The 72,089-nt window shown below is 37.4% G+C and overlaps 1 protein-coding gene across 1 annotated transcript; it reads right to left on the reverse strand.

Moving 5' to 3' along the window:
* Positions 1–8,569: 8,569 nt before the first annotated feature.
* Neil3 (nei like DNA glycosylase 3) lies at positions 8,570–56,867 on the reverse strand. The gene is made up of 10 exons (XM_051182425.1): positions 56,691–56,867; positions 40,644–40,768; positions 27,483–27,617; positions 26,246–26,459; positions 23,671–23,745; positions 22,015–22,181; positions 16,496–16,665; positions 14,623–15,043; positions 10,020–10,194; positions 8,570–8,909 (listed from the first exon to the last, which is right to left on the reverse strand). Exons 1-10 carry the CDS (start codon positions 56,844–56,846, stop codon positions 8,727–8,729), a joined length of 1,821 nt encoding a protein of 606 aa, XP_051038382.1. The 5' UTR covers positions 56,847–56,867; the 3' UTR covers positions 8,570–8,726.
* Between the last annotated feature and the right edge of the window lie 15,222 nt (positions 56,868–72,089).

The raw sequence follows: 72,089 nt of genomic DNA on the forward strand, positions 1-72,089 counted from the left end.
AAACTTAGTGAAATCACACTGTTCTTGCTTCAGTTGATAGCTCTGTACTCCAGGGTAGGCTAAGTGACTTGGTATTTTCTGTTTTTGCCTCACATCTTATTGTAGTAGTGTTGTTGGGGTAATAGACTGTGTCTCCATAAACTTTTACAGGGGTTCTAGTACTCTGACTTATGTTGGTAAGCTTGTGGGGCTAGCACTCTTACTAGCTGAGCCATCTGCCTGAATATTATTTCTACTAAGAATAGTGAATATGTTAAATATTAGAGTATCAACTTTTCATGAATTGCCACTTTTATTCATTTTCATTAAATTTTGATGTCTCATTGACATCATAAAGCTCACTGCCAGCATCTGTCTAATATCTCTTTAACAAAAAGTTCTGACATTAAAATGTTCTGTTCCTCAAATATCATGTTTTTCCTTGTCTTCTAATGTTTCTTTTCCTGATCCTTTTAATCATTCATTTCTTCTCTGTCCAATTAAATTCAAGTCCTTTATGGTTCTTATCATTGCTGTTTCTTCTCCGAAACATTAGGTAAAAATAGTTTGGGCAGAGAGTAGTGGTGGTTCTATTAATAATGACTGTGAAATTGAATCCAGACACCTAACTGTTAGTCTGTGCTGAACCCCTTCCATTGATACTTACATTTTATGCTCTCAGCAATCCTGTAAGAATTCCACCATTTTGAGTTGTGAGCAGAAACATAACTTGAAACTCTAATTCTTCTAAAAACTCCATACATAGTAGAATATCTGTGTGTTTGTATGAACAGCTACATGATTTTATGGAATCTTGCAATATTTAAGATGTATTAGACTTTTTTGTATCACGTCTTTTAAGTTGGATTATTGAAAAAGTCATCAACTTTCTAATAAATTGGATCAGTAGATTATATTTGTAGTTTATTTTACATTTTACAGTATGAAGAGATTAAATTAGTAATTTAGAAATGCAGATGAGCAGCATCTATTAATTTGCTTTCTTATAATTTGTCTTTTGAATGACCTTTAATACTATGCTTAGAAGAAAAAAAGTTAAGTTTTGACAGGTTTGTGATAACTGGGAGAAGGCACTACATGCAGTGCTGGTCTGGGAGAATGGGAAGCATGTCACAGGCAGAATCCATTGAGGAGCCTAGGGCAGTGTTGTCCCCTGTCCATATTTAATACCATTACAACATGCCTGGTCCTCTGCTCTGTACCAGTATTGTCAATACAACAAGCATTAAACTGATAGTCTGACCCTAAATAAAGTCTATATGCATCTTTAAAAAATAAAAGCAAAACAAAACAACAACAACAACAAAAAGTAATCCTTCCATTATGACCATCTAGCTGATGAGGCAACTAAGATTCAGAACAGCAGCAAAATCTTTGTAAAGTATTGAATTCTAGGTCCTATGGTCAAGGTCAAATGTGTAACCTGCTTATAGCATACTTTCCAACATAATTCTGCTGTATGTAGTCTGTGCCCATAGAACTTTATTTGCTCCCCTGGAAGGAATGCTTTTGACTGAGTGCAAGACATCATGCAGTCCTGCCTCAGCAATGCTGTCCAGCTAGCTCAAGGGTATTATGCAAACAGACCCTCTCAGGCCACAAAACTGTTTGTATCCTGAGCAGATCTAGTGATAGTGATGGACAATTCTCCATGTTTTTCTTTGTTTCTGTGTCCCTGTTTGAATTCTGAGCTTTCCAGAATAAATACTTCACAGAATACCTGGAAAGGACCCTTGATCAGCATAGACTCAGTCCTCTAGTTCTGTTGAATCTTGAATTTGACTTTAGTTCCTTGGGAACAGTCACTAGCACATAAAGGGCTGGTGCAGGCATTTGACCTAACAGTCTTACTCCAGAACTCACTTTTGTCTCAGAATCCAAGTGACTATCAAGGGGCATCTCATCTCCCTCAACAGTAGCTGAATAGATAGATCCCTTCTTATATGTCCAAGTAGATCACTGTTTGCACCAGTATACCCTGGCTTGCTTATCTGCCAATTGGCCCTTTACATGGAGTGACATATTATAGCCTCTGATCACAAAACTGGCGTAGCTTAGGAATTCCACTTACAGCCATGAAAAGGTAATTGATGTTTTTGTTTTGCTTTGTTTTTTACATATTTATCCCTGTATTTTCCTTCAGGTATGTCTTGATGATCCAGCTAAGCAGAATGGCTGGCTGCCTGGTTTGCTGTTTCATGTATCCCTTCTGTGCCTGTTCCCATAGGTCTTCCCTCTTTTATGTTATGCCTACTACATGAGATGCCATTCCTCAGAGACTAATCTTCACCATGGTGAAATTCCAATTTCTCTTACCCGAAGCTCTTCTGATTGACAAATGAGATGTGATTTTTGCCTCCTACACCCTTTAGTTCTACATTCATTGAGCTATTATCTCTTATAATATCAACTTCATGTATGTATTTATTCCATCTTTATCTAGAAGTTCCCTATCACTGGATTTTTCACATAGTAAATTGTTCAATAGCGATTACATAAATTTGAAACCAAATTATTTAAACTGCTTGGCTTTGTTTTTAGACAAAATGAAGAAGTTCAAAGTCATGGTGATGTAAGAAACAGTGGCATATGCTCACCTCTATGTGTCCCTAAAACTGTAAGGTAATACTGTTTTCATCTTTTTTCTCTACATAGTACAGACCTCTTAATCCAATTAATTCTGATTTGTAAGTAGATTTTTGAAAAATATCAAGAGTTTCTTTTCACTTATTTATTACAAAAGTTTAATAGTTTTTAGGTGTTGAGCAATTTCTGTTATAACAAACCAGAAAAGTCTCCTTACAAATGATATTTAAGTATGTTCATGTTTGAACAGTGGCAAAAAAAGGTTTAAAATGCTTAAGAGACTGAAGGTATATTTAACCTTACTTATCTACTACTAAATTCAACAGATATCTATCATGTTTCTTCTGTGTGTAAGGGAAAATATAAAGTATAATTTTATAAGGAGTAAGAGTTTATGTATGGCCAGATGTTTCCTAAAAAATGCAGTATCTACCTAGAATATTCCACAAACTAATTAAAACTTCATGATTGTGGGAAGAAGGAATGTTTCATCTTGGACTGTCTTAGTTATCTTAAGAGCCACTTATCACATTCTTTCACATCTAACCTAACAGCCCTTTCATTCACAAGATTCTGAGATACATTAATATGTCAGCTGACTACTAGCTTCCACAAGCTTGAAAGCTAAGAATGTTATCAGAAGACATCTGAGACCTGTAGTAGAAATTTTCCCACTTTGCTATAACCACCTACCAAAGCCTCTACCAAAATGTCTGGTAATTACATTGATTTATGTCCATCACTTGGTACTTAATTCTAAGAGTTTATAATCACTTCTACAACAGATCATGTTATATGATTTAACTGAAAATTTTTGGGTCTATGGTCACTTGCATGTAGCTTTGAAGCAGGGCCTGTGTTTTATATCACTGTGTACAATTTCTTATGGAAATTAATGTTAAGAAATGAGAAGGGTTTAACTCTTACTATAGCCATAGAACACTACAGACAGAAGTATAAAGAGTCAGTTATGGTATTAACCCCACCTCAAATATGAGGTGCTGCAAAGATAAACAAAGAAAACAGATTTCTTTTTGTAAAATCTATTACCATTCTATACTAATTTTGCAAGTATTTGTAAGAGTTGACAAAGACAATTTACTGGGCCAAACATCAGCCGGGAATCTGAATCTTCTGTGCCCTTCTATGAATTCCTTATAAATTCTTTAGCAAAGATTCTGTTAGGTTAGTTAGAACTGCCTCACGTTCCATATCTGGATAGGTTCCCCATTATTTACTAAGTCCCAGATGGTGTTTGATCACCTTGGCCTATCTTCAGTAAGAATCCGGTTAGATTGATTTAGCTGGAATCTTTATTATGGATGTTTCTTCTTAGTAATTCTCCATCCATTGCTTCCCACACTTCTCTGAAGCTACAAGTTCCCTTTTGCCATGACGAGACCAGAGCTCAGTCTATTAAAGTGCCTCCACTGTTTGTATTAACATTTATTTACCTTTTGGGGGATGGGGTGGATAGTGTCTCATTATGTAGCATCAACTAGCCTGGAAGTTGCCCTATCTATCGATCAATCTATCTATCTATCTATCTATCTACCTACCTACCTACCTACCTACATACCTACCTACCTACCTATCTATCTATCTATCTATCTATCTATCTATCTATCTTATCTATCTATAGGCTATCTATAGGCTGGTCCATCTGCCTCTGCCTCCTAAGTGCTGAAATTAGAGGCATGCACCACCACACCCTGCTTTTATGGTTATTTTGAGGGTCCTGAAAAGATTTCCCTCCATCATGACTTAATAAGTGCTAATAACTTTAAAATATGTTCACTCTTATAACTTAATAAAAAGCTTTAGAAAAGTATATGGAACTAATATTTTCTGAAGGAAATAGAAATTTAAGTAACAGAAAAAATGTTTTAATTGTGAAAAAATAACGCATTTTATTAATTTTATAGAAGAAAAACCACCTTATCTCATCCTACTACTTACGATTATGGGCTTTAACACTTTGTAAAGTTCACTTAAGCCATGACTTAATGAAACCTACTTTCTGACTTAATTTACATAAGGCTTCGTTTCATAGAAAATTACTAGCAATGTCGAAAGCAACAAAAGCAAAGTCTATTTCACAGGGTGGGCAAGAGGATTAAATGAAATAACCCATAGAAAGTGCTTGAGAAGGCAACTGTGCTCAGTAAAAATTCAATAAGTAATGGCTCTTAAAGTTATTCTCTTTGTTATATTTTATGCTTTTCTTTTATTTCTTCATCTGCCATTGAAATATTTCTTGAAATACCTTGTGTTTGTGATTATACTGTCTTGTAATACTAGGAAACAGTCAAACCCAAGGAGGTGAGTATCAGACTACCCATCTTCTTCCAAAAGTTAAACTGGAACAGGCTCTGGGATCCAGCAGCCAAGCCCTGAGTCTGCTTTGTAAGATTCATTGAATGCCTAAATTATTTCAAGATTTGAGTTTCTATCTTGTATAGTTTTCTCCCTAAAATTCACCACCATAGTTACAATGACAGGCTTAATATCCTTTTTAGAAACATCTAATATCTGGATAATATTGGAGTTTACCCTGATTGGTTTTTCTCTACAATGGATACTGATCCTGGTTCTTCATCTGATAGCATACTGTGCATTACACCATGAATATTGTGAATGCTCTTGATTCTCTGTCTCTAAACAGTGTTGATGTTTTCATCTCAGCAGGGAGGTTCATTTGATGAAATTTAACTGTAAACTGTCTTGGCTAGTGGATCAGATTTTTAAATATATATATATATATATATATATATATATATGTGTGTGTGTGTGTGTGTGTGTGTGTGTGTGTGTATGTGTGTGTGTGTGTGTGTGGGTGTGTCTGTGTGTATGTATATGTGTGTGTATGTTTTAATTTAGTCTTTGAGAATTTCATGTTAAGTATATATTAATTCATTTTAATCATATCTACCCCAATCTCCCCGTCCAACTATCCTCAGACTTCATCAACATGTCAATCTCCTGACTTAATGTTTGTTTGGTTCTTTTAATACCCTACCTAGTCCAATTATTGACACCCATATGTGTATGAGTGTGGGGCTATCTGCTGCATCACAGCCAGTCTACCAGTGGTCATATCACTTGTCAACTCTCCCCAGCAGCCATCCACATCCATTGTCTCTTCAGCTAGGAGTGGGACCTCATGAAATTCTGTCCCTCATCTATAATGGAACTTTGACCCACTTGATTTTTCACAGGTCTTGTATAGACAACCACAGATACTGTGAGATCATGGGTATACAGAAGGCAGATATACTCTTAAATTCTTTCTGCCCTTTCTTCAATATGTTCCTTGAGCATTGAGGGCACGGGGAGTTGATACAGAAGTCCTATTACTCATGAATTCTCAGTATTTTGACCAGTTATGAACTTCTGAATTAACTGCTGCCTACTGCAAAAATAATCTTCTCTTACCAAGGCAAAGAGGAACACTTATAAATATTTAGAAGATAATTTGACAACATTGATGGGAGATGTCATTCTGTAAATATGTTTCTTATACTGGTTAATGAATAAAGCACTGTTGGGCAATAGGAAAGCAAGATAGGCGGAACTAGGAGACGAGGAGGATTCGAGGAAGTAGTAAGGAGGAGTCAAGATGGAGAGTCTGGAGAGAGCAAGATGCCAGCTGGCTCCCCAGTAAGATGAGACCTAGGCCCTTTGACTTCTGCAGCAATGAGCTTTTGACTAAGTTTATAGCACCAGCCATGAGCTATCTCCTGTGGAATACATCTTAGATCAGAAAGTGATTGGTTATACCCATAACCTTCATGCCATATTGCATGAGTAGGCACATCTTATCTTACCCAGAACTAGTTAAGACCATGGATGACCCTTCTTCCAGACTCCACAAGCCTGCATAGAACCTCCCATCACTATGGCAACTAGCCAGGGGGGACAGAGTATCCTGGTCAGTTCCAGTTGATTCTTGAACTCCTTCAACCAAAGTGTCTAAAGTGATAGTTACGGTGGTTAACCAAGAGCAATGGCAATATATTCTGTATTGTTTTGGGAGCCTCTGGGACCTTCTTGAGCAATAACTCAAAAGGGGGTGTACCATACCTCATACTAAAATTTACACTAAAAAACTCATGTCTTTTGAGAGCACCATTGTTCACCCATGAAGAATATTGCTATACATACTACTTAAAATTTTAAATTAGCATATGAAGTAGTGGGTTCCCATAAGGCTTACAATCTCAGTTTGGGCTCACCCATCCCCTTTCTCTCCTCCATCCCTACTTAAACCTTTAACCTTCAGCATCAATTAGATTTTGCTTAATTTTTCAATCATTAAGAGCTGTATGGTCTAACTGTCCCACAGAAGGATGGTATAGGTTTATGTGTTAATTTAACGACGGAGTTTTCTCCCTCTTAATATCTTTTTTTCAGAAACAGCTTTTACTTTCTGGTGGCTCTGGTACCCACAATTGAATGAACAGTTATCCTATGATTCTGTTCTGCTCTCAGGAGAAAAAAAAAAAAAAAGGAAATGGGAACTCATCTCCAGTGGTTTCCTCTTACAAATTCTCTTAAAAATCTATCTTCTCCATTATACCATTGAGCATTATGGATTTATCCAGGGTCCAGTTATCTATAAGAGGGTTAGATAGTCAGAGTCAAATGGATGGTAAAGCTCTCTCCCGACTGGAGAATTTTGTTAAAATTCAAAATTTAGATAGGAATAATAATGGTATATTTTAAATATTTAGCCTTGCTAAGTAAGAGTGAGTTTTGTATACCCACTGAGTCATCCATGTTCCTCAGTAAAATTTTCCTCATATAGACCCTACACACTTCCCACTACATAAGAATCTAAGTTTATTGTAATAAACCAATTGTGGTTGCACTTTCATTGTACATCCTCATTTTCAACTGCACGTTTTAGCACTGGGACATTTGGTAGTGGCCTTTTTCTCTCTGCTGCACACCATTTGCTCTTTCTTTCATTGCTGGCACATACTCTCTACTTAATGTTAAGTCAGCTGAGAGTACCAGTTGTCCAGTTGAGTTCCTGGTTTGTCACACAGATTTGTTGCCTCATTGAGTTCTTGGGGTAATGATCATTGATCTTCAGTTGTTTCCAACTTTGCCTTTTCAGTACAGAGTTAACACATAAAGGACTGTGAATCTGATGTGTTGTTGGCAATCATTTCATGTGTTATTAACTTCCATAGTTCTGCATGGATAATTTAATGGTAGAATAGAAAGGGTTTGCTGCTCATTTAAAAAATACATTGACCCTTCTCTGAAAGGATTTTTCTACAAACATGCAGAAATACCTTAAGATTGATAGGGTTTTTTTTTTTTTTTTCCTCCTTGGGAAACACAGTTAGTTGGTCTAACTTTAAAGGAAAAAACAAAAAGGAGTGCTGAAACAAAACTAGAAATAAAATGGTAACATAGGAATGAAGGTCTATGCTAGAATCCATGAGCAAGGATCTGGGTTTTATCACCAGCATGACACATCACATATTGCACACACCCCAAATAAATAAAGTTAATGCTTTTGATAACACTTCAGATCAACATTAGAGTAATACTTTAGGATTTGCAAATGTATTTACTTTTTAAGCTAGCAAAGTACATTAGAATCAAGATCAGGAAAACATCAATCCGTATCTCCTTATTCATGTAACTTCTGACTTCTGTCCTAAGTGTCACATTGGTTTGGATCCCCACAATTCTATGAAAACACACCAAGTCATCAAAGGCCTTAGTGTGTCTCTAGCATCTAACAAGAACTTAATATTCATAACAATGAGTATCTTATAATGTTATGTATTCCATAATCTCCTAAAAACAGATAAATTACTGCTCATCAAAGAAGTTATGAGAAGCCAAGACCAAACTAAGAATACTTTATTGTTATTATATAAAGTGTATTAAATATACACTTTAAAGAGAATGTGTTGTTCACCTGGTGAAATATAGTGCATTCATTAAGATGAAAGAAATGAGTAGGTGACATATTTAAACAAAGAATACTTCTCAAATATGACAGGATCTTAATTATATGTACCACAGGTATTCTATAAGCTTTCTACTAAAGAAAGGGGTCTGAACATTGTGAGTTTGACAAGTTTATATGCCAGCCATTCCTTAACAAAGCAAAAATATTAGCATCCTGGAATAATTTCCATTCCTGGTCCACTTTCTGCCCACTGGAAAAAGTTACACTGCTTTGCTTTCTCCAAAGGACATACAAAAAAATTCTTCCCATTATTAGGTCCAATCTTCAGCACAGTTCTCATAATGGAGCGTTTGCCATGTCTGCACAATGGGAAGGATAAGTCTGCCCACTAGGAGAGGAAGAAGACAGGATATAAGGAATACATGAAGTTACAAAGTAAACAGACAAGACTAGCCTCATTTGATGCGATACTCATTTCTCTGCTGTGACTATTAGTGTGACAATGTGAAACAAACATAAAATATTAGTTGCTGCATTTTTAAAGTCATATTCTATAAGAAGCATTATATATATAAACTTGCTTAAAGCACACATTAAATTGTCCTAATTCCAAACTTCACATTACCTAAAGGCATATAAAAAATTCTCTCCTTTATTCAGAGTAACTGAGAACTATCAGAATTGTGACATTAAGATATCACCAGTGACCTGGCTATATGTCCGTTTCAGTTAAAATAGTATCAAGCATTTCTTATAACTGTAACACTATATTTGATTAGTCTCCTAGAAAAAGGATGACGCCAGCAGATACTAGACTATACTAAATTAAGCAAAAGCCACTCTGGTCTTAGTATTTGGTCTCGAGAGATGAATGAAGGAGGCTGTGATAGTATTAGCTTATAAAATTACTAATACCATTTTCCCATTACATTCAAAATGGTACTTAATAGAATCTATGAGTCTAATATGATAGAAGCATATTTTAGGTGTAGGAACCAAAATCATCAAATTTAACTTGGGTATGTCCTTAAAGTTTGCATACCAGAGAGAGACATTTTATTTCTCATTTTTTGCCCAGTACTTGGAATACAGATGTGAATCACCACATCTGGCCTCAGTACTGTTCTACCTATCATTATGAACCAAGAGCAGCATCGATACACTTGTGATTGCAAATATGAAACTCATTATTTATGCAATAGTTATTTTTATCACTAATGCTATTTGCTAAGCCTTGTCATATTGTAAGCTATTTAACACCCATGCTTTACACTGAATACTAATATGGCCATTTAAAATGGAAAAGTAAAGCCAGGTTTGGTGGTGTGTAACTGTAATCCTAGAACTTGGGAAGTTCCTGTCTCAAATAAGTAAATAGACAGATAAATAATAAATAAATAAATAAATAAATAAACGTATATGTAAAGCTGCAAGCACTGACATTACAATAACCAAAATTCATTTGATGTACAATGAGCATGGAAAATTTTACACATACTTTAAAAAATCCGCATTGAGCTTCTCTGGGTAGAGGACAGGTGTAAAACTGCCTCCCCTTATTTTCCCCATCCTTCTTCACAACGTGGAGGACACAAAGGCAGTTGTGCTTCTTGCACCGAGGATTGCCAGCATTTACAGAATGAGAACCATCTGCTGTAGTGGTTTGGAGTTCACTGTAATGACAGGTCACACGATAATGGTCACCTAGCAGCACTAAAAGGGTCTCTCATACCACCATGCCCCATCCATGTAGTTTTACACCTATAGAGGCAACTTAAGGTTATTATACCTTTCATGTTTTGGTTCTTTAGGCAATTCTAATTTATTTCTAAACTCACTATGTGTCAAAGGCACAAACCTTAACTTTCTAGGGGGAAAAAAAGGTAAATTTCTGTGTGGTATATTGGACATTCTTAAGTTTTAACTTCTGATATTTGGTTTTCCTTTACCAAATATTATACTGTATTTACTCACTTCTGTTTTCTCTATGATAGTCTCATTTGCGTGTCCATGTGAACCCCATTTCACAAAACAAGTATGGTTACAATCATTTCTAATTATTTTCTCATCTGCAGAAACAATGCACTCAGGAGGCCATCTTGTGAACATCTACTGTCTACTTGAAAACCATTTCCTATGCCTTTTTTTTGATGAAGGTTACTATTGTAGTCACAATAGCATTTTAGTAGGAAACAGGAAGGTTGGAAGAGCAGAAATGTGCATTTTACACACTTAGCAGAGGGGACTTTTATCTCTCTACAATTAAAACCCAGAATGTTTGGAGGTCAATCCCTGTACACAGCGAACAAAGACCAGTGGGTGAGTTTGTCCTTCAGCTGCATATGCAATTCCTTCTTGGAAAAAAAAAAAATGTTTCATTATAGTTTCTAATTTTCTATGTCTTGCATATTGTAACACATATATAGTGACCAATTTAGAATAAAAGTGTTCACGACAATGACAGAAGATGATAGGAATTTACCTAAGATGTAGATGATGTACTTAGTATTTACAAAGTGGGTTTGATCTCCAGCACCAAGGAAAACAAGATCGGAACCTCTTCATAACAGCCCTATTTCTTAACATTCTTTTATAGTAAAATAGTCTGCTTTTCACATTGTGGGAAATTTCTAACAACAATAATAATTGTCTTAAACACCTACAAATCAGAACTATTTTCCTTTTCTCATTGCTTCTAAGACTAAATTTTGCAGTATTTGTTTCTATAATGATGCTTCAAGCAGAATAACTAATTGAAATGTTCAGAGGATATGGTCGTTCACTTTATAAAAGATGTAACTAAACATATTACTTTAAAAATACCTGTTGTCATAGACCTTAAGCAATGTAGTTGCAGTTTTGAAACTGTTCATATTGCAGTTATGTGTACATGAAAGTAGCTAGACACATCACTACAGAGGTCATTATCATTAAATATTTAATCAGTATTAAGTATCATTAACTAGTATCATCATTAAGTATTTCACTTTTTTGTTGTTTCTCTCTACAGAGTGGCTGGTAGGTGATAGTAATATCTTAAAATGATGACTCACACCAAATTGAGAATAAGAAAGATGGAAGGCAAAGATAAGGCATTGTTTTCCAGACCCTGCCTCGCACCAACAGCCCCTAGAGGCAATTTAAAACTGTAACCTCCAGAGAAGCTCAGTATCTGTATGGCTGTAGAGAAGTCAACAGATGTCAAAACAGAATTGGTATCATAAATAGTATTAAATTTAAGGGAGAATGAAAATGAGGGTAAGGGTATTAGTAGACATAAATGGAAAGGTATTTATTAAAATATGCACACATAAATACACAGTTTTATGTATTTGATGGCCCTGGTGTTTCAGGCTTGTAATTCCATCTTCCCAGGAGAATGAGATAAGAGATTTGTTTGTTCAAGGCAAACCAGATAGTTCAGTTTAGCAAGAGCCAGTCTTAAGGAAGTAAGAAAGGGTTAAGCATGGGGCTTGGTGTTGCACACACCAACTGTGAGAGGGGGCCTTAGATACAGCACCAAAACAGAAGAAGAAAATAAAACAGTTTTATGCATGATTTTTAAAGTGCTGTCTTGGGTAGCATTTAGTTCAACATTTTCTAATTCACTTGCCTTACATTTCAACCTAAAATTTAACAGACCTAAGGAGATTTCAGTTTTTTCCTATGGAAGCTTTTCTGAGGTTCAACAGTAGGGGATATGACTCAAGAGGCTCCCAGCCTTGCCTCCTCATTTTATCTTCCGCTCTGTGTCTTCTTTGGCATAAAGTTGGCTGTGTGTTTTTCTATCCTTGGTACCCAGAATGTGTTCCTCTAACTAGCAACATTAGGACCATCCAGGGGGTGCTCAGACACACTTAACTACTGGCCCCTCCTCCCAATCCCTTTGGATTCAGCATCTGCTTGCTAACAAGACTCCCAGGTGATTCATCTGCACATTAAGTTGTAAAGTGTGGAGTTAATGTAACCAAGCCACTTGCACCACCTGCGATCACATCAGCTCTAAATATGCACAAGCCAACCTCTAGTTTATGATAGAAAACATTATCCAGACTAATTACGTGTTGTGGTTAATCGAGGATATCTTGGTTCCTCTTTGTTTCAATCATTATTTAAAATCTTCCTAGAATGGAGCCGAGCATTTTCCTAGGTAAATTTAGCACAAAGAGCAGTTGAACTTAGTGTGGTGATGAGGCTCATCATTTGAATACTGATTATTAAAAAGCATGGTAATATAGTAGACAAGGATTTGGCAAACCCTTTTCAGACATGTATTTTAAGCTTGGGTCTCTGTGGCAACTGCTCAATTCTGTTGTTTCTTTAATACAAAAAAAAAAAAAAAAAAAAAACCCTAAACAAATTGAAATGAGTCATTACTACACACACAAGTGTTGAATCTGGCCTTGCTGGCCGTAGTTTGCTGGAGTAGGCATCACTAGGATCATGGACAATAAGTTAATAAGTTTTCACAAAATAATAAGATAAAGTTGCTGGCAGGCAAGTGCAAAATGCATGTCTTCCATCCTTAGTGCCCTAAAAATAAAGAGACTAACAATAAAGGAATCAGAGATTCCTATCCGTGTGATGGAAAACCTGTATTATCAATCATTAATTTAAAAGTTATTGATTTTATAGATGGAATGATTTATTATAATAAAAATACTACTTGGAAGTAATTTTTGAATCACTCTGTCCAACTGAATGTAGATTTGACAACCCAATATTACTTCAAAGATTAAAGTAAACAGAGCTTACATGCGTGAGGCAACTGAAAACTCCAAGAGGTAAAGTAGAAACAAGTGCAAAGAATTAGAGATAGGCCTTTCAAACACTGATGGAAGCAGACACGGGAAGTGGGGATGACTCCAAAGGGATCCTCCTATGCTGCCTTGAGACACTTTGCATGATATTCCAGCTAGAACACATGCTTTCTTTGACAATGTATCACCATGTTTACAGTAATTGGATCAAAGATTTAAAACTGGTGTTAGAAGCTAGTGTCAACTGCTTAAAAATTGGTTCAATTATATGATTTATCATCTAGTAACTGGAGAACATTCAAGTATAGACACCAATCCAAAAATAAGCCTTATCAACATACGTGCAATGATGTGACAAGAGATGGCTAATTAAGGGAATAAAAGTCAAATTAATTACCCTATGATTATTAAAGAAAATAAACTGGCTATCAATTCTGAGTGGACCACCTGTTTTAACATTGTTTTGTGGTGAGCTTCTGCTAAGCATCTTGTCCACGAGATGAGCACTCTAGCTGTCAGACAAGGAGGAAAATGAAATAAGTGACAGTAATTTGCAATTTATTCCATGTAAAGTAGCTGGTTGCAGAGGGGTTGCTGGGTGAATTCATTTTATCACTTGATATTTATTCTGCTATTTGATCTTAGATTTATTGTTGAGTTCCATCCTGATGTTCTTCTTGGGCCCCAGCAGATGACAAGGTTACCCACAATGCTTTGACTTTCCCATTGTGAAGCAACAGCAGGTAGACTATAGAGCTCCAATTTCAGTCTTTACTCTGCAGCCTAATAATTTCTCTCAATGATTGACAAGTTCCAACTCCCAATCAGGCACATGACATGAGGAAAAGAACTGGGACCCTACAGTGTCATGTATTGTTAGACTGATGTAAAGGGTGGTGAAGGTAATGCATTTTCACATATGACTTTGGAAACCAAGGAATATCTATATATAAATATTAGCAGATAACTTATGGCTATGTTTTAAGTAGTTTACTATATATTTCAATATTTTCCAAATATGTCCTATTGAATATATAGTTATATCCTGGAAAAAAATACTTGTTGGAGTTGCAGAAAAATCTGTTCCATTTCTTTCCTTTTCTAACATCAATTAGGGAAAAAAGAGAGCAAATTAATATAACAGTTTTTCAGTGCTTATTTTACTAAAAGCAATTTACAATGGGTGCATTTTCTGCCTTCTTAGAACTTGATGCAATCCAAATGCCTTACTGATCTTATAAAAAAAACAAAAAACAAAAACCAAAACCAAAAAAAAAAAAAACTTAAAAGGATAGTAACAAGAACTTAGTGCTGTAAAGACAAAAGTTAGAAACAACATACCTGTTAGAGAGTGCAGGTTTGTAATGTTTAAGGCCTGCTTCTGAAGAGTGAGCTGTTTTCAATTTTTTATGTGCTGAACTAAATAATTTAGACTGGGCACAAACTGTAGGTGATGTGTTTACCCTGTTGGATGGCTGAGTTATGTAGTTTGTTCCTTCTTTGGAGGGGTGCTGTAGATCACTAAAATATATTTCTGTAGGAAGAAAGTTTTGAAATCCCCCACTGATTATCTGGTTTGGGCTTTTCTTTCTGGCCAAAGTACTGGATTTATTACTGAAATCAGTCAAGACGAGGGTTGTACTTCCAAATACAGTTTTCCTGTTGATCTTCACTTCCGTATGTGTGTTCCCAAAGTTATTATAAGGGTACTTCACTAAGTTGCTCGTGTCAATGTTGTTCTCTCCATCTTTGATCACTGAATCTGGAAAAAGAGATAAGCAATTCTACAGTATTCCTAGAAATATAATCAACTGACTGAGTTGATTTAAAATCTTAGTTTACTACACTAAGCAAATATGCCTAACCATGTTACCAAGCTCACTTGGACAAGGTACAGAGAGTTATCTTCTGCTTTGGAAATAGAATATTAACAACCTATAGGAACCAAAAGATGGTGTTACCAAAGATTTGTATTTACTTTTTTATGTTTAAATAGGCAAAGATTATTCAGTTATCAGTACTGTTAATATTAGGCAAAGCAATTAGGACTCGTAGTTAAGAATGATATCACATAAGGCCTCAGACCTGCAGCTAGAGACTAACTTATGGGCAGAAATATTCATTTGATTGACTAGCCCAAATGAAAAGTTTACTTAAGATTAGTAAAGAAGAATTCTGGGCAGGACACTTGATGCTGATGAGAAGGTTTCGACAAATATCCTGGAATTTTGGAATCAACAACATGATATGATCTGATATATTATATTGATTATATATATACAGACATCTTCACAGTAACAAGAAATAATTGGTGATACATATAAAGGCATTTCAGAGTGTTGAAATAAATGCAGAAAACTAAGACTGATTTTCCAAGCTTCTCTCTTGGGTGACCCATATTGATGGAGGTACAGTCCCTCCTGCTACTTAGCAAAGTCATTGTAGGAGTGATGCCTGCCTCACAGGCCCAGGGAACAAAACACAATACAGCCGCTAACACAATGCAGAGGTCCTTAAGTCAAGAAGGAACTTTCTTATGTCTAATTGGGGAAAGAAATAACACTTGGCAAACACAATGGGAGCTGCATCAGTGAGATGGCTCTTAATCACAGGTTTCCTCTGAGGTTTTGCATTCTCTGAAGGCATACGATTGGGAGCTCTAAAGAGTTATTTTCAAGGATTTCAATGAAATCAGTACAATTGTCTGGGTAAAGATTTTAATAACAAGGGCTAGGAAAGAGAAAGAAGAGAAAAAATTCAGCAGTTTTCAATTCCACCTGCAAAGATATTCTTACAGAATTCCTCCCTTTCAATTTATGAAACACTTGGACTGAATAACAAACTGGAAAGTTGCTGAAATCTGCATAAAACAAAGCTTTATTGAATAATTCATTAGAAACAGTAGAGAACAGATGTGATCATCTCAGTGTTTGAGATACAAAGGCGCACTGTTTTAGAAAAAGCATGTTTCCCCTCTGTCATATATATATATATATATATATATATATATATATATATATATATATATATATATATTTTCAACAGACTATCAGCCTAGTTTACATAAAAAAGCTGGAAATTCCCCTAAACATCTGAGAAAGAAAGCCTTTTAGTTGGTTATGGAATATCAAGGTGGAGCAAAATATATACCTGCCTATAAAATAGATCCTCTTATAAATTTTATGAATTCAAAATAAAAAGTCAGTCTTCTTACCAACAGGCCTTGCAGTCAAGCAAGCATCACAGGCCTCAGCGGAGGGTTTGTTTATGAGGGTACAGACCACACAGGACCACTTCTCTTCAAATTTCTGAGCTACTGAGTCCATAAGGCAATCTTCTTTCCTAGAAGTCCAGCTGATTACAGTTTTTCTCATTGGCAATTTGCTGTAAAATAAAAATTTAAAACATGTATTTTCTTAATGCTTTATTTTTATACATTCTGGATAGTTTAGAAACTATTGTAGAAACATTAATACCCCAATTCCATTTATTATTATTTAAAAGTCATTATTGGCAGATTTGGAAATTATATTCTAAGCCCTACTAAATGCTACTAAATTCAGAAATTAAACTTTTTATAGAGAACAAATGTACTATGTTAAAACAAAACAAAAGCATTTGCTGTAACCAGCAGGAACTATCTTGCAAATATTTTAAATAGCAGTTTCCAAAGCAAAGCAGAAATATTATTTATTCAATTAAATTAGAAAAAGGTTATGCTAGAAACAGAATACTGAAAAAATGAAACAGAAGACATGCACTTGAAAGAGAGTAAGGAGCAGTGTACAGGAGGTTTTGGAGGTACAAGAGCAAAGGAAGAAATGGTGTAATTATACTATAATACCAAAAACAAAACTGAAAAATGTAATTATACTAAAATATCAAAAACAAGTCATGAAGAAGATATAAAATGAGGAAAGCTTTACATGACCTCATGTTTCTACACACGCAAAAAAAAAAAAAATCCAGAAATTCTAGATTTTTCAATAGTGTTTGCTCAGCAATACTGAAAAAATGATATTTATGTGTTAGTTCTCCCAAAGCCTTTGGATGTTCACTAAGTCATCACTCTCAGATAGGTACTCATTAGGTTATGAAACAAACAGCAAAGATAACTGGGTTTTCAGTGATGAATGTAAATAAAGATTCTCTACCTCAAATCTAGTGGCCATTACTAAGTGACAAGAAAATGCCCTTCTAAAGCTTTAGTACAGTTCCTGTCCCAGGTCCTGTGTCATGGGACTGCCGCTGATTCCCAAGTGTTAACACCAAGAAAAGCTCTTGCAGAAAAGCCAACAGACATAGCTTAGTTAATTTCAGAGCATAGGTCCTCTAACTGTCAAAGGAAGCCTTGACTTTTGTAACTTCTTGCTCCGTATACACAAACACACCAGCCCTTCATCCAGGCTTGTTTGCTAAAATAATGAATAGCACAAGGAAATGTGAAAGTAAGAGACATCTCATTACGATTCCTTTATCTTACCTTGACTTCTAACACTTGGTATCTCAAGCATGTACGGAACTCTAAACCTACAGAATTTGTTTCCTGACCTAACTCCTGGCCATGACTTACTCTGAAAGGCAGCCGGCTGCATGCATTCATAGTTGAACATAATTTAAATGACCTTCAGAGTCTCAGTGTGCCCAAGTCTTCATTATTGTCATCTTCCCCTATTGTAATTATAAGAGGGTGTACATAATTTCATCTGGAGGCTTTGGATCTCTTATTGCTGTAGTTGCTCTCTTTCTTAATCACACAGTAATATATTCTCCCCATCTCTTCATGGATTCGTAACAAGAACTCACACTTAACATGCAGTGGTAGGCTCAAGAAGGCCCCCCAAACACACCAGCTTGTAATATCAGAGAACTGACAATGTTGAATTATAAACAGTCTTTTCAACTGAAATTAAGGATACTGACCTAGGAAGAACTGTCCTTATGAGGGGAAAGGCACACTTGGCATACACAGAAAAGGAGAAGGTGCTGTTAAAGCAGAAGCAGAGACTTCAATGACACAATCACCTGTCAAGGAATACTGGCAGCCACTAGAGGCTCAAAGCAGCAAGGGGTGGATCATCCCATCAGACCATCAGAAGGAACACATACGTATCATCACTTTAATTTGGTCTGATGAGATTACTCAAACTTTTGGCATCCCAACCTGAGTGAACAAATTTCCTCCAGTTTACTTTGGAAGTATGATAAGTTGTCATAATACCTGCATGACACTAGTGTAAACAAAAATCCACAATGCTCTAGTCTGTAACTCCCCTACTTCATTTCAGTAAAGGGTATCAGCATTTTCACAATGGAATAGGACACAAGTCTAGACTTCATCCTCACATGTCCTTACATCTTACACCTAGTCCATCAGTGAATCCCTAGCTTAATCTTCCACAGCCTGGTACAGAGAGGGATAGAAGCATTAAGACCAGTTGCCTGCTGGAGACAGCACGGAGACAGCACTCGTTATCTGGGTCACCTGCATAGCTTCCAGCCCTGGGGCTCTAGTTCTTATAGCTTTTCAGCTAAGCCCATGAACTACCCCAATATCCATTTGGCTATATGACCCCTTCAACCTGTATCTTGTTTGTGGCAACTGCTATCAGTATCTCTACCCGAAAGAAGCTTAATGTATACGACTGAGTTACCATAGGGTTTCTTCATGTCTTCCAAGTGCCCTCAAGTTGATCCACCCTCCTGGCAGGTGAGGACCACAGTAAGAACTTGCTTGTAAATCGCACTAAGTTCTCAGTAATCTGCAACCAATTTCAAGAACTTTCTATTCCAGATGGTTAGAGCTATGGATATGTCCTTATACAGCAGCAAAACAGCCCAACACTCACCTGTGTGATCTCCCCCATATTCTAGTTGCCTTCTTGGAAATACCAGGCCTATTGTTTGTGATGAACATCTATTTCTGGCCACACTAAGTTTAGAAAGATGAGCCGGTCCTTTCTGGATAGATCTGCTTCCAATTCTATTGTTTGCCACTAAAATAAATATAGCCCTTCACAGCACCTTCACCTCTGTGCGTGTTATGTACCCATATCCCACCCCGCTAAAGAGAACTTTGAGGGGTCAAGGGATATTCTGCTTTGCATTCCCAGAGCTTGCATATAATGAAAAAGTAAATAATACATCACAGAAATTACAAAACAAAACTCTGTGAGACTCAATACAGTCAATATTCACATACATAGGTTATGCTGATTATATATTAAGAGCCAATAATAAATTACATCAGTATTTAAAATGGGATGTGACCAACAAAAATCAGAAAATTTGGGAAGCATTCAGGAGTTAATGGAGCTGGGAGATTTGTGTGCAGAACCATTTGGATCATTGCTCTTGGTCTGAACAGGCTTCTTTAAGCTATTCTGAAATGGTTCTCCACATTCCCCCCATTCCCCAGCAGGGTTCTCTAGAACCTGGGGAGTGTGTTACCACCAAGCTCTAACTCCAAATCTTGAAATAAATTTAAATTATAACAAAAAATTTAGTTAATATAAAAAGTTCTCAGATATTTCATAGAAATAAAGATCATATTGAGTCACAAAATTCTTAAAAGTGGAGCAAGTAGTATTGGTTTTCAAACTTTAGAATTACACATACATTTACCTTGTGTGAATGACTCTCCAAGGTCTTGAACTAAAAGCTTGCATTTAAAACAGGATTGGGTTGGATGGAGAAGATGGATCTAACTACCTCAAGACACAGCTATACCATTCCTGGGCATATACCCAAAGAGTGCTCCACCATACCACAAGGATACTTGCTCAACTATGTTCCTTGAAGCTTTATTCATACTAGCCAGGGGGCATTTGGGGACAAGCTAGAAACCTAGTGCAATGGAAACTCCCAGGAACCTATGAGAGTGACCCTGGCAAAGACTCCAAGCAATAGGCAATATGGAGCCTGAACTGGCTGTCTCCTATAACCAGGCAAGACTTCCTGGAGGATTGTTACACAAACCTAGTCATGTAACCTACAACCTACAATGTGTCCTGCCTGTATGATGTGCTGGGGTAAAGGTGGTAAAGAAATTGTGGAGATGGCCAACCAATGACTAACCATCCTGAAACCCATGCCACAAGGACAAGTCCATCCTGACACTGGCTGAAGTACCAGGACCCAGAGGCTGGAGGGCACACAGACCAAGGATAGAACCAAACACAATTGGAGAAAAAAATGCCAGTGTAATGATGCCTAATGATACTTGGCTATATTCCATTTGTCATCAGAGAGGCTTCATCTAGCAACTGGTGCAAACAGATGCAGAGACATAGCCAAAAATTAGGCAGAACTTGGGGAATCTTGTGGAAAAGAGAAAGGAAGGATTGAAACGAGCCAGAGGGGTCATGGACACCACAAGAAAACTTACAGTATCAACTGACCTGGGCTCATAGGGGCTCACAGAGACTGAACTGAAAACCAGGGAGTTTGCATGGGACTGACCTAGGAACTTTGATTATATGTTACAGTTGTGTAACTTGGCCTTATGGGACTTCTAATAGTGGGAACAGGGGCAATCTCTGACTTTTGCTGGTTTGGGGGACCCTATTTGTCATACTGGGTCACCTTGTCTCATCTTTACATGTGAGGAGTCTTACTGTGGCTTGATATGCCATGGGATGGAAGAGATGGATTACACAGCCCATGACACTTGTAATATAGCAAGGCTCATGCGTAAATCTAAACCACTTTCAGGAACTCTATGAGTCTTTAAAAAACTCATCTCTGAACCCTTTGGAATTGGTAAATATCTTGTTTAAGTGATTAAATATCATTTACTGATATTTGGGAGAAAAAAGAAAAACTTTCAACATCAAAACCTAGAAGCTATAGATTTCAGACAAACATAGAACATTTATCATTTATCTAATAGATAAATAAACTGAAGGCCTTCTATGAGCTGGATACTGTGTTAAATGCATGGAGTAAAAAAAAAAAAAAAAAAAAAACAAGTGTTTATTTATGTCATGAAAAATAAAATCAGAAACCCATACAACAAATACAACAAGCTGTCTGCTCATATCTCCTATCTGTGACAACAAAACAGACTGACAGGAGGGGCATATAAAATACTTGGGAGGCAGAGTAGGACTTATACAGAAATAGAACACAGATGGAAAAAAAAAGACAAGTGGATGTGCGTATATTTATGAAAACGTAAGTCATCCCACAGAATAGCAGCTCACCCTCCTCCTTGGGTTTTGCACAGCTCTGTAATGCCCACTTTCCTCTGATTCCCAATCACATCATTTTCTTTGCTGCCCCTCGACAACATAGGTCACCAAAGCTCGGTCTCAGTTCATTTCTGCATCCATCCTCAGTGAGTTCATCATTTAATGCTTCACCTAAAAACCCCATGCTGGTAACCTTGAGCCATTACCCATCTTGTCATGTGGCCTGTGAAATGTCCTTCTTACTCAGTCTACTGTCACTTTCCCCCAAAAATCTTCCTCATTCTATCCCAACATCAAAATTTCTGATATTTAGTTTTGAGTGTTTTGCACCATTCTTCAAATTAGACCTGTTACAATTCTTATTAACTTTTAAGACAAATAATTTCTGGTTCTGGTGTGTTTTATTCTGTGCCTGACAACTATTTTGACCCATTTCTCTGCCGTGGCTTGCCATGTGTGTTTTCAATCTCCAGCAGTCCTTCAGTTACACATTCTGATTATAAGCCATTCAGAGAGAGATAATCTAAAGTAGATATCTTACCATAGTTGAACATGCTGAGGGTTTTCTTTCTGACAGTGAGGACAGAAATATGTCATCCTGCTGTTCTCCCCTAAGCGACACACTGTAATTTTGCAGTGGCACTGACCACAGTTTGGACGCTTATAAACCTTATAGTGTTTAGAAATGGCAGATTTTTCTTTACAGCACTAAAAAGAAAATAAATAAAATTATTATGTTATGCTCGAAATTGTTGTTATGGGGGACAAAAATACATTCTGGAAATTAAGTCATCTCTACAAATGTCAAAAATTAGTACTTAGTTCCATATAATAATTTTTCATCAGAGTAAAAGGTATTGACAAAAGCTAGTAATAAGATATGTAAGTAATAATTGAGTCATTATGTTTTAACTTTTTAGTATTCCAAACTATTCTCTGCTTTATCCTCTTATCTAAATGATATATAAAAGTTCTATATTTTAAAATGTCTGATGCTTTTAAGGCTTTCTTAATTAAACATAATTACATGGTTGTAAGAAAAGGGCTAGATTAGCTTCAAATCTGATTGCTTTTAGAACAAGCTACTCACTCAGTTTCAACGGCCAAAAAAGTTATTTTTAGGGAATAAAATTTAACGAGAGCATTTTCTTTGTTGGCCTGATAAAGGAAATTTTTTTTTTTTGAACTCTAAAGATTTTCTAGAAAAGAAAATAAAAACTCAAATACTATTCTAACAAAGAATATGCTCTATTTTGGTAAAGTTTCATTTTGTAAGACATTTTGATTTTTCTGCCATAGTTTTATTCTATACATATGTGTTTAAAGTACCTACAAAGAGAATATTTTTTGGTTTCCACTGGCAGTATGAAAGTGTAAAAACTCTGAAATATGATTATATATGGGCTGAAACTATACAACATATATTCATTTAAGCAAGGTAATGAAATGCCCAATTTGTTGTGGGCAAAATGGACTGTTTCCTATAGTCATTTTTCTCTGGAAGAATAAATGGGCACAGGTCACTATAAAATTGCCATTATTATCGAAGGTAATCATATACTATAAGATGTTCATTAACATTTTAGGTCAATTAATGAAGACTATTATAATACCTTCCTCTATGATCATAGTAAAAACACCCATTTGTAACTATGATGGTAAAACAGGCTTAGTTATCATCCATTGTTTAAAAGATAATGTACTTTTGCTGAGGTCTATATGAACACTATAAAACTTGATAATTAACAATGCTAATGGGTACTTTCCTCATCCTTAGAAGATCTTTTGTTGTACAAACAGAAATATAATCTCATATTAGATCTAAAAAACTTAAATTTTCTAAATACCCTAAACTACACATAATCTTGGCAAAACCTGAATAAACCCAAGCTTAAGTATTAAGTCTGTCTAAATGCTTTGTGTTTTATATGTCCAATATAACAAGAATTCAATTAAAATACTAACACAATTGTTATCCAACTTAGTGTAAATATAACTAAATACATTCACAGTGAGGCAAGTTGAGATTGACTAATGTCCTAAAATTTTAAAACACTAATGTGCCCTTCAGATGTTACTCTTGCTCCCCAAATCTCTTCACTCTTACCACTAGAGGGCTACCTGCAGCTTTAACACTCTGGTAAAGTCAAAAGAAAATCCACTGGCATAACATGTGGTTAGAAATATTCTTTCATACCCTATAGAAGAGAATGCTGAAATCACGGATCATTTTCACAAGGTGATGGGTCTGCTCCTCTGATAGCTGATACACCTTAAAGGGAAAACATTATTTCATAATTTATTCATGTTTATAACAAAACCTACTTAACTTTCTCTTACACAGAATTAACAATAGATATAAAATCCATGCACATTCTCTTTATCCCTCTTTCTTATCACTTTCTCTAACTAACTCCAATGTTGGGGACCAAAATTAGGGTCTCATGCATACTAGATAAGTCATCTTCCATGCCCTTGGTTCTTTTCTAGAAAACATTTTCCATGGAAGCCTAAGTGATTTTTCAAAAGCTCAGTTTTGTCAAGATCCTATTTCAATATTGGTGCATTGAACTAAGGTATTCTAAGTGTTAAAAAAAGGAGACCCTCACAATATTATCATTACCTGGTTTCTTTTACATTTTAATCACTAATGATTTGGATTTTATAAAAACATGGAGAAACTATATGTAGAAAAAAAAGGTATATGTGGAAGATATATATATATATATATATATATATATGAAGCTATTCTTAGTAGAAATAGTTGATACAGTTGGAATTTAGTTCATAGTAACAAATCTGGTTAAGGGCCTTAGGTATCAGCTTCCTTCCTAGAAACAAATGTATGAGTGCATGCTGCCACTCCAGTCTCTCCCTTCTAGGAATCATACTCAATCCCTGTTTTCAATGCTCCTTTCTACTCATTCTGTCTAACAATTTGAGCAACAGTGGAAAGGCTATCATAAATGCCCTCCCCTGATAATGAGATCAACTTATCCACTATCATGGAGTATCGCGGTTAAATAAGGATCAGGATAAACAAATAGGCCGAATAGATGTTTATTCAGAGAGAAATAACTTACAACCTAGACAGATGAACACCAGGAAATTCAACCCGATCCTCTCCTGAACGAGTCACCCCAGCAAGAGAGCTTCCCCCCCCCTCACTCCGACTTCCTTCCACAGGTCACTTCTGCCCATGGCTCCACCCCAATGGGCGTGGCCAGTGCCACAGAAGGACTATCTCACTACAATGGTGCCCTCATCTAGTAGCTGATGGAAACAGAAGCAAACACCTACAACTAAACATGGAGCTGAACTGGAATCCAGATGCAGAGAGGGAGGACAAGACCAGGCCACAGAAACACATAGAGACAGCTTACCTAAACAAGGAGGAGCTAACAGGTCCCCAGATTGATAGCAGGGAATCCAGCATGGGACTGACTCAGACCCTCTGAATATGGGTCTCAGCTAGAAGGCCTGAGCAGTCTAAGGGAGCTCATACAGTGGAACCAGGATATATTCCTGGTACACAAAAGGACCTTGTGGGCACATCCCCCATGGAGGAATACTCCCTTAACCTAGAGACAGGAGCAAAGTCCTAGTCCCTACTCCGAATGACTTGACAGATTTAGATGATCCCTCCTGGAGGGCATCACCCTACATACGGAGTGGGGGGGGATGGGAGGGGAGGGTGGACAAGGTGCATGTGAGGGTGAGAGAGAGGGAGAAAGGGAGGGAGGATGGGAGGCAGAGAGGGGGAACTGGGATCGATATGTAAAATAAAAATAATAAAATAAATGAATATAAAAAAAAAAAACAAAAGAAAAATAACACTTTAGGTCTCTCCAGTTGGAGAACAAACAACAAAACCAAAGCCATTCCTTGTCTTGGTATCCCACTCTAGAAGTTTAACACTTTTCTCTTCATGCCAATCTAAGCTAATATAACAAGGACTGGGAATTTTGTTTCTTTTGCTCTCTGCTCATTCATTCTTTAGTCCCTGCTACCTGAATTTCATCCTTATCATTCATGGAATCTTTTTTCTATTATTCATTGCTATATATGGGAATTCATGCATGTGGTATAGAGTATATATTTACGGTGTCAGAAAAAAAATGCTTAATTACTGTCTATAGCACCTAGAGAGTCAACACCCAACTGAGTGTTTCTTTGGAGATCTGATTCCACTTAGTTTTCAGGTGTGTCAAAGTGTGTCATCCTTCTGTTTCCTTGCCAATGACTTTCAAAACCCAACCCAAGGATTGTCCATTCCCTTTTTGTGCTAGAATTCAACTTTTCGGTTGAGTTACGAACATAAAGAAAAAACAAATGCTAAGCCTGATTCATTTATTAATACATTCTATACAAATTTATCTCCAAAGCTAGACACTGTGCTATTTCACTATTTCTGTGAAACATCACTACAGAACACAGTAGCCCTCCTTATGGCTGACATCAGCTGGAGGACACACAGTTTTGTTTTGTTTTTTAACAGTAAGTGTAATGGGTAAAATATATTTGAAAGTAAAACTAATATAAGATATGAGGAAAATAAAATCAAAGCAAGCTAAGGCAGGAATTGAAACACTGCTGTTCTAACAGGGAATCAGAGATGGCACACCAAGAAGTTGACACTTAAAGCCAAGACTTAAAAGGTTCCTGGAGTATGTAGAGAATATGTTGCTACAGTATAGATTTCTCTTTCTCATTGGATCCTTACCATATTTAAAAACAAGTTATAAACAAATTCGACAATACTTATATTTTACTTTAACAGCCGGATGGAGGCCGCTGTCAAAGAGAGCTTCATTCTTGATGATATTTCCCACACCAGGCAACACTCTCTGATCCAGTATCACATCACATAGCATCCGATCTTTCTGCCTTTTAACTTCACTTTCTGCTCTTGGCAAACTGAACTTTGGTGAACACACATCCAATTCTTCCATCATTCTTACTCTCTGTTGGCTTTCCATTGAATTTCTATAGAAAGAAACATATAACCCATTAATCATAAGTCTGCTTTGTAAGTTTAGGGTCATTGAATGGGCTTCGATATAAATGCAAATGTAAATTATGGCATATGAGTTCTTTGGATGAACAGTTGTTGCATACACCACTGGCTAGTTTGAGGTCTCAGTCTGCTCTAAGTCTTGCAATATTTTTTTCCATGTAAGCTTGGCAATATGGAACTCCATCCCTCTCAGCAAGGTTTCCTGCTCTATACCTGCTTTTATCTGCAGAATGTCCTTGGCCTGGAGGGTTGACTTTATCTGAAAGCTGTCTCTAAACTAGATGCACACTTCATCTTTAGCTTGACTCTTGACACAGATCTCTGCTAAAAAGACTTATGCTTGGAGCTCTGTTATAGGACCCTACTGTCACATACTAAGCCTGTGATAGGTACATGCCACTTAATGCAAATTATGTGTTGTTCCCAGGTTCCCCAATCCTATATATTACTCATACTCTATGATAAATTTGAACTGATTAACCAAAACTCTGCCTGCCCGGAGAACTGTCTCCATCCACTCATGCTTATGGGCTGTCAAAGCTTTCTGTTGCCCCTTCTGCCTCTTTTCCCTCTTGATCTGGTGGCCAATAGGCAAGATAGCAAGAGGACCCCTACAAACAGTGATGACTCTAGTAATGATATTTGAAGGTTGCTTTATGATGGCATTTTATAATGTTTTTATTAATTAACATGTGTGATATTGAAACCAAACTGCAGATCCCAGATATGGTGTTTTTAAGCTAATGTACTAAATACCATTCTCAGAATCTTGTTATATGAATCTTTATTATCTGTGCTACACTTCTAGCAGCTAGTTCTTCTGTTATCTAACAACAACAACAATAACGACAAAAAAAGTCAAGCCCAGTTAAAGAATGAGAAAGAAAAACAACACTAATTCTTATCCTGGTATCTCAATTTTACTTTATATTAAATAGTTAAGAATTAATTTTTTGTTCTTTTTTTTTTTTTTTTTTTTTTTTTAACCTTACCTGAGTTCTACTGAAGAGTCAAAGAAGCAGATCAAGTCCCTGGTGAGCTGCACTTGGAAAGTTGGGGAGACCCCATCTCTATTTTCACACTCTTGTGGGTTAATCAAGATGAAGCCTTTCATCCCAAAATGAATCCTGAAACAGAGTCAGCCCATTTTTGAATAATAGAAGCATATCACATATAAGCAAACTAATGTTATGCAGGATAGCTACTTTTAAAGAGGGAGGAAAGATAGCTAAAATGCAAATATCACTTCCTAGGAAAATATTAAGGTCCCAACACATATAGTCTAAAAGAACATACCTTCTTTTTCCTGAGTGAGTCAGATAAAATATCTTTGTTCACAAAAGTCTAGCATTTTTGCATACTTATTCTTACTTATTCAAAAGCAGGAGCCTAAAATATTGAGTCTGATTTGTTTATATAGTCTACAAAGACATTAACATTCAGATTCCTTAGTGCAGCCACTGAGAATTGGAAGATTTGTAAAATAAGGAAGGACTACAGTTTAATATATACCTCTCTTCCCCACTGAGCTAAGCATTGAGGTATTGTACACACACACACCTACACACACACACACACACACACACACATATGCAAGCAAGCACGCTCGCGTGCATACACACACGAGGCGGGATTTGTGATAAGACATAAATGGAGAGGGGATGAGTAAAAAACTTGTCCAATTTTTTCATTTACATATATATATATATATATAAATAAATAAATATTTACAGTTAACTTCAAAGTTACAATGGAGTGATGAAAAATTCATAACCTTTCAGAATTTGTAGAATTGATTGGCATGTCCAGTTAAAAAGAAGTGATTTTGTGAGACCTCTGATGAAGATCAAAAATTATTCTCCAGATGAAATACTATGTTCTACTTTTCAAATATGTTTCTTTATCTTTGTTGAGTTAATAAATATGGCTCTTTTGGCAGCAAATGATACTGCTGTGTGCTTCTAATTCCAAAGCATTGTATTATGGTATTGTACAAGGTTAACGAGTCTAACTTTTAAAATGTGGGTTTTAAACTTTGTGTGGCCTATTATCAATCAAAAATGAATTTTACATGCCCCACCGTTCTTGACAGGAAAAATGTGTGCCTGTAAGTACTTCATAATTTAGCTTATGGAGGTTCAGCCCCAGTGAAAGGTGTACAACTGTCATGCCCAGAAGCCATCATATCTAAAAATCTTTTCCACTGCATGGCTCATAAAGTGGACTCTAAATCACTTTCCATAATGAAACCGCATCCACATCAAAAACCTCAAAGGTTAAGACCCAGGTCCAAGGCAGGAGTAGTCCCAATAAGAACTACAAACAAAGCAAGTATACCTTTGCCTTGAAAATACATTGAATTGAGAGGCAAAATGCACATAAAACTACTTAATCTCTTTATCTTCTATGAATTTGCATTTCTATTATTAAATAGCTAACTATTCTGATGACTGAGCTCCAGATAACAAATAAACACCATGTGTATTGTCACTTACCTTTTAGAGTAGGAATATATCATACATCGGTATCATGAAAATCTTTGACTCACAGCAAGCATCCAAGATATTAGAACAATGGACACTGAGGTTTTATGCTCTGTGTATCAGCTCATGGGCCCATATTATATTAGGGAAAGAAACTTTAAGCGAAAGCCACCATTAACAAAATGAGTAAGGAGAAAAGCTGAAACTTTTAGGAACATTTTAAATACCACCTGTGGGGTAATGCGATGGTTTATAATCCCTGCATTCATGAAGGAGCTGGCTGTGAAAAGTGCTACCTTTTGAATTGGGCAAACATCCTTGGGAAACCCTGTCTGTTCCTGGAATATTTCTGTAATGTGAAGCAGAAGGATCGACTGAAAGGTGTAGTTGACGGAGTGGAAGCAAACACTGACTGTATTTGCAGATGGATCAGGGAACTTCCTCTGCCCCAGCAATGTGTTAGGGCCCAATTCACAGGATTTAAAAGCCTGGGTTAAAATAGGAAATCCCTTTGCCACCAGCTTCTGGGGGTGGGGGGGACTGGAGTACACCTGTTAGGAGTCAGGTGGAAACAAAAGCTATTGTTCCCTGGAGAGGAACCAGGGAGCCAACACTGGTTCAGAATCCAGAAGAGAATTTGTTCCATCTCCTTCAGGAAGAGAAAGGGGACAATTTGGACCCCCAAGAACATTCACAGAAGTCATGACAGAGACTGCCAGCCAAGGCCAAGAGAGAGGCTGTGAGCCTGTGGTCCACATAAAGCCCTGTTGAGAAGAAATGAGACCCTTGCCTCCATTGTTTTATCAGAAGACTTTCACAGTGTAACAGCAACAGTGGCCTACTGCTAGGGGAGGGAGAGTGGAGATCCTGACATGAATTTGATGAATTTGCAGTGTCAGCTGAAAACCAAGAACAGAGCAGAAACAAGGGGAAACCCATCACCCATGCAGCACCAGCAAGAGCTGGACTGTTTCCTTTCTAATGTTCAAAATTAATTATTAATGTCTAAAATGTTTATAGAACAGGAGACAAGTTTGTAAGACAAGTAAAGACCCAGAATACAAAGCCATAATAAAGAATGACAGGGCCAGGTGTGATGGTGCCTGTTTTTAATCCTAGCACTTGGGAGGCACACACAGGAGGGGATCTCTGTGTGTTCGAGGCTAGCCTGCTATACACAGTAAGTTTCAGACCAGACGGGGCTACACGGTGAGACAAGTTTCAAGATGGCAACAACAGAAGCAACAGCTAGAAGAATAAAATAACTCATTCCCCTTCAACAGAACAGGAAGAAGGGTATATGGGAACATGAAAATCACTCCACACACAGACAAGTGCAGCCAGAAAGCTATCTTACAGGTAGGGAAGCTCAGTGATGTCAGCAAGTCCGCCCCCACCTGCACCATGCGTCTTAGCACCACACTGACTGAGTGCACACTGTGATTAGCCATGTAGAAACAGAACCCCTGAGTGACTGATGGTTCATCCCTGGGAGCGTCCAGAATTTATATGTTCCCTGGTTTGCCAGTGTGTGTGGAAGTGTTGGAACACAGAAAGCAAAGTCCATTGCTGTATATAGCAGGCTGTGGTGGGCATGCTGTTCAGTTCTGGAGTTTGAGCCCAAACCCTGGCATATTCTGACTCTTTATCCACGAGCTATATCCCAGCCAATTTGTTTGTTTGTATGTTTCTGAGGCAAGATCTCACTAAAATGTTCAACTAGCTTGGAACTTTTGAATCTCCATGCATCAGCCTCCCGAATGGCTGGGATCTCAGGCATAAGCCAGAAGGCCCAGTCACCATATTTTTTTTTTTGTTGTTTGTTTGTTTTGTTTCTAAATCATGGGCAATAAACCTGTCAGGAAGGTCAGAAGTTCCAGGCCATCTTCTACTATAGTGCAAGTATGAAGCCAGCCAGAGACTTTATACCATCTCAATTGACCCAATAAACCACTTGCGCATACACTGTTAATTATGTGGGTCATTTCTTTGTCTTTATGTATGAGTCAAAATGTAATTCAAAAAGTAAAAATATTTGTGTTGGGCCTGGGCTGTAACTCACTAGTGGAGTGCTTACCTACCATGTGGTAATCCTGGGTCCAACACTCTGGTGTCTAAATTTCCTTTGAGATTGAAATAATCCATCCTACAAAGAAGCTCCTTAAACAGGAGGGTAAACAACTTAAAATATATTAAGGCCTTGAACTTGACCAGATTCACGAGGTTCCTTCCTGCCAGAACAAATGATAACTGATAATCCCTCTCAGAGGGGCAAAGCCAAACCACAAAGATGACTCTGAGACCAGACCAGCTTCCTGGAAGAAGCAGAAACCAGACAAGCCACCTGGCAGAGGTTCAGACCCACCCAGGCACCTAGAACAGGCATTTTCCAACCTGCTGAGCTGCCTGGAGGCCATGCACTGTGTGTCCTGGGTTACCAGATTTGAGACCTGTCACCCATGCTGGAGTCATTCCTGCTGCTGTATTCTCTTGTGCATAGTCCTGTAAGTAACCCCAGTAAAACTCAGAGGTTCACCAAGTTGGACTTTGGTGATATCCATATTTACCATGGACTCCTTATCAGGGGTGAGGAGACATGTGTTGTCTAGGAAGATACACAACCAAGCAGAACAGTGGTTTACTGAGAAGAATTCTGCATCTGGTCTGGGAAGGGCCCTTTCACTTTATAAACATCCTAATACCCTGATGTGTTCCTGAGGACTTAGCATTTTTGTCATTTAAATAACAGAATTTGTCAGCCCAAACCCGGAATTCCTGTCTGCCCTCTCCTTCAGCTCTGCAAAAGGAGCCTCCCTTTAATATTTAAAATCTCCATATTAAGGGAATACTTGCCTAACCCTTTCCATGGAGGCTGTCAGGGCATCCCTGATATCCATCCTACTGAAAGACTTAAACTAACAAAGAAATGAAATGGAGCCCAAATAATTGGAATGCAGGGCAGTCTGACCCAGAAAGCTGACCAAGGCCACTGTGACTTAGTTCCTAGAATTTGCTAACCACCTGCAACCTCTGCCTTACAAGGCCCTAAGATAGCCAGATACCAAAAATTTCTAGATGGGACCTAGAGAAACAAAGAGATTGTGCAAGATTGATTAGCACACCCTGAGGCCTACTGACCTAAACAGTGAGACCATCTAAAACAATAAAAAGCATGCTAGAGCCCATGACTCTGGTCACATACTCAATGGTCAGAGGGTCACGGCCCATCCCTAAGCTTGTAGGTTTTGCCTTTAAAAATACCTGAGCCTGGAGAATGATCCTCCTCTCTAGCCTGCGTGCTGAGGGGGCCCGTTTGTGCAAATGTTTCCCGTTCATTAAAGCCTCTTGTGTGTTGCATCAACTGGACTGGACATTGAGTTCTTGGGGGAACTGACCAAAATGGGGAGATTTCTCATTCTGAGGGTCTTACACTACAATGTCACCCAGGGTTGCAGCTTGCCCAAGGGACAGAATGACAAGACTCTCCTCCTCCTTTTGCAATACCTTGTCTTCTAGTCCTAGAGATGAACAGCAAACTGAGGGAACCGATGAAAGCCAAACAGTCTATTTGAATGAAGACTGGTTCCAAATACAAAAGGAAGTGGACAAGAAATGGTGTGGCTGCCCCTCTGGTTACCAGAGGACGAGAAGGCCTTTATGAATGCCTGGAATTTACCCAAGCCCAAAAAGGCACCATGTAAACCAGGTGATGGGCCATGGTTTCCACCAGCCCTCTCATAGACCTCATGATCATTAACAGATCATGTTTTAGCATCTAACTCAGGCACAGCCTGATGTTTCAGTCTCTTTGTTTGGCAGGTTTGTGTTGGGGTACCAAGGCAAAACCAGCCTGCAATAGCTTCATTAATTTCCTGTAAAACATGTGACTGCACACCCAACCAATAGTAGCAGTTGCTCATTGTGGTGGAGGGGAGTATGTAGACTGAGTTGTGGCAGCCACAGTGGGCCTGCCGTCACACACTCCACCCCTATGGCTGAGAGAGGCGTCTATATGAACTGAAATGCCACATTTATCACCATTAATCATTAACTGTGACGTCTAATGTTGGTGTTTGGCCCAGGACCTGGCGGGTAGCTCTCATTTGTTAACTTCTGGAGTTCCTCTCCATTCACCATCACTGACAGAAGCTTTCTGTCCCTTCCTCCACAAGCTCTCCTGTCCACTCTCCACAATGCCTTCTTTCTTAATCTCATAGTCATTGACCATTTTTGTTGTTTACATATCAAATCTGAAAGATCCATGGTCATATATGGATCACATTTTAGCGTCTGACCAGCCCTCATAGGCCTCAGACACTAGCCTGAGTTATTTCCTTCTCTTTGTTCTTGTTGGGGTGTCAGAAAGGCACCTGCAATACAATATGCTTCATAAATTTCCTTGAAGGCAGCATTTGACCTCACACCTCACAAATGGAAACAGTTTACCATTGTGGTATAGGGGAAGGTATGGGTTGATGCTGTAATCTGGAGCTCTGTGATAAGCCTGGAAGCCTGAGTGCTCTGTGGGGTGCAGCCAGAAAAGGAAGAACAGAGATCTCCTGGAGCAGAGTATATACTGACAGCACAGAGGACCCTTTCAGATGTAGAGCCCATTCCACAACCTGCAGCTACTGCTTAGCCCAGAGTCGCCCCTTCCCCACACAATGAGAGGAGGTAGGAAGAGGGGAAACTACATTTTTCCCCCAGGGTCCCCCGAGTAGTTCCAGTGGGTGTGGAAGGGCAGATGGACTAGGTCAGCAGCAGGCAGGGGCCTTCACCCTCCCTAGGTCTGTCATCCAAGAGCCCTTTCCCCAATGGTCTCAATTTCTCCAGCTTTGAGAACATAATCTAACTGCGGGCAGGGCAGGAGTGGGAGCACTTAGACAGCTTACTGACTGCCCAGGGCCATCCCCCTGCATCTCACAACCAGCCTCTAGTCCTACAGGAATAGGACCAGGAAGGAAGGTGCTTGCACAGAGTCTCGAGATGGGCATTAGAAGGACCTCTCCTAGCTAGACTGCATCTCCGGAGATCTTGTACTTGCATCAAGGTAATTTACAGCAGATTTGTAAGGAACTGGAGTTCCGAAGTCATAAAAGCAGTGGAAAGCAACCACACCTTCTGGGAATCTCTCCTCAGGACCCCCTTCCCCTAGCTGCTCAAGATCACACCTACCGGGGTATTTAAAACCCAGCCCATAGACATGCCAAGTGATCTATCTCCTGACCTCCCAGGTGTCACCCAGGAGTTGCTTCTCAGCTTTGCTCTGTTCTTTAAATCTGGATTTATTAATTTGGTTTGATTTGGCTTATTACATCAACAGGGGGTACCCAGGAACTGGGGATCCAATACTTATTACAACCCACCCAACCCAATAAATACTTTGATTTACACAGGTCCATACTCTAAGCACTCAACAGAAAAGCCACTTCCATTTCTAAGCTTAACATTTACATAAAGCTCTTCTAGAAACAACATCAAAGATTTTATACATATATGTATATGTGTGTGTATTCATTTGTGTATTATATAGAACATAATATGATGGGTATATATACTTATACATGTTATGAGATACCCAAACATTAAAGGATTGAATATCAACTGTGAAACAGGTGTCAAAAAAAGTAATTTCAATTAAGAGATAATTAAAACACTAATTATAGTAATTTTATACTCTATATTCATTCATTGATATTAATGATTGATTTATTAAGACACATGAACAAATGAGAAATTTTAACATATTTAACTAAAAAACATCAGTGATAAGGAATCTCCTCAATGAGCAGATTAACAAACTGCACTTGTAAATGAATTTCAACCTCAAGTAATAGAACTAAAACAAAGGGGAAAGGTATTGAGACACACTTTAAGACAACTGATCTATTTACTGCTATATATCCTGTTTACTTTTCTTCCCACAAACCCAAAATTTTACAGCTATTTATCCCATACGTGAGACAGACAGACCTCTCCACATTGGGTGTCTGCTGTGCTGTGTTCTCATAGCTTTGTTCATTTGTTTCCTTTCAAGTCTTTATCGCCCTTCATTTTCAATACACACTTTTGGTGACTTTAGAATTCTCAGCTGAGAGGTTTATTGTTCTGGCAATTTGGAGGCTTCCCTGCTGTCTTCTGTCTTGCCGAGTTTCTGATGAAAAGCCCAGTGTAGTTTTCAACTTTGTTTCTTCATATGTCTCCTTTAATCTAGTTGTTTCAAGGATTTCTCTTCATTCTTGGCTTTTAGCACAACCACTAGGTACGTGTAAGGGGTATTTGTTTTTGAGGCTCTTTGAACTTTCTACTATGTAGGGTTTACTAAGGAAAATTCTTCTTTAAAATCTTTTTGTTCATTGGCTCAAAGTTACAAGTATTTGTTTTAGACCACCTGACTTATCCTAAACCCTCTTTCTCTCTGTGCAATGCTTCTGTCTTTGTTAACTTTTATGTTATTGTAGCAAGACACCCTGACACAAGCAATCTAAGAAGGAAAGAAGGGTTGCTTTTGACTCAAACTTCAAGAGTGTACACATATTCCTATTAATGCAGAATACACCCCTATCGAGGCAGTATACACCCCTATCAAGGCAATATACACTTCTATAAAGGCAAAATACGATCCCATCAAGGCAGTATATATCCCTATGGAGGCAATATATATCCTTACAGAGGCAGTCAAGGCTTGAAAAATCTAGTCACATTGTCTCTGAGAAAAGGAAGAAGAAAGTCATTTGTGTTCTACTAAGCTACATTCCTACCTTCTTAAGTAGCCTAGTACCCAGGCTGCTATTCTTTAAGCTGAGCTTTCATACTTCAAATAACTTCATCAAGATACTCCTTTACAGGCATGGCTAGAGGCTGATTTAATCTAGATAATCCTTCCCCATTATGCCCAGAGTCTTCTCTTCTAGATGATTCTAGATCCTATTAAGTTGACAGTCAATATTAACATTGGTTGTTATATTTTTTAATATCATCTGTTTTGCTTTCTCCTTTCCTCCAAGGTCTCCAAACATAATAAGTGAGTTAATAGTGTCTCATTACAAACACACACCAAAATCAGAAAGGACAGAGAAATTAACAATTTGTTGGAAGACAATATCCTAATGCCAGAATTAAATAGAAAGGAGTATACAAACACAAAACTTTAGGACAACATCTCAAATGAAAACAAAGACATTCTCAGTAAAAGACTGTCTAGCAAGATGCAGAAAGTATAATCTATCATAGCAAAGTGGAGGGTAAGGTAAGAACACAAGGATCCCTCAAAATTGAATCTAATTCACCATATGTGTAAATTGCAGGAGTATGTCCCTGAAACTCTCTTTCCTATTCCTACCACAAGGGGGCAATGAAAGACATGAACATATACACAGGGCTCCCTGGAGGACCAAAGAACCAAAGCAAACAAGTATCACCTACAACAAACAGTATTATTTAGAACAGATCTATTTTCTGAATGTATGCTGAATTGCTTACACCTTGGAATGCTGGGTGAGCAAGAGCAAAGGAAGTTGAGCTAATGTTACTGTGTTTTCTAACTTCAAAAACTTGCCTCCCTGCATCAATTGAGGAAAGCGAACATGATGGAAAGGACAAGTATTTCCAGTATATCCAACAGCCAGTACCAGTCTTCCCCTGGGTAGAAAGAATGGAAAGGTCTGGAAGGAGCTTGGGAAAAGGAAAGAATACAATCAAAATATATTGTAAGAAATTCTCAAAGAACAAATAAAAACATTTTAAAAAATGCATAAAGCAAGATGAGTCATCTACCATTTTTAACTTACTTTAAAACTACTTTAAGAAGCTGTATTATTGATGAAAATGGATACCTGGATCCATTAAAGAACATGGTGATCTCAGAAATATACACAGATGAGGTCAACTGTTTCTCAAAAACTTTGCAAAGAAATTTACTAGAGAAAATGTAATTGCCACAACAAAAGCATCAGTCAGGATAACTGGATAGAAACAGGGAGGAAGAAAAAACATAATCACACATGGACACATCCATAGTCATATACATGCATCACACACACACATCCACACAATCTTTCAAAGAAGTAAAATTCCAAGGACTGGAGAGATGGCTCAGGTTTTAAGAAGAACTGAGTTGAGTTCTTAGCATATAGTGACTCACAATCGTCAACAATTTCCGTCCCAGGAAACTTGAATGTCATCTACCAGCACCATAAGACATACATGCACATGGTAAGCATACACACATGTAAGAAAAACACCCATATGTGTGGGAACACAAAGTATTCATGATTATGACATATATGGTTTAATTTAGAATTCTCATCATACTTAAGGTCATCCTGCATGTTTTGTGATGGAATATGAAAACTGTCTTAAGCTGTAAAACTCTTTATTAGTAGTTTATAGATCCCAAGAAGACAGGTTAGCAAACCAGGGAAATGGTTATGTTATCTAATGTATATCAGATGTGAGGTTCATACCACTTAAACTACAAAACTGGTTCTGAAACTCCAATGGAAAAACCTATAAAATCTTAGTTTCTAGTCTCTGAAAAGGATTGCAAGTCACAGTCACATAAATCAGATATTGGAAAGATCCAAGTACTTAAAATTGGACCAGTTATACCCATTTTGATGGTGAAAGTTACGCTGTATAGATCTGAGTAAATGAATAGATACATTGATTCATATACATGCTGTGCTGGCCATATACACATCTAAAGTAAATACAAATTAGACTTGTTAGTGGGATTATTGTACATTTTTATATTTCTTTGTTTGTAGTCACATGTGTTTCATTTATAGTAAGAATTTGGGCTGTCAAGACAATTCTGTGGGTAAAGGCCCTTGCCATGTAAGCATGGTGACCTGAGTTTGCAGGCATGAACATAAAATGGGAAGAAAACAGACTCCACAAATTTGTTCTCACCCCCACATGTGTGCTATGGTATGCACACCCATTTATATATGCACGTACCAGACTATAAAGACAAAAATTATTTCACCCTGTTTTAGCTGAAGAGTGTTAATATATACATTAATCTCACAACAGTGCAACCATGCCTATAAAAGAAGTTCATGTGAAACACTGTTTAGTATTCCATGGTATTGTTGAGATCCCTTGGATAAAGCATTTACTAACAAAAATATTCCATTCTCTAGTTTGGATTTTTCTTAAGTGGAGCTTTTTGCACAGCCAACTCTCCTAGAGTGGACCACAGAGTTATTCTCTTACAGTATATTTCACAATTAAAAACAAATGAATCCCTGAAGGTTGATAATTTCCCTGTGACTGAACATGCATTATGACTAATATTCAAAGCGAATTCGATTATGCCAACCTTGGTATTTGGAAAACTGAAAGAAATCGTCTAAGCTTGATTCTTGCTATATATGCTATATACTCTCTGAGATACAGACAAGGGCTGTGGCTAAAAGGCAAGTCAAAAATGAAGACTACATTTCTATCTATAGTGCACAGACTTGCAATTTCACACAAACATCATCTCTCTTTGATGGAGTCATTTATTCCCTAAGAAGCATAGGTCAGGGGTGCATTTTTTAAAAATTAAAGTCATATTGTCAAATGGGATGCAGCTGATTTTTGATCACTCAGTTCATATTCCAACATCTGCCAGTGACCTTGAATTGTTACATAGAATAGTCATTAGGGCCGCAGGAAATTCAAAGTAAGTAAGCCGTTGAATTCTTTTCCCACCCATATACTGAGAGAGGTACTCTCCAGGGAAGAACCTCGCTCACATAGCTTGAAGATGTGATTGCCCTTGTTTAGAACTTCATGGAACACTTACTGACAGCTCTTCAAAGAGAAATGATTCCCTCTTTATCAGTCTGGTGGGGAACATTCGATAAAAGCCTCCCTATCATCCTACCGAAATAAATCTACATCTAACACCAAGAATCAATAACATATCAATGTTCGTGACTATCATGCATGGATTTCTTTGTGTGTGACTCTGTCCAATCTAAGTGTTTTTCTTCAATCACATCAATCTACTGAAGTAATAATGTAACTGGCAATATATCATTAGTGTATGAACCAGCAGACATATGCTGATGTTATCAATTCCAGACTAAGGAAAGCCATGATGTGACAACTTTGCTCAAGGATAGAAGATGCTGACAACTAAGAGAACACCTCACAGGGGAAGCAATTACAGGAACCTGAAGTACTCTAAATATGCAGTAGAAGAGACACAATAAATAATAATCAGAGAGACATGTCACCTCGCTGAGTGTTAGTCACCTTCAGACAGAGGCATGGGATCTAGGAACAGCTCTTTTCCTTTTCAGGTGATAGCTGGTCAATGTTTTAAAGGAACACAAAAACAAACAAATATACAAACAGATAAATAAAAAGGTTCCATGAAAAAAGAATAAATAAATAAATAAATAAATAAATAAATAAATAAATAAAACGTGAATGGCTACCATAAATGCCCTTGCCTGATAGTGAGATCAACAACTAACTTATCCACCATCATGGAGCTCTCATCTAGTACCTGTTGGAAACAGAAGCAAACTCCCATAACTAAACACTGAGTCAAACTAGAATCCAGATGCAGAGGGAGAGGACAAGAGCAGATTGCAGAAACACATAGAGACAGCTGACCTGAACAAGGAAGAGCTAACGGGCCCCCAGACTGATAGCTGGGAATCCAGCATGGGACTGACTCAGAACTCCTGAATATGGGTCTCAGCTAGAAGGACTAAGGGATCTCAGACAGTGGAACCATGATGTATTCCTGGTGCACAAAAGGACCTTGCAGACACATCCCCCATGGAGGGATACTGCCTTAACCTAGAGACAGAAGTCCTAGTCTCTACTTCAAATGATTTGACAGATCTACATACCCCACCTGGATGGCATTGCCCTACATGTGGAATTGGGGTGGGGGGGGATGGGAGGAGGGGGTGGTGAAAATATATAAATAAATAAGTAAATAGGTTCCAGGAAGCAAACCCATATTCAGTTTTTTAAGCCTGAGGTTAACCTCTAAAACCACACTATGATTTGACAGACATATCATCTCATAGACCTGGCTTTTGCCTGCAAGTAGATAGGTGGTCATGCAAATCTAATTGTTTTCAAGTCAATTAAGGCCACACACACACACACACACACACACACACACACACACACACACACACACACCACATGGCTTGTCCTTCTTTGCTAATATATTATCCATATATTCCCACAAGAACTATAGCATGTCTGTGGGATTACGAATTGAGTTCCCAAATTTGATTCACAGCTTCAGACAAAGAAAGGAGACAGGAAAAAAAATCTAGTAATACACTTAAACCAAACTAGAGTCTTCCACGAATGCAAAATAAATCATGGTAGCAAAAGTAATTAATATTCATTGAAAATCAAAACAGAGCAAGGCTCTGATGCATAAGAGAAGCCCAGTTAGCAGTTAGCCTATCAATGATTTCTTCCTAAGAAAGACAAACTGAATGGACTCCAAGTAATGAGGACAACACAAGGTATTCTTGTACTTATTTCTTTCCATGAGAGAATCCTCTCATATTGGAGCTCTCCTAAATCTGGAACACTTGAACACTTTCTACATAATTAAACGCAAAACCTGGCAAGCTGCAGGCTCCCACATACATTTAAACATAGAACATCATGATGTAGTGTACAGGTTTGTCTTACCGTAAAGCTATTGGGCCAAAGTACATGAACAGCTCCTTCCCCAAGGTTTCCACACCACTGTAAACATATCCATTAAACAGTCTCAAGAATTTGCAGTCAGGATTCTTAGTATTCATGGTAGCAGCCTAGAAGGAAATACATACATATGTAACACACACATGAAACCTTTAAACACAATTATAATGCAATTATTAAATTCATTCCTATTATTCTACAACCAAGTTCATTCCTAAAAGAAAAGTGAACTCTAAGATGTCAAATAATGGAATCATATATATATATATATATATATATATATATATATATATATATATTCAATTATTATGCAATGACTGGAAAAGCAAACAGCCAATGCTTTTAATTGAAAAATAAAAGTCACTGTAAATAATGAAGATGACCTTTTCCAAAAACAATAGTGTGTGTATATGTGTGTGTGTGTGTGTGTGTGTGTATATGTATGCACATATGTGTTTCATGCACGTACATGAAATTATGGAAAGTTATGAAAATGTTGTTGAAACTAACAAATAAAGCTTTCTACTTCCAGAATTATATATATAGTTAAGGTCTTAGAAGGGATATTCAGATTGGACTGCTAAAATAAATAAATGAAATTTGAAAACAAAGATTTTAACTATACTAGTGAAATATTAGGCAAGTATAGTTAAGTCAAAAATCCTCACTCAACGTTGGAGAGAACCAGCAAAGCCCTGAGCTAGGCTGCAGCCCAAGGGCACCTAGGAGAGCTGAGAAATTCAAGACCAGGCGGTGGGCAGAAAAACCATACTCTTTACAAATGGCGCCCACATGGCTAATAAGAACTTCCACTTAAAATTTAACAAAAGCTTAAAAAAGTGTTTTAGAAACAAAAGAACAGAGACAAGCAAGGTTTCTTGGTAACAGCATTTTTCTCAGTTGGACTCTGACTTGCGAGAGACAAGCAGATTGCACGGCTCCTTTAAGAGAGGTTTCCTGACTCAGCATAAGCGGCAAAAAACTGCATGGCTTTAAGAAGCACTGCTAACAATTTACTGGTGTGTATGAGAGATGGCGATGGCAGTGACCACATCTCCTAGCCGGCAGCATGCGGCTGGATGGCAGCGTTGACCAGGGCAGTGACCACAGCTTTCATTGCTGGCAGGAAAAGTACCTGCCGCCATCTTTGGTGTGGCTAACACAGCTATGACTTTCATTTTAGTAATATTGTTGTTTAACAGATAAAGACTCATGGCTAAAAAAAAGATAAAGATTCACAGTAAACACAGATACACATTAAGTAAATCTCTAAAGGTTTACAGTGTGTTTTAAAAAAACATGTAGGCTTGGGAGAGAATTAAAAATTGGTTTTAAAAAGACAGAGAACAGCTGGGTGTGGTAGCACACGCCTTTAATCCCAGCACTCCTAAGACAAGAGGCAAGCAAATCACTGTGATTTGCAAAGTAAACCTGGTTTGCAGAGTAAATGCAGGACAGATAAAAGTTACACAGAGATATTCTGTTTCGAAAAAGGAAAAAAAAAAAAATAGAAGAAAGAGAGTAATAATAAAGTCACTTAAAAATGGAGAGCTCAGAGAGAATTTGTAAACTGTACGGTATTATATTGTCTTTGTATTGTTTGACTGCTGAGGAAACAACAACTGTTAAAGGAAATGCTGCTGGATTAATTCAATTTATATATTTTAAAAATGCTTTGATTCCAAAATTTAAATTCAAGGACAAGTTACTGGGAAAAAGGATTTCTATTTTTGTTTCCACAGAAAATGAAAAGCTGTGGATTCCTTCCAGACTAATGTGGTTTGGTCAAGCCAGAGCACCTGAAACAGAGTACCAGGTGATCCTACATTCAAAACAGCTGGACAAAGCAGCCTTGCAGACTACAGCCAGGATTTCTGCATCTTCTTAGAATCCCCCATGACAGCACCCCTTACCAGCAGGAAGTAGTTTGGAAAGAACAACGCCCAAATTCCCAAATAGTGTTTATAAATGTTTGTTTTCATTTAAATGGACTTGGTTATAAATGGTTAATGACCATAACCAATATCTTTTTAAAGGTAAGAAGGGGATTATGGTATAGATATGAATACTTTGTTTTAGAATGGATTTGCATTTATTGATACAATTTAAGGCCAATTTTGTGATATGTATATTTCTCCTTTTGTTTAGGTATTGTTTTTATATTGCTCATTTAGAAATGTAATGCACAATTCAACACAGATTATAGATAGTACCTATGATAGTCAGATATTATAGTTAAGTTAGTTAAGATTTCTAGATATACAGACATGTATTTGAGATGGATAGGCATTCTTCATACCTTTCAAAGACCTATAGAATATGGCATTTAAAATGGTTTAGGGTTTTTCTTGGCAATGAGACATAATTGTTCCTGGCAACACCACCTGCGTCAGAAAGGAAGATGGACATTGAAGAAACTCGTTATGGAGTTTGCTTCCAATATGGCAAGACTAGCTATTTGGACAAGATACTGCTCTTGTTTGAAGTGTTTGACTTTATGCTGTATAAACTGGACATGCAGGACCCATAGAAAAGTGACTGCTAATTCAAGATGGACATTGCTACAGCGTTCCTGCAGGACACAGAGAAAAGTGACTGACAAACTGCCAATACAAGAAGACAGTTTAACGTTTCCTGCTTTGCTGAAGAATCTGCTAGAGACACTATGGCCTATAGGCTGAAGATGGAACTTTACATAAGAACTTCAGGTGACCAGGCAGTGAGTTGTCTCTGTCATTTCTAGAGTTTATATACTATCCTTCTGTGGTCTTTGAGGGAGTTGAAGACAGATAGTTAAGGTTAGTATCCTTAGTATTAAAGATAAGTTACTTAGACTTTAGACACAAAGATAGGATAGATGATGGAATATTTTCTTAAATCTTGCTAAATGTTAATGGACTAAATATTGTTAACTGATTCTTATTTGATAACTGTTGTGTGATATATTTTGCTATGTTAAGGTTAAAACCCTTCTTTTTATTTAGACAGAAAAGAGGAGATGATGGGAGATGTCATTCTGTATATGTTTCTCATACTGGTTAATGAATAAAGCACTGTTGGCCAATAGGAAAGGAAGATAGGAGGGACTAGGAGACAAGGAGGAAAGAGGAATGAGTAAAGAGGGGTCAAGATGGAGAATCTGGAGAGAATAGAACCGCCAGCCGCCTCTTGCTGGTAAGACCACGTGGAAATACATAGAAATGGGTTAATACTTAAGACAGAGCTAGCCGATAAGAAACTAGTACCTGGCCAACAGAATTGTATCTAATATAGAGTCTCTGTGTGCTTTTTGGGGCTGGCGGCCCGGCGGCAGGACAAGACCAGGCGGCGGGCAGAAAAACCTTACTTCTTACAGGACTGCTAAAATAAATAAATGAAATTTGAAAACAAAGATTTTAACTGTACTAGTGAAATATTAGGCAAGTATAGTTAAGTCAAAAATCCTCACTCAACGTTGGAGAGAGCCAGCAAAGCCCTGAGCTAGGCTGCAGGCCAAGGGCACCTAGGAGAGCTGAGAAATGAGACCTCCCTTTCCATGGTCTGTGCAAGATGAGAATTAAAGTCTAGTGTCCAGAGTAGGGAATCTAATCCAAGATCTACCTCACTCAAACCTAATGTTAAACCAAGAAAAAGGAAACTTATTTTCCCATCAGCCTTCCAAACTGAACAATATAGTTAGAATTCCAATTCATGTGGTTGCAAACATAAACTAATGCAAAACATAAATATGAAATACAGGTTCTTTCATGGAGGAAGGGAAGGAATGGGATTTGGTTTAGATACTGATAATGTTTGTTATCGTAATCTGGGCAGTATATATGCCAGTGTTCCTTATATCATGCTGTATCATTTAGATATGCTTCACAGGCATCATTTAATAAACATTCAACATTCAACATATTTAATAAGGATGGAAAGAAAGTTGAAAGGGTAAGAGGACTAGCTGCGATTTTAGAGGACTGAGTTTGGTTCCTGGCACCTACCAAGAACTCATAACTAACTCCAATTCTAGAGGACCCCATGCTTTTTTTCTGGGTTCTACAAGCACCAGGCACACATGTGGTGCACATGCATAATACAGGTAAGACACTCATGCATATAAAGTAATAATAAATGCATCATTATAAAAGGTAAAAGGGGCACAGATAATAACTACACAGTTTTAAGATTTTCACAATTACTTTTAGTGTGTATTAGTGTGTATACAGAGATGCACATCAAGGATAGAGCAGGTTGTTGATCCCTTGGAGCTAGAATTTCAAGGATTTATGAGGCGCCTGGAGTGGATACTGGGAACCAACACAGGTCCTTGTAAGAGCTGCAAATGTTCTTCACTGTGAGGCCTGCTCTTCAACCCCAATCTATACAAAATAATTTAAAGTATTTTATTCATGTCCATCTATATGAACTTAGACTCGTGTGTTTCAGGATTGCATGCACACCTACTGGGGTCAGAAGAAGTCCACGAGTATCCCTTTCTTCACTGTTTTTCTCCTTTGAGACAGGGTCTTTCCCTGAACCAAGGTCTGTTTTCTCAGGTAGGCAGAAATCCAGTCAAACCCAGCGAGTGTCCTGTCTTCACCCCTCAGGGCTGGGTTACAGGCACTTGACAGGGATGCTCAGTGTGGTAGGTAGATGCTGCAATCTGTGCTCTGGTTCACATGATTCTACACCAAATACTCTAAAGCTGAGGTATTGCTTTAGCCTTCTTCCCCAAAACACAATTACACACACACACACACAGAGACAGACAGAGAGAGAGAGAGAGAGAGAGGAAGAGAGAAAGAGAGAGAGAGATAGGAAGAGAGAAAGAGAGAGAGAGACATACACTGCAAGCTACACAGTACACATTAACTCTTAATCTTGGATAATCTGTCATTTATCTCTGACTTCTTTTCTTTCTTCTTCAAAGGGCCAGAGATGGCCCAGAAGATTCCGGAAAAAAATAAGTCTCAACTTGTCTTCAATTTCAGGTGAAGTACTATTCTCCCACCACTTTCAAACTTTTGGTTCATGAGTATGTGTTATTTTAAATGCTTAATCCTAATGTTTCTATTCTTTTTTATTATTAAATTGGTCTTTGTTTTTAAAAACAGAAACTGTAATGTTTATTTCTGAGAATAAACAAGCAAATATGTATGTAGGCCAAAAATAGCCATTCTTCTACTGTTCAAGGTTGCAGTAGATATTGCCTGTACTTATTTTCAAATGCCTACAGTTAAGGGAACTTTAAAGGGTTAATGTCTTTCTGTTTCCTTTACCCTTTCTTTTTCTTATTTCCTTTGGTCCTTTGAGATTGGGTCTCATTATGTAGCCATGGCTATCCTAGAACTCACCACGTAAACCAGGCTGGCCTCAAACTTCCAGGAATCTTCCTGTCTCATCCTCCCAAGTGCTGGTATTAAAGGTGTGTGCGACCATAAATGGCTTAGTGGTAACTACTGGGGAATTAGTTACAGGCTCAGACTAATTAATAAACACATACAAATAATGGTTAAAAGTAAAAGCCTTTCAGTTCTGCACAAAACACGGGAAAAACCTGAGAGATTCTAGCATCAGAGTTACTACGGACCAGGTATCACCATGCACTTAAAACTTACGTGTCTGAATTCTGTCCTCTTTCACAAATCAACTCAAAGACGTATGTATGATTATCAAGAACTAGCAAGGCAGGCTTCTCTGGTTTTGTAAACCAGTATGTGACTGTCCTGAATTGACTAACAGCAAGAGTCTTGCTTTTTTGTCTCTTGGAGTCTCTAAGCCAATTATACACACTTCAAGCCAAGTACAGACTACAACAGCAGATTTCAAGGTAGGTTTCCATAGCAACCAATTAGTATGTACAAAGTTCTTTAAACTAGCCAGGATACTTTCAAGATGATGAAATACAGAACAGACATACATCTTTTAGGAATAACTTTTGTCTATGTACATATTGGGTCACATTTTGGGAACCCAGGTTTAAAGTCTTACTGTCATTTTAAATTTTCACTTATAAATCACCGTCTCAGAATTTTTTTCTTCGCCATTCCAATGTCAACTCTCTCTTATTGAGCCCTATAAATTTTTCATTAGTATCTGCTTTTAACCATACATACTCTCTGAAATGCTCTAATGCAGAGTGTCAGTGATGAATCATTGCCCATTTAACACCAAACACACACACACACACACACACACACACACACGCACACACACACACGCACACACACACTCAGGCCTAGCATGTTTCCCAAGTTCTTGGTTCAAAGGGAAATAGCTACTTGTGCTTTGAGCTCATTTGGCCCAGTTTTTACAAGTTAAATACCAAATTTAACATCTACCCAATTACATATGCTTTTGTTAGCTGCTACATTACTGTTTTTACCTTAGGGTCCTATACCACGTCCTTCCCTACATAACTCACATAATTAGATGGTTCTTACTACCCACTTCCTCCCTTCCCAGACTTTTTTTCTTTCTTTGACCAAGTTCTGACTTCAACATGCTTTCTCATGGCTCTTGGCAAAAATTCGGGATGCTGTCACAACATCGAATAAAATAGTAAATGAGTCCTAATTGTCTCATATGAAGTCTCCTCAAATTGCTACAGTAGCAGCTTTGACAAGAACTTACATCATTTACGTAAAAACTGTAGAAGCCAACAGTTCTGACAGTTCATGTCATTAGCTTTGTCTACAACTGACGCTCTCTGACAACCAAAGTGGCACATGACATCTACAAAGACAACTCTTTCCATTAGAAATGGGCTAATTCATGACTGTTTAATTGGATTAGTTCATTTCAGAAAAGTTTATTGACTGCCTTGTATATTTCAGACTGTGTTCTAGAAGGTGGGCAGGTAGAAATAAGTAAAACAAATGAGTTCATACTCTGGTAGGGAGAGGAATATGAGAACAGTTTCTTAGGATATTTAAAAGAGAAATAAGAGATGAGGAGAGCAAGGTTGCCAGGAGAATGAAGCCAGTTGCAGTTTTAAATAAACTCAACAGGAAATTGGCATTTGACCAAGTTTTAAATGAGGTGAGGGATTGAGGAATAAGAGTTCAATGCCTTATTTTGTGTGTCACAGGCCAGGGTGGCCACTGAACAGAGAACTAGTGGGAAAAGGTAAGTGAGATCAGAAATATAAAAGGAAGCAGATTGTATGGCCTAAGATCCAATTTGAGGAGTGGCCCTTTCTCCTTAATGGAGTGGAACAAAAATATGATCTAATTAGTATACTTAGTGGCTGCTGGACAGAATTTTTACTGAAGGAGGAGAAGCCTGGATATAACTTATGAGACAACTGAAAAGATCCAGCTAAGAAACACAGATCTGGAGCAGTGGGATATAGTATATTGAAAATGGCCAATCTTTTTAGCGCGTTTTACAAGTTAAACAAAGTATGTGCAGATGAACTGAATGAGGAATAGGAGAGACAGAGAGAGCACTAAGATGATTATTTTGGGGACTGAATACTAAGAGAGAAGTCACAGAGAGACCTGAGGAAAACATAGGATGGAAATGTGGGTTCAATTTTAGACACAATAGGTTGAAGTGTCTGATGACAGGCAGTGATGATGCATGCCTTTAACCTCAGCAGTCAGGAGGCAGAGCCAAGCGGATTTCTGTGAGTTAAAGGCCAGCCTGGTCTACTGAGCTAGAGGACAGCCAAGGCAACAACAACAAAAAGTTGAAGTGTCTGTTTGGAAAACATCAAATGTAGATTCCAGGATTTAAGGAGATATTGGGCCTTGAAGATAGAAATTTTGTTTAGTGTTCTCCAGACACACTGTCTAAAATAGTGATGTTAGATGGGATAGGTGGGACTATGTTCAGATAAATGCAACAGGCACAACAAAGGTCTAGAGTACTCCCGAGTTAAGCTGATGTGGGGAAGACAGAGCTATGATGTTAGGGAAAATAGCACAAGCCACAGAAGAGAGCAGGAAGACAGCTAGCAAGGCAATAGCAAAAACCTGTAAGTTTGGCATCCCAGGAGAACATGGGAAACATTTCAAGAAGAGGCCATGTCAATGGCTGTGGACAAACCAAGTAAGACAAAGTCCGAGACTGGACCTCAAACTCAGCCACACAGGAGTAAATTCACAGGAAGCGATTTAGAGATGGGAGCATGACAAACATCTGATTAGAGCACCCAATCTGAGATATTAGAAAGCAGGAGTTACTGCGGGGAGGCTGGGTGAAATCACAGTGTACAGAACACACACAAGTAAGAGGAATCAGAGATCAGTACATTTTTGTTCGTTTTGAGATGATTCATGTGGGCACACTGACAGGAAAGATTCAGCAGTGGAAAGTGATCACCCAACAGAGCCCCTGCAGCACCATCTTTAGTGAGCAAGAAGTGGAAGCTCAAGGTCACACGCAGTGTGTTGGTCTTGATGGAGACACACAATTTAGTATCAGGATGGAGGGCAGATACAGGTATAAGAGGGTGTCAGTATGGAGTCAGGCCATGCTATTTATCTACTGATTAATTAAGTTTTCTGAGTAAACGAGGAAACAAGATCACCAACTAAGAGGCCCCAGGCATCCTGACCCTCAAAAGATTATGTGTAGCATGTGATAACATCAGTCCATCATCATCATTCTTAGGTTGAAGTCAATGTCCTCAGACAAATGGTATCACCAGTTCCAGCCTCTCGTTTGAAATCTGCCCAAAGACATCTATGAAAAGAGATGGTCTTGAAATCTCACTGGATAGCACAAAAGGCACACCTAGTCATCCCAACTAAATCTCATTAAGTAATAATCCTAATCTCACTGAAAGAAAATGCTCTTAGTTGTTTATCTAGTTTAGTTTATCTGTACTTAGCCACATATAACTCTCCTGAGTTTTTTCTAATCTTACAGATTCTGAAAACCTGGCCAATATCTGACAGATATTTTATACCCTATAATGACAACTGTTCCCCTACCAGAACACTGAAGTTGAATACAGCAGCAATGTATATTGCTGTACTTGGAGAATCAAAATATTTATATTAAATTCATATCTAAGTTTTGGTACCTTTTAATGCTAAATGACTATATTCAGTCATATATCTCAGAAGCACCATACAGAAAAGAAAATAGAAAATATAAGTCTGGACTTTTGGCCCTAATATTAAAATACCCATGGCTACAATGATACCTGTGAGGGAGAGATCCAATCATCTTCACCACACTGATAACCATTCTAGATTTTTGTCAGGTAATTTCTAACCACATACTAACTGACTATACAGAACATACAAAGTGGAGAATATGGTTCCATGTAAAGTCTATGAAGGGCATGTAAAGCACCACACTCCGGGGTTGATTTCAACAAATTTTTGCTTCCCTATATACCCCTACACATACATATAAACATACACTTGGTGTAATCACTCAAGGCAGGGCTGTCTTAGACCATCCATTAGTATATTCACTGTTAACTAACAGAAATTGTAGAAGGATCTAAGTGTGAAAATTTTATCCTTTTAGTATTACAAAACAAAGTCTTCATGGATTGTCCTTCAAATCTTTATGAGTCCTGGACCACTTACTTATTAACAACTCGTAGGAGTCCATATGCCCTTGCAAATCAATTCTGTTGTGCCTAGGAGGAGGAATCCAAAAATATAAAGGCCAATATACTTAAAATGCATGAGACCATTATATATCTTCACACAGCTGTCAGTGAAAAGTGAAATATGTTGTTGTGGCTGAGAGAGCCTCAGAAAGCCTCAAACAACACTCTTAAAGGTGTAATACACATCTCACTGGCTCCACTGGTATTTTAGCCTAACCTTCATAGAGAAAAACAATATACATTATGACATCCGAGAAAAATTGAAAACAGTTATGAAATTAAAGGTTCTACCATGTTGAAAAAATGTTTATGGCCCAAATGAATGTCAAAAATATAATGTAGGTGGTAACAGAAAGGCAGGCAGAGCAATGAACAGAGATGGGAAAAATATTTATTTATGGGAAAATGATGACCTGAAGCTATCAAATGACTTCAGCACGGAAGAAAGTTATCTGGCCACAGATGCTGTGTGACTTTAGCTTGAGTATGTTTTGAAGAATTGGCTTTTTTTCTTTTACCTAATGAGGTATTTAGGAATTAAAGGGAAATTTTGACATAAATAATTTTTCCATATATATATATATGTATGTATACATGTATGTATACATATATACATACATACATACATACGTACATATAGTTTATGAACCTCTCTAGCTCTCATATTTCCCTGTTGCCTACCTGGGGAGCTGAATCGTAGTGAGGCTTTTTGCTGGTGGCCACACTTAGCAGATTATGTGTCTACTATGGTACACTGTCATGGTACTTATTACACTGAATTATTATCTGTGACTTGTATTTCTCCCCTATCTATGTTAGTTCCCTGGGGTCAATGACTTTGCTTAGCTACTATCCCCAAGGGCTTTCTATTATATCTGGGGATATTTGTAACAATCATGGAATTAAACAGACCCTCTGTCCCTTCCCTCCTAAGAACTAGGAATGGTTTAAAATATAGGACTACTGTCTCCACTACCATGCCCTTTTTACAATTACCATTAGTAAAGAGAACCTTAGACTCTATGCGACCTTTTCCAATCAGATTGATTCATGTTCAGCAATGAGGCCCAAAGAACCCATTCTGCTGTGTCTCTATCTTCCTGACAGGTCCATTTTGTATTCAAATGCACTTTACAAGGCATACCCAGATATATTATTTTTGAAGGAAAATAACATATAAATACCATTCTTAAGTTTGTGTTATCCATTATGCAGGTGCTTTGCCCATGACAATTGATTCCCAAGACATGTCACTTCTAAATAACCAACTATATACAACACTTGAGCAAAATAAAAACTTCCAGTACACTGGACTATCTCTCACAAGTCTCTTTATATATGTTTCCTGCTTCCTCTCCACCATCACATTTTGTGAGTTTCTGTGTACAGACTGGGCAAGACTTTTGCAATAAACCAAAGATATTTACAAGATATTCAATTGCCCTGCCATGGAATCTAAGGTTATCACCTCTTCCTATAAGCTTCTACTGTCCAGACAAATTCAGAAATTAATTTCCAGAAGGCTATTATCTTTTTTATAACTATATACAATTGCTGAGTACATATTTGACTTTCTCATGTTGACCCTTATAATCCTGTTACTGTGTTATTTGAACATTTGAACCTTTTCTTTCTTTGTCTGAAATAGAGATGAAAATCTCCTTGGCCACAATTTTAAGTATGATTGAGTAGGGTTCACCTTCCCATTTTCAAGTGGCTTAATAATATGAAATCTTCAAAACAACATATATTTTCAGAGACAGCTCATGATTTATTGTGCTGATTACCATTTATCTTCCCTATCTGTGGGTGAACCAGGAAGATGAACTTCTCAGAGAAAAATAAGACTTTCCTAGACAAATGTTTTGACTCTCATTCAGTTGTATATTGTTACCATAGAAAATGTCCTATTCATTTTCATAGTCTCAGTAATACACTTTTTAAAATTATAGGTCACTTATCTATCAATCTAAACCCTCAAAAACCCTAATTTCAAAATGATTCCTAAGATTAAAAATAATGTCTTAGCACCATACAGGAAATGTGTTCTACACCCTTGAGAACTTTTGCAAAAGCTAAATACACTGTACCTCACCTAATGATATCAAGGGAAACACTCTTCATAAAAAAGGGTATTCTAACATAAGTGGGTCTGCTGAGATAGCTGTGCTCCAAGAAAAAGAGGAACAATCATAAAAATGTTTATATTGGAACTACTAAGCTGAGAAATTTTAGGTCCTCTAACTTACCCTCCATCAACTTAAGTAAGGTGTGAGGACAAACATCTCCAGAAGAGGATGTAACAAAAGTAATGACCAGATGTTCTTTCCAGCATATGAAACAATGCTGGGTCAAAACTACAACAACCATAGACAAATTACCACCATCATTTGTAGAAATATAGAATTTACTTCATTGCCCTTCCTTTCTTGAGACTGTGCAATAATGCTGTATTATAATGACCTTGAGTCTTTGGAGAATTCATTATCAGTGTCTACTTAAAAGACAAGAAGTATAAGATGCATGTCCTATAAAATATACAGGAAACCCTTTTGCGTATTTAGTTAGCTCATCCTTTCAAATAAAAGGCAAGAAAAACATCTATTTTTTTCTACTTTGACCGCAGTGAGATTTTTACTTTGGGGCTTTGGTACTTTGATGTAGCAATGCATGTCTCCAAATAACACAGACAACTAAAGGGTCACAAAGTCATAATCACAGACTTCAGACAGACTCTTTAAAAATACTTAGTCATTTACATTATTCAAAGTTCGATTTTTCTCCATCCATTCAACTCATATTTAATTGCATAGCCTGTTCATGATGCTCTAAAGTAATACAAATGACTAAACATAGGTAACATTTTAAGTACATGTATGAAATCTTAAGGAAATATCACAATAATCAGTGCATGTTTCAAATCAATGAATGTTTATGAATATACTGTTTCATTTTGGGGAAAGGGGATTAAAAACACATGCAGATTACACTGAATTCACTAAAATACCATATCCATCCAACAATTATAATTGGAGGATTGACTCTTCAAAGCTCATTAGCCAAACATGTTCATTTATATTCTGATATTGTTTCTTAACATAAGGTCCCACAAGCTCCTGCAGAGTTTGATGCAATGTGCTTAAACGGTTGTTTGATTTTAAACTGACAAGACAATGGGCCACAACTTAGAAAAGTAATAGAACATGTGGATGACTGGAAGATGCCAAGATTTTATACAGCAAGCGTTCTTCAAAATAAGGAAGATGGTTGTCACAGAGCAGTGGAGGGAATTAGTGGTTTTCTATGGACTTTAAACTAGAACAAAGAGAAATGCTAGACGATAAATGTATTAAGTGGTTCCTTCTGGCATAGCTCCTGAGGGAAGACATTTTGTTTGATTTTTGGAATAATTATCTGAAGTTCAAATCTTTTATTTTAAATGGCCACTTAATATTTCTTTAGCTCTCCTTTGTTATTTTTTGCGTATTTATTGTACTGTAAAGAATACAGTACGTAGTTATTTTTAAATGCTGCTTTGAGAAAAACTAATCATTTCAAGGCAGCAGCAGAAACATTAAATAGCTTTGGCTCTTTGGAATATATGCCTAAGAAGCCTGGGATCATCTATTACAATAATGATCTTGCCAGAAGTTTGTGACAATGGTCCATATTTTAATAAAATTTAGTATAGATCCAACATCCCTCTCAGATCCAAAAGACTGGTGATATTTACAAATGTTATTATTATGCTTTTTTAGATCAAAGGCCTAGAAAATGAAGCCACAAGAGAGTATTTAGAATTTTAGCAAAAGCCACAACATTATCAGTTCTATATTGATTCTCAATTCAATGTCAATAGAAACACATCCTTCATCCTAATCACAGGGCTCTAGTCCAATAGTTAGTTCTTCTTTCTATTAAGGCATTATCCATAATAGCTTTAAATGCAGGGCTATTTACTTGTGGAATATAGCTTAGTGAGTACTGTTGCCAAGGGACTCTAATCATTGCTCAACCATTAATAAAGCACTTATATTAGGTTATCAAGATGCACTCTTTGGTGCCATCTGAACACAAGGATGAAGAGAATTATCAGAGCAGATAATTGACTGAGGCGAATGAAATGTAAATGGAGGACACCGCCAAAACCCAAGGTCATACTTCTTCAGTTAATAAGAAATATCTATCACATATAGAGCCTTATGGTGTGTTATTGCATTAGCTACTCTATTCCTGAATCTTTTATTACTGAGTTGCTATGACATACATAAAAATATTTCTTTTGGAGTCTGAAGGCAGATCAAACCTTGGCCCAACACCTTACTACACGTTATAGTGTTCAGGTGATAAAAATTCACCTTGAGTCCCCCTATTTCTTTTCTGTAGCATCAGAGTTATCTTTACTGTGGTTTTATTCTTTCTCGGGACTAACTGTACTTCGTGTTTTGTCACAGATAATCAAAATAAACTTAGAAGAAATGATTAATACTATTTTCCCAAATACCAATAAGATGATTAAAGCATAATCTTGGTTTCTTGAAACAGGGGTTTATGCACAGAGTACATAACAAAACATTAGTATTGAATAATATAAATCATGGTATCAATGAAGATGTTCATAACTTGGGCACTGCTAAGTGCTATAATCTTCACTTCTAACATAGTGACTGGCTTCCTTAACTTAATCTCTTACCATCAGTATTAGAGTCCAAGCTCCTCACCTGGATCACTGCAAAGCTTGAGATTTCTTCCAGTTTTTTCTTCTTCAATATACATGGTTCTATCCAAAGTGTAAATAAATCTTACTACAACTCAAGGTTTCTTAAGATGCCGAAGACAAAGAAAAAGGCCCTGATGTATTTGAAATAGCTCAGCAGGTAAAGGCACCTAGGTTGAAAATGTCAGTTTGGTTTTGGTCCCTGGGACCCATACTAGGTAGAAAGAGAGCTAACACTGCAGGTGTTCCCAACATATGTTGTGACACACACACACACACACACACACACACACACACACACACACACACAAAGACATAAACAAGTACACACAAAAATAAAATTAAACTAAAAGAAAATCCAAGTCCCACATGTGGTATATGGAGTTCTTTATAATCTGCCTATGAACTTTAATATCAAACCACCTTCTTACCTAATTCACACATACACACACACACACACACACACACACACACACACACACACACACACTGATTTTCTTTCAGGTCCTTCTGTGCTATTTTTCTGTACATTGATTGGCTCACCTTCATTCCAGGAACTCTGTCTCCCATAGTTCCGTCATACATCAGCTATGTTACCTCCCCAAGGGAGACTTTTTGGTTCTCTCCCAGTGCCCTATCAGAGAACCACATAGCGACTCTCATCTGTAACCTTTTATGTTGTCATTTATTGAATGGCTATACATTTTCCCAACTACAGTATAAAAAGAAACTTACTGCCACTTCCCTTTACTTTGGTATTTTAAGAGTATTCAAAATTTTTGCTGAATGAGTGATCTTAACATTAATGCTCTAGAGAAACCATTAACACAGATCTCTAAAGTACTCTGAAATAATTTTGAGAAACATGCTAATTTAAAAAAAGTACAGAGCACTTGCTGACATATGAAGTCAAAATAAATAGAAACGCAACTGTTAACAGATCCAAAACATTTTTTTTTTTTCTTTTCAGCTTGAAAACACATTTTCCTGTTGTCTTTCAAGTTGGGAACATATGCTAATTTCATAACAGAAAACTTCTTTCCTAGACCAAAGGTAATGAGAAAGCTTTGCAAGAGAAATTTAAGTGTACAACACAATATTGCATGTATCCACGAAACACAATCAACCACATATCTAAAAGGCTTTAAAAGCATGATAGTTTAATCAGAATATTTTTAGTACAGTTATAAGTTCTTACCAAATGACTATCTAGCCATCTGCAATGTACGCCTGAGTGGCAAGAAGCTGTGCTACAATTTACTTTTAAAAAGAAATAAATTCACTTAAGGAAGCCAGAACTTGGTTTTACTGCCCCTTCATTAGATGGCAATATTCAGCTGAGTGGGTATTTAGTGCTAAATTTTCCATCTGCAATTTTAGATTTATATATTACTTATCAACTGCAGACTTTTAGGAAAGCGAAGGGCTAGAACTTTCCGTTAAGAGGTCAGTCTTACAATGTGAAGAAAAACACCGGACGTTGCACAAATCTGATGGCATTGTCGGTGAAAGTAGATGGCAAATGTCAGGAAACATCTTTTGAGGACTGGCATACAGAAGTGACTTGTAAAAAACAAAATACCCTCCGTGGATCTAGCATTGTGAGCCACCTGCTAGCTAGAACTCACTTCTTAATGATAAATATTGGGAAACACCTGCCCTAGAGCACAGGGACCAGAGTAGATGCAGATGCCATGGGTCCCAGAAACAGGCTGTTTCTGCTCTCACTCCACTTCCCGCTGCAGGACGGACTCACCTGGGGTGAGACCACAGTCAGAAAGGCTGCAGGGAACATCGCAGGGCCCACCAGGCTCTGCAGAGCTGGTCCCCACACGCCGGTCACTGCTTGGCCTGGCCGCACTCGCGCCCGAATCTTCTCTCCATTCAAAGTACAGCCTGGCCCTTCCACCATCTCTGCAGCCCGCCCTGAGCTCCTGAGGCCAAACTGAAAAACAACCAGGAAGCAGAACTTCCTGGATCACAGACCCAGCAGAATCAAAGTTCAAATCTCCCGCGCGTCTCGCCTGCCTGGGCCCTTGGCCACGCCCATCAACAAACAAGCCCCGCCCATTTGCGTCAATTTCCCGCTCAGGGGTGCTAACCCCGCCCCGGAAAGTTGCAGACAGCAGCGTCCCTCTCGCTGAGGCTCACACATATTTCTCTCTGAATTCTGTGCACGGTGAAAGGAGCCCAAAAAACCAGGGTTAATGTAAGAACGCGGGGAATTGGGACTTGAAAACTTAGCAACTGTGTTCCAGCTACTCAGCCCATGCACTTTCCCTAAACCCACCTCTAAAAATGCTTGATAAACCTTAGTCTGACCCAAAAGTCAGGACAAAAACCGAGGGGCAGTTTTCAGAGACGAACAATATTGCCTGGATTAAAGACTTCTTCACTTTCAGATAGTTAAGTGTGCTGTACCCAAAACCATGCATCCATTTTGTTTGGGCATGTACTGAGGGAATGTTAATTTGGTCTTCTAACCCTTTTCATAAATTTGAGGGTATTATATGGTTTTCCAAACTACCCTCAACGCTGAGCAAAGCTGAACACAAGTCTTCATATAAGATTCCAATCTCTTAGCAAAGGCTGTAAGTTACAAAGAACTTACTCCTTTTTGAGCTGAAATATAGCACATTAAAACAACGCCAGTTTGTAGTTTCATAAAAGCCCAGCACTGTACTGCAGTTAAAGTGGAAAAATAAATACAGAGATCTGTCTAGTGGCTTTCTAGTGGGAGAGATGAGTGGTTATAGTTGTCTACATAAGACTCAGGACTATCTAGACTCTTGTTAACTCAAATTCAGTTCTGTTCATAGATAGAGAAAAGTCTAAAATAGCCTTTTCACTTTTCACCTTTGTATTGTTTATTGGTATCTAATGAATGACATCATTTCTTGTTTAACAGTTTCTGTGAGTCATAAGTTGGCAGAGTCTATGTAGCTAGGAGATCCACTTCCAACAGGATTCATTTACATGGACACACTTTGCTATAAACATTCCTTATTATTTCAAAATTCTGGGAAAACTCTATAAAGTTAAGGAACTCAGTTCTATTTTCTGTTTCCAGAATATACTTTCTTCTTTCCCTGTCTTCTTTTCTGTGGTAATTTTAACTATCTATCTATCTATCTATCTATCTATCTATCTATCTATCTATCTACCTATCTATTCATTCAGAGGAATAGAACCAATAGTATGACTATATAAAAGGGGGATTTATTAAATTGGCTTACACTGTGCAGACTAGGTACTCCAACTTCAGCTGTCTTCACGCTGAAGAGAATGAGAAGCCTTTAGCTTTTCAGATCATGGTGAAGCTGAACACCTTAGCAGTCCCAGCCTGATGCTGAAGACCTGGAGTTGTCCCAGAGAGCCAATGGTCTTGGGTAATTGGAAACTCAAAGATGCTGGGTTCTGGTGTCAATGAAGGATGGCAGCAGCCATGGCAGTGACAGCAACATAGTAGATGGGCAGGCCAACAAGACATGGACTGAAGCTGCTAAAGAGGAAGGCTTCTTTTGTTGGACCTCTTGTATATGGGCCACTTCCCATTCCAATTCCCCTAATCAAAAGAAGAAAACCCTTCACAGGTATTTAGAGAGGATTATCTCATGGGTGATTCTAGATCTTGTCAAATTGGCAAGCAAAATTAGTCATTTATCTGAGTTGGAGTCTTGCTGTGTAGATCAGATCTGTTGATGGCTTCTTTAAAGCCAGAGTGTTACAGCCATGCACCATAGATGCTAGTCAATGGTGTTTTGTTTGTTTGTTTGTTTGTTTTTTACTTGTTAAAGCCTTCTTCATTCTAGTTTATTAGAAATTGAACTTCAAAGAATAGTTATACAATCTCCTCTTGAAATCCCTCCAGATAAAGTTTAGAGTGAGTCTCTTGTGTTATGTAGCTGGTCTTTCAGAGAATTTACCATCACACTTTTATATTAATTTGTGTGTATACTGGGTTTTCATGAGAATAGATTCTCATTCTTTGATGCCAAGTGAATATCCTGATAACCCTTTTGCTTTTCATAATACTAGGATGCTTTTTGGATTGGTATATAATAGACAGACATGAAATTTGAAAACATTTGGATTTGTTTTCCCAAATAACTTTCATTATATATATATATATATATATATATATATATATATATATATATTTATATATATATTTAATATTATTTATTTGAAGTAAAATTTAATGTTTTCTAAAATAGTGTATGCAAGGCTTGGGATTGACCAAGCAAGCTATAGTCAACCAGATAGTTTCAACAATATCAGTTATACCACACTGACTCGCAGATGTTTTTGTTTGTTTGTCTGTTTGTTTGTTTTATTAACAACTCAAATGGTTTAGTGGAAAAGAACAAAATCTTAAATCAGCCTCACAGGAAATCAAGGACAAACTAACAAAAAAAAAAAAAAAACCTCTTAGTTACTTTTCTATTGCTGTGAAGAGACACCATGACTAAGGCACTTATAGAAGAAAGCACCTAATTGGAAGGTTTTTTTTTTTTTTTTTTTTTGCAGTTTCAGAGGGTAAGTTAGTGACCATCATGGCAGGGAACATAGGAACAGACAGGCATGGTGGTGGAGTGTTAACAGTTTAAATTTTCTCCAGGCTGGAGGTAAAGGAGTTTGGCTTCATGTAAGCTTTTGAAACCACAAAGCCCACACCCAAGTGACACACTTCCTCCAACAAGGCTACACCTTCTATCCTTCCCAAAACAGTTCCACCATCTAGGGACCAAACATTTACACATAAGAGCCAGTGGCAGACATTGTCATTCAAGAAACCAAGCCTTCCCTCTAAGGAGTATGTTTTGACATATTTTGGATTATTAAACTTCTCAAGGTCTTTGAGGAAACTTCTAGCTAGAATCACAACAGTATAGCACTGGGAAAGTTGTCTTTGATGTAAGTTAGTTGAATATATTTACAAGTATGTAGCATTCATTCTCTCTCAAAAACCCACTTGGTTTGACCTTAGAATGAAGGGAACTGTCAGCAGTGAACATTATGTGCAGGTGTTTTCAGTGCTATTTACTGGAAAGTCTCCAGTCTCTCAATGTTAAGAGAAACTTTTAACAGTTGACTACCAAAGAACAATAGAATGCATAGTAACAGGAAACATTTAGACACTTTACTTGTTTGACAGGAACCCTCAGTGTTGCAAAAGAGCAGGTGGGTTGAGGTTTTGTTTTATTTTGTCTCTTTCTGAAGACCAGAGGAATATAGGTGATAGTTGTCAACTTGCAAAGTCAATATCAAACTTGCCATTTCCACCTTGTGTCCCCTCTACATAAAATTTCTCTGACATAATATTGTGTCTTCTGTGTTTGTGGTACTTTTATTATTCTTGTTATTATTATATAGTTGTTACATAGTTATTATTACAGTTGTTCCAAAAGGGAGTTTTTTCTTTCAAATTCAAGTTGAAACATTTTAAATAAAAGTAGTTTTGTCCCCCCCTCCATAAAAGATAACCTTGTTGTTATCATATCTCATCAAGAGGAACAGAAATTACTGTGTGTTGTCATTACAGGCCACTGGATAACCTTTATTAAGTTGCAAGTGCATTCTTTTATCTGATGACAAATTTGTGATTAAGAAATAATGTTTATTGTGAAAAGCCACTGAGACTTTAGGATGAGATGTTAATGCAGCATAATCTAGGAACATATGATCAAAATGCTTATCTTTGTACTTAGACTTTTAGTCTATGATGATATATATATATATATATATATATATATATAGAGAGAGAGAGAGAGAGAGAGGTAGTATCATAGGTGAAATATATCTATGATATAGTCATATTGTTTCATTAGATCTAGGTCACCTTACACAGTTCTATGCTACTTATATATTCATGTGTTTCATTTGAGCTGTGGGCAGGTGGGGAGTCCTGTTATCTTAAGCAAGTCATCTTGAACTTGTGGGTGCAAATGATCCTGTCACCTCAGCATCCTGAGCAATTGGAATTATGGGCATGCTCCACCATCACACACAGCTTAATGTATGCTATTTTTTCTTACTGAAGTCTCATAATATGCCTTGATATCTTATAAAGCGAGTTTCTACTTTTAGTCTTTCTTCTTGAAATTGCTTAGCTTTCCATGACTATTTAAACTTTCAAGTTATATTTAGAATCACTTCAAGTGCCTACTGAATTCTGATGAGACTTTAATTATAAATACATTAAATTTATAGATAAATTTGGGGAAATTAATAGCTTTACCACATTAATGTGCCTCTTTTTATTAAGTTTCATTTGATTAACTTCAGAAATTTATGTTTCACTGTGACTACAGTGTGCTTTTTTTTTTATTGGCTTAGTTCCTACTGATTTGGTGGATCAGACTGACATTTTGTGCAGCAGATTATTTTCCAAAAGTATTTTAGCTGGTCGTAACTAATTAGGCTATGAACTCCATTGTGAAATGTATATAAATAATTGAGGAACATAAGAAAATATTAGCACTCACTCCCATATATACCTATTTTTAAACATGTATTTATTTTTATCTTATGTGTATGGGTTTTTGCCTGCATGTATGCAACACATGTATGTGTATCCACAGAGGCCAGAATAGGGAATTTGATTCCCCAGAACTGGAGATACAGATGGTTGTTAGTACCATGTGCATTCTGGGAATTGAAACCCGCTCCTGTGAAAGGACAGCAGCCAGGACTCTTAACCACCATCTTTCCATTCCCTGTATGAATGTTTACTCTCGATTCCTTATGAGAACAGGCAAGGGAAAAAGGGACTAGAGACACAGATTTCCTTCTAGGTCATATTCCTCAATGATTTAAGGACCGCACTCCTTTAGGCCCTAGTTTAAAGAGACCACCATTATCATCAAATTGTACCAATTTAATTTGCCTTTGGTGGGGACATACTAGCTCAAACCAGTGTAGTGGTATTAAAGAATTACAACTAAATGTGTAGTGATTGTATTAAATACATGTTGAGTGTAACTTTTATATAAATTCACATAGATCAAAAGTTGTACTCTCAAAACTTGATCTAGGGCACTCAAGCTCTTAGTCTCTATATTGTGAGGTATATGACATGCAAAGTCATAGTTTATAAATAAGTAAATAGAGCATTTATGATAGCTTTACACTATGTTTTGTCTTACTTTTTAAAGATGGGGACTAAGGTTTTAGTTTTCAGCTTTTAGGGGAACTAATATTTTAAGACTATTAATATTTACAATATTCCAATAACCATGAGTTTGCTAGCACTAAGTTGTTAGCTGTTTCTAGTACAAGGCATGATTTCCCTCTTGTTGAGCAGGTCTTAAGTCCAATTAGAGAGCTGTTGCTTACCACCAAGGTGTATGTGCCACTGTGCACCTGTAGTGTTATGGTGCCATGCTGGTCATTGACAGTCATAGATGTGATAGCTGGGTACAATTTTTAGTTGCTTAACTCTTTTGGAAGTTCCTTTACGTGGTGCCTTCTGGAACTAAGATATTTTTAGTGATTTAATTTACTCCTCTTTTGTTCTACATCAATTTGGTTATCTTCTTGATTTTTTTCACTGAAGGTTGTTTTATTATCAATGAATGACAGTAGTTTCATCTTTTCCTTTCAAGTTCCTATCATTGATAACTATTTTCTTGTCATGTTTTATTGGCTCCTAACTTCTTCATGGTATTGAATAACAACACTGGAATAAAAGATACCTTTATCTTGTTAAGTTTAATTTTTTTTCAGTATGCACCATCTAGCCAACCCCTAAAGGAAATTTCTTTTGATATAATAAAAACAAAGTTTGACTTTGGATCTCCTAAAAACTGTAATTTCCTGAGTGATAGGATGCTAGTTGTTGTTCATAGTGGGTTCCTTTTGCACTCCCCTGAGTTTATATTAATATGGTGGCTTAAAATAGGGACTCTTTAGATAGGTTCACATGCAGCTGGTCATTATTAATAAGACCCAATAATTAGAAGAAGCAAACACTTAATTCATGAACCTATGGGAAAAGGAAATAAATGAGACTGAAGATTGGCTCAACAAAACTTTTGAGCAAATGTTTGGGGGACATCTTGGGTAGTGAAAACATCTATGTGATGATAGTGATGCTAAGAAAGAAAAGCAACCTGTCTGCCTTTTCTCTTGGGTCTTGCCCTATATCACCTCATCAACTCCTCTGAAATTGTCTCTTTTGTAATAAGCCAAAATGTGTGATGGGACTGTCTTGCTGAGTTCTGTGAGACTTTCTAGCTTGTATCAAACATTAACCTCATTAGAGTAGTCAAAATTATAGGTGATCTGGGGCTTGCAGCATCAGTCTGGACTGGAGGGCAGTCTTTTGTGATGAAGCCCGTAAGTGGTTTTGACAGTATTAACTTGAGGTTAGGGTCAGATTTGATCAGAATTTTTGTGCACCCAGTTGGTGTCCAGAGACTTAGACAATAGGTGTGAAGGGAAAAAATAAAATAAAAATAAAAACGCTAACATCTGATGTCAACTGGAGGCAGCGGCAGATCATATGACAAAGGCATCTTGTTTGCTTCTTATTTCCTCATATTTATTTTATTTTGTAGTTAAGTGAAAACTTTTATTAAATGCTTTTGTTTTACTTGCATCTGTTGAAATTATTTCTCTCAGTTAGCTTGCTCTTATGATGAATTACATTGATTGTGCTTTGGTCAGTAAACCATTCCTTGATAATCTTTACTTATATACATTGTACTAATCCTAATGTACTCTGATTTATTTGGTTAGTAATTTTTTAGTATTTGCCATCTGCATTGAAAAATGGCCTAAGGCTGTGTTTTCTTTCTTTTATATGAATTTTTATATAAATTAGAAACCTCCCATCCTCTCATATCCCTCACCAATCCCCCCCCATCCAATTCCCCATCCACTCCCCAGGGAGGGTGAGGCCTTCCATGGGGGATCATCAAAGTCTGTGTTTTCTTTCAGAGTGTCCTTATCCAAATTTAATAGCAAGCTATTAGGCTTATAAGATGACTCATGTGGTCTTATAGTTTCCTTTCGCCCTTTCCTTTATTCCCTTCCTTCTTCCCTCTCTCCTTCTCTTTGTCTTTTGGAGAGCTTTCACACATTATCTTCTTGAAGTTTCACTTATCAACTCTGGAAGGACGATTTTAGCTCAGCAGCACGTATTTAGTTAGTATAGGCTTTTTCTAGATGAAACTGATTTGGTCAATTTGATATTCTCTATTAATTAATTAAAAATAAATGGCTGTTGAAGTTTCACAGCAGAGGCTACAAATTCATAGTACTTGGCAATTTTGGAAAGGGTTGAGGACACCTGTGCTTTTATGTATCCACTGCCTTTGCCTTCCTCACATTTCTCACATTTTACAAGCTGGCTTTCCCCACAGTCCTACCAGATTACTAATGCAAACAGTTAAAGCAGCAGTTTCACTCTAAGCTGTGTTGGATGGAGGTGAGGGTTGTAAGACAAAAAGAGTTAGGTCTCAGAAGGCAGGAATCACTATAGAAATTAGATTTCTGATGAGGACTGAATTTGTTCCAGTCAGAAGATACATGAGTAATTGCTCTTTGAAACAAGAATATCCACTGGAGGTGAAGGAGCAACTATTATGTGCCCTGGTTGAGTTAGAATATGAGGGAAAGAGGCTAGTGAGGGGCTCCAGTACAAGTAAAAGCTGAAGGACTAAAATCTAAATAGCTTCCAGCTAGTATTTCAGGCAGAGGAGATTTATTCAAGTCACTATAGACCAAGGACTGGAGTATAAGAGGTTTGAATTTTTTTTTTTTTTTTTTTTTTTGAGGCAGAAGATCATTTGGAGAAATGGAAGCAAAGGATAGAGTAGGAGGTGATGTCTGATAAGCTGAAATCCTTCTGGATGCTACAAAGAAGACAAAAGAGAGCACAGGCTTAAGAATGGACCTGGTGTTTTTAAAAACAGAATGTTTGAAATATGTCATTATGCCACATTATCCAGTGTGTGGACATTTCAAGCTCAGCTTGATCATATTGAGGCTTGATTTGAGGAAAGATAACAATGAAATTGATAGCTATGAAATGCCAGCAACAGATGGCCCTTGCTGGCATGAAACACTCAAAGAGGTGTGAGGTTTATGCAGAAATTCTCCATCCTGAGCTCGACAGACCATACAGAAGCAGGTTATATCATTAACGTACAAATATAGTGAACTTGTTTAATAGTTTGGGCTGCTGTAGCTTTCTTAATGACATTTATATATCTGGGAGATAACTTGTGAGTTATATATACATATAACCATCTTTACTTACAAAGTGGCAGGCATAGAAATCTTAGGAGGCAATTTTATCCAATCTCTTGTTTATAATGTCTTAAAGCGAACACAATTGGTATAATGTGGCAAAATGGGCTGAAAATCTTACTGGAAAAGAGCATTCAATTTCAGCAGCCAAATAAAAGATTACTTATTGCTCATTTACCAGACCTGCAATTTTAATCAGCTGCCAAAGTCAACACAACAATTCAGTCCTATGCGATTCGTAGATATCTTCACATCCATTACAAAGGAAGAAGAGTATTTGGAAATGTTATATCTTCTGCAAGGTGGGCTAAGTTCACAGGCTCTGTGCCCACATCCTCAACAGGTTTCCTTAGCATTTCTGATCAAAACGGGTATAGACACAAGTTGAAGGAGTGATTAAACCACATAAGCTGTATTTTCCACTATTACCATCTTTGTTTTCAAGTTTTTTGAGGATAGACCCCCTTTAGCATTTTTAAACTCCAAATCGTTTCCTTCCTTTCTTAATACTGGCATCTGCTTTTTCTTTCTCTTCTGTTTCAGTGATTTCATTGGAAAAATACTAAGATGTGTATGAGCCTTTTTGAGTGTGTGTGTGTGTGTGTGTGTGTGTGTGTGTGTGTGTACATTTGTATGCTCACACAAGCATGCAATTGTGCACAGTATGCAGGTAACTATGCAATACTTTAGGCTTCTTCATGGACAAGCACATATCTTTGCAAAACCTTCTAGCTTATGTTGGTAAATCTGAGAAATACTGCACCCACTTAATGTCCTTTCAACTAGAGCATGCAGAGCTGTATCCTAGAATGCTGACTGGGATTGCAGTCCACCTTAGGTGGGGAAGTGTTTTTCTGTTGGTATTTATCTGACAGCTTGGTTATTAATAGATGACTAATGTCTCAGCACATGCATGTTAAATTTTACTTCTGAGCAGGTGCTAATGTGAAAACAATTAGCAGTGTATGATGGGAATTCAAAGCTACTTTGCAGAAAAGGGTTAAGCATAACATCAACCCAGAAAGGCCAAGCATTTGGGAAACACATTTGGGAGGAGTCCAGATAGGAAAATAATTTTGTACATATTTCATCTCGGAAATGTCTTTGAAATTCTGTAGGAAGTTGAATTGTCTTACAGAAGGGCAGTTAACACTCTTCCTTTGTATAGACTGGACTTAATGTTTCATTTTAGAAAAAAATAAATAGTGATATTTCAAAGAAAGAAAAATATTACTTGGAAGGATTTCTGATTGCCAAAATGATGCATAATGGAGAAAAGTCCACACCACATTCTCTCGTGATTACACTGAAACTTTGGAAGTTTGTTCTCTGGAAACTAGGATACAAACCATGAAAGCACAGCTCCCCAGCAGAAGTGTGGGTTTGGCTTTTGAAGGACTCAGGAACTTCCTGGGACTTTCTTTTTAAAGGTATCAGGATTACATTCAACTGAGCATATTAGAAACACAACTGTGGTGTCATTTTTATGTATAATAACACAGGGCATGAATAGTCATGGATGAAAAAGTGGCTTCATGTTACTGGCCTCATAGGCTGAAGTTGCTTTTTGTATTTTCGTTTTCATCAAGATCACTGAAGAATTGTGAAGTAGTACTTTTCACCACCACTGGTCTCCCTTCTCTGTTCCAAGAAAGAATGACTGATGCCTGGGGCAGCAGGGCTATGGTGGAATCCCCAGCAGGGGTCAGCTAATCTCCTTGACTAAAGTGAAACTAGTAATTACCTTTGCCTTAAGAAAACATGAGAACCCTGCATATATGTGACAGTTGTGTCTCTTGGTCTTCTTGAGGGACTCCTAAGGGGGTGAAGGGGTGAAGGACAACAGGTACTGTCTTTGACTCTTTTACTGGCAAGAGGGATCCTATTCATCATACTGGGTTGCTTTGCCCAGCCTTAAAACAAGCAGAGATTCTTAGTTTTACTGCAACTTGATATATGATATTTTGTTTATATCCATGGGAGACGTGCCGTGTCCTTTTCTGAACAAAAATGGAGGAGGAGGCAAAGGGGAGGAGGGAGAAGGCACTGGGAGGAGGGGAGGGTGGGAAAATGGGGACAGGATGTAAAATGAATGAATAAATAAATAAATATATGTATTAAAAGAATGAAGTGGGCTGGAGAGATGGCTCAGTGGTTAAGAGCACTAACAACAACTAATTCCCAGCACTCATATGGCAGCTCATAACTGTCTGTAAATCCTGTTCCAGGTGATCCAACACCATCAGGTAGACATACCTGCAGGCAAAACACCAATGTACACAAAATAAAAATAAATTAAACTCTTTCAAAAAAACATCTAAAAACTGAAAAAAGAAAGCCTGGGATGTGGGTATTGAATTTTAGTTGCTTTGTTACTACAAATTAATGGGAGCTCTTTGAGAGAAGAAAACAAGGGAGAGGATATTGGATAGGCAGATACAGGTACATGCTCTTCAAAAGATTTGCCATCTCCATTTTCATAGTTGGCATCTGCCTGTGACATTTGATTGCCAATTGCCTTCTATATCAAACATCCCTATCCATATTTTACTTGATTAGAAGTAGACTTTGTGCAAAGTAGCCTTCATGTAGGGTTGAAATTTTAGGGAATAAATTACATCCTGAGAGCTTGAGCTGAGTGGTCCATTCTTTCAAAGTGCCCACAGACAATAACAAAAACCCGATTACTCACACACCCAGAAAAGCTAAGAAGGTTATGTTGTATTTGTAATGCTGCCTAAGAAATCAAGACCAAAACCTACATTAGTCTTTCTATGGCCTTGAGAGCTGGAGCATAAATGATAGAATATATTGATACGGAAAATATCCAAAGCAAAACCTGGTAAAAATAATGGAGAAGGAACAGAAAAATCCAATGGTAATTTTAACTGCTTTCATCAAGTGCATATGAGATATTTTCCAAGATTAATCATCTGTCGGAAAATGCTCAATAAATTTGCTTTGCTTTATATTGTAAATTGCTAACTGGTAAGCAACAGAAATAAATTAGAAATCAATAACAGCCAGGAAAGCCTAAACATTTGAAAATTAAAGAGTTCCTTTCTAAATATCTAAGGGATCGTTGGAGGAAAAAAATGAAGACAAACTGAACTAAATTTTAATGAAAGTATATTTTGTAAAAGTGGGAGGGGTCATGCCAAGTCAAGACAAGTTGAGTACATAAGGCAGGGTTTATGTTAATTCAAATGAAGATTCAAGACTATGATCAGTATAGCCTTCTGGTTTCCAAAATTCCACTATAGGAGGATCTGTGTGTTACTCTGCTAGAACTTGAAGCAAATATGGGCTCCTCTTTAGTTTTCTCAGTTAGGTCCAGGAAGAACCATTTTTTCTTTAGAAGGTAAGACAATACTTGAGAGGCAGAGAGCACATAAGATTGCCATAGGTAAAAGGCCAGCCTGGACTGCAAGGTCAGTTTCAGGCTAGCTTGGGAGCTACAAAATGAGACCTTGGTTGCAACCAAAATAAATAAATCAATGAGCAAAACTTTTCAGGGCCATCTCTATGGTTGTGTAGCATTGTGTCCCTTAGGTAGATTTTGGACTCTGGATAACTTATTAAATGATTAAATATGTATCTCTGGAGCCTTAGACGTCTCCTTATCTGTTTTTTTTTCTTTCATCTGATTTGAGATAAAGTAAAAGCCTCCATGTTTGCCTGTCCAATATCAGCCAGGTTTTCAAGTCTCATGTGTTTTCAACTTAATCATCATACCACTAGTATTTCCTATAGGTACACTGAATCATATTTGCTCAGAGCCATGGAAAGCCTGTGACTTAAACACAAATAATGATTAATTTTCTCATGGACACCATGTGTGGATATAAGCAATCAAGGATGCTCTACCTTAAACACAATGTGGCCCTTGCTAGTTTGAATATCCTCTCCCACAAATTCATGTGTAGAAACTCAGTTATCAGTGTATTGTTATCAATGTGTTGCTTTTAATAGATGAACCCTTTGGAGGTGAGGGTGCTGTGGTCTGCAACTATTACCCCTGTAAATAAGGCTCCAGAGAATTTGCTTCCTCTGTCCTGTCAGGTCACAGAGAAGTTGTCACCTCTGAAGAACCAAGCCTTATCAGACATCAAGTCTGTTGATCCTTAACATTGGACTGCCCATGCTCCAGATCCATGTGCAATGAATATTTCTTGCTTATTTGTCATAGGAACCTAAATGGACCAAGATGATGCCCATGTTTGAAGGATGGATGCTTCCTGTCATGATATCCCATTCTCATACTAGACAGGAGGAAAGGAAGAACAAATGTGTCTTTCATTTTTGTTTTCCTGGGGAGGAAAGCTGTTCCCTGGCATGTCTGTTGTATGGTACTTGTGAGACTGCATGGCATAGCTTCTCTTAGTGGTAATGGCATTGGAGAAGTGAATGTATTTATGACCCAGGCTGGGGACATGCAAGCTCACCCTGATAAAACAGGAGCTCATTTAGAGACAAGTGGTTTCTATCTACAGTAAGCTGTAGGCTTACTGTAGGAAAAAAAAGGAAGGAAGAAAGAAAATACAGAGTAATAACCCTCGGTTCTTTTTATTCCACTCATTTATTTATATGGCATGTCTGTTCATTCCTTTCTTCTGGTCTGGATTTGAAAACAGAGCTTTTCCTGGCTTCACCTTAGATAGGCAAAGCAATGTCTTTCAAGCTTTTTTGATACAAATAACTTGCAGAAAACACCCCATCCTTTTGGAGAATTTATTATCCCTAAAATGGAGCTTCTAAGAAAAAAATGTAAATAAAGTTTCAGGGCAATAATTGAAATTGGCTTCTTGACAGACTGTCAGAATTGTATTTGGGTCATAGAACAGGCTATTTCCTGTCTTCTCAAAGCCCTGTTTGCCTCAAATCACTGCCCTGTAACTGCTTGTGTAAAAATGTCCTCTGCTAGTGTCACAGAGGCAAGATCCTCCCTCTTCCTAAGGGTATGGCTTTTCCTTAATGGCACTAGACACTGATTGCAGGGCCTGGTCCTGTTCATCATTGACACAATCACCGTGGATTTTTTTTTTTCGTGCCTATGGTGGGGGGGGGGTGTAGCACTGTGTTCTGCATAATGTTTACTGGCCTATTTCTGCTTTCTAATCATTAGATGTTTTGTTCCCACTGAACTTATCTCTGATTGCAAGCAATATTGTCCTCCGCTGCCAGCCAGCTCAAGTTAAAGCATTTCATACTGTGGACATTTCCTGAAGGGATCTGCTGGAAGACGGAGGGAGACTACCACTTTTAACTTGATTTCTTCTTCTTCTTCTTTTTTTTTTTTTTTTTTTTTTTTTTTTTTTTGTCTTTAATGCATTTACTCCAGTCTTACTAAGTACTCTATTTTTCATTGTGTAGCTTAGTGATGACATTGCTGAAGTAAAAAATTGCCAGAACCTTCAGGATTTGGAAGGAAGAGCCACCACTAATATTTATCAGTTCTGAGAATACTAGGAAATGTTTTTTGTCTAATCTTTGTTATCCCTCTAAAGGAATAATCAGTACATGCATTCTGTAGGCAGAGCTCTGAATCAGCAAGTGAAATAGGAAGAGAGTGGAGAAGAGATGAGGGAAGGAGGAAGCAAGGGAAGGGGAGACAGAGAGACAGAGAGATTTCAAGTCACACAGCTAGAAATCCAAAACTATACAGGAACCTGGGTCCTAATTTATCACTCAACTACTGTATTTTCCCATTCACAAATGCTATACTACTTCTCCATGAGGTCACAAAACTTAATTCTTATTAATGAACTAAGTTAACCCTGAAGCAGTCTAAAAGGATTCCTACCTTCTTTAGAAAATGGTTATTGTTCAAGAAAAATACATACTTTCTTAGATTAATGAAGGTACTTTAAAAACTCAGAGACTTTAAGAATACAGTATATTGTTTACTCCAAAGTATATTATATGCTGTGTTCTTTTAATATGGTGAAAGCAAAATCATATTATCTTCATGTTTGATATGGTTTGTTCCCTTGAACATGTTTACATCTTTGTTCAGCTGGCTTACATTATAACTGAATCCTCCATCAAAACAATAGTTTTGCTATTTCTTGCTCTTAACACTTCTTGTATCAGTGGCAGGTTTTAATGTGAGGCTATATTGGACACATGCTATCTTCCTCTTGTTCAAGTGCCTTTATGATTTTTGTACAGATGCACACCAGCCTTAATCTCTTCCGGCACTCTGTCTGACTATTAATAGCTGTGCATTTTTTTCCTTAATATGTTTTAGAGTCTTCTGTCTCCTGTGGCATTTTACAGTCAGAACTACCTTTTCTGTTGCATGCTTACTTTTCCTATGCTTGATAGAACTTGCTGGACCTGCTCACTTATATGACAATTCACTAAGATCATAGTGATCAGTGATGAATAGTGTGTGTAGCTTCTATTTCATAAATGCCACCATTTTCATTATTCCTGATAATCCCAGTTATAAGAATCTTTTTTTTTGTTTTTTCTTTTTTTTTTCTGTGCATGTATGATTTTATTTAACTTCAGCGACAATATGTCATTTTTTCTTTTTTTTAATTTTTTTAAATTTATTTATATAAAAAAGTCCAATTAAATGAAAACAAACATTTATACACAATATTTGGGAATTTGGGAGTTGTTCTTTCCAAACTACTTCCTGCTGTTAAGGGGCACTGTCATGGGGGATTCGAAGAAGATTCAGAAATCCTGGCTGTAGTCTGTAAGGCTGCTTTGTCCAGCTGTTTTGAATGTAGGATCACCTCTTACTCTGTTTCAGGCGATCTGGCTTGATCAAACCACATTAGTCTGGAAGGAATCCACATCTTTTCATTTTCTGTGGAAACAAAAATAGAAATCCTTTTCCCCAGTAACTTGTCCTTGAACTTAAATTTTGGAGTCAAAGCATTTT

The sequence above is a fragment of the Phodopus roborovskii genome, unplaced genomic scaffold (genome assembly GCF_943737965.1).
Source record: "Phodopus roborovskii unplaced genomic scaffold, PHOROB, whole genome shotgun sequence".
Lineage (NCBI taxonomy): Eukaryota > Metazoa > Chordata > Mammalia > Rodentia > Cricetidae > Phodopus > Phodopus roborovskii.

Coding starts and splice junctions, on each gene's coding strand:
- Neil3 (XM_051182425.1), bottom strand. CDS start 56,846: ATGGTGGAAGGGCCAGGCTGTACTTTGAATGGAGAGAAGATTCGGGCG. Junction 26,460..27,482: donor GACTCTTCAGTAGAACTCAG/GTAAGGTTAAAA, acceptor TTCTTTCTATAG/AAATTCAATGGAAAGCCAAC. Junction 8,910..10,019: donor CTCAATGCGGATTTTTTAAA/GTATGTGTAAAA, acceptor TTCCTCTCCTAG/TGGGCAGACTTATCCTTCCC.